The sequence below is a fragment of the Seriola dumerili genome, unplaced genomic scaffold (assembly GCF_002260705.1).
Source record: "Seriola dumerili isolate Sdu_G_001 unplaced genomic scaffold, Sdu_1.0 BDQW01000273.1, whole genome shotgun sequence".
Taxonomy (NCBI): Eukaryota; Metazoa; Chordata; class Actinopteri; order Carangiformes; family Carangidae; genus Seriola; species Seriola dumerili.
In genome coordinates, this window is record NW_019174528.1 from 454,701 (window position 1) to 520,376 (window position 65,676).

A 65,676-nucleotide genomic window follows, 5' to 3' on the forward strand; every position below is an offset into this window, starting at 1 on the left:
CCGAGAGAGATTGTCTCCTGCTCAGTCATGTGACCCAGTGACCTCCGTCAGCGTTGAACACAGTGAAGGACAAACGTGACAGAGTTGCATAACGAAACAGATGAAACTCACAACCTCTCGTTCTTCACACAAACACTGCCGCCATTTTTTTCCCTTCAGTGTCACATCCCGTCACTGAATCAGGAAATCTCATTAACAATACAGTAACAACCTGAAGGTCAAAGTTCATCCAGCTCAGAGCAGTAAACTCTACAACTGTCACAAACATAATAAACCATAAACCTTTAAGTGATTTTCACCTTGTTGTAAACAGCACGACGGCTTCATGTTATCAGTCACTTTGTCTCATTTTCTTCAAAAGGCTAAAAATCTCTTCGATCAGAAAATGATTTTGACAATGATTCAAAGTCTCAGTTAGAATATTAGATTTCTTTCTCAACCTTTTTGGTCAGAGGAGAATCCTGATGGATGTAAATCAGATCATCAGAGCGTCTGATGTCTTATCTAAAAGGTCACCTGACAAATCACGATCCACCGGATTATACACTCCGACGAGCTCAACACTGCTGAACATCCTCTCCTGCGATGTCTGATGTGTTACTCTTGGTGTACTCCATATTGGAGCACTGATACTGTAAAGTGGCGTGCGACCGTCAAAGCCTTCGTGTGACTGTAGCTGTTTGGAACGCGAATGGGAGAGGGAGGGATCGATGGGAGAATGATCAAGGAAACAAAATGTAAAGATATATATAGATTGTATTGCTGTGTTCTTCTGAACAAACATAATAAGCCGAAGTCACATCAGTTCGTATCATGAATCAGCAACTAAAACTAAAAAACAAATGGCACCAGACTCTCTCACTCCGTCATTAGTCTCATATTCAGTGAAGCAGCAGGGCGACCTTCCCACCCACAAACCAGGAGGTGATCAAACTGTCTTCAGTGTATTGATTGATTGATTGATTGATTGATTGACTTTATGTATGATTCAGAGTCTCGTTTCCAGTTTTCATGATGAATCCACAGATGTGAAAATGATCCAAGCGGTGCAGCGAGCCGTCCCTTCACTCAGGATCAATTAAACCAAACGAAATTCAATCAAGTGATTTTGCAGCACGTGTGATCTCTGAGTCTCTGGATCTGGACCGTCAGACAGATCCAGCTGGGACATCAGGGGCATCAGGGGCATCAGGGGCATCAGAGCATAGACCAGTAATGAAGAACTTGAACATAGAGCTCCAGGTCACATCTTTGTTTATCCAGAGTTGCAAAATATTAAACATCTGGGTGAAATTATGAGTAAAAAGTTTTTGGTGACATCACTGTGACCTTTGACCTTTGACCAACAAAATCTAATCAGCTCATCCTTGAGTCCAGGTGAATGTTTGTACCAAATTTGAATTTTTGGGTTTTTGGTTGTGTAACGGATGAGTGAGGTGAGTGAGGTGAGTGAGGTGTGTGAGGTGTGTGAGGTGTGTGAGGTGTGTGAGGTGTGTGAGGTGTGTGAGGTGTGTGAGGTGTATCTGTGACAGAGGCGTGACGATGTTCCCTCTTTCATAACTGTATGTTCTTAATCCTCCATCAGACTGAGCCCCCCCCCCCCCCCCCCCCCCCCGGATCTGGGTCTGACACTGCAGGATAAATGACTCTTGATTAGGTTCATGACTTCATCAGTGATGTGACACCAGGATTATGTGTTGAGCTCTCTGAACCTGTCACCTGACCCAAATCCTCGTTAATAATCAAACATATCAATAAGGAATATTCATTATCAGTGACAGACCAGTACCAGGACGTTAAACACAGAGGTCACATGCAACACGCCACTCACTTAGTGATTAAAACCTGAATAAAATTATATTATATTAAATCAAATAAATGATTTTAGCAGTTCATCTCCGTCCACTCAGGGAGCAGAAACTTATTTAAATAAGTCAATTAAACAAAAATACCCTAACGTGACCTGGTTCCAGCTCCTGAAATGTGAATATCTGTAGATTTTTTAAGTCTATAATAAATTAAATATCTTTGGGTTTTGGACTCTTTTATGGACAAAACAAGAAATTTAAAGACATCAATGGGTTCTGTGAATTAATCAAAATATATTTATTCATAAACTGAATCAGTGGTCTCAGACTCTTGGATAATTGAAAGTTAAATTGTCCTTTGGACTGAAACTGGCCATGTTCACTATTTTCTGATATGATTAATTATAGTCCAAATTCAAATCATTCAGTTGCATAAATTTACAAATTATCAGAATGAAACTTCTTTTAATCTCAGTTTTTCATCTGTTTCATAAGAGATAAAAATGAGTTCAGAAAAAGAAAAAGCTTCATGGTGCAGCAGAGAGTCTGAGTCTGTAATCTGCTGTTAAACCACATTAAAAGACTCCCTGTGGGATTAAGAGCAGGACACTGATGCATGAAGAGGCCTGAGAGCAGATTTAGTTCAGAGCCAATCACAGTTTAACATTTCACTTTAACAACATGTCAAACACAGAATCAGTTTCTTCTTCTGATGCTTGTTTTTCTTTTGTTTTTCTGCCTGAGCAAGAAACAAACCCACACCTCCTCCTCCTCAATAATGGACCAGTTATATGCTGTCAACATGTGGACCGGCCCACACCGCTGCTCTGAGCTGACGTTTAATTAGAGGCAGGCGCTCAGATCCACTGACCTTCATGAGAACCAAGAGCTTTATCCAATCATCAGGTAGCATGATGAACTTTAACCTCGGAGCTCTTCAGGATGTTTCTATCAATATCTTTGTGATAATACAAAACTGAAATGTGGTTTCAATGTTGTCTGAATCTGTAAATTCTCCATCTCCGGTTTATATTCTTGTGAGATCATGTGACTCACAGCCGGAGCTAAAAGGCCAATAAGGAGGCCTCTAACATCTGGTTTCATTTATTCTACATTAATCTACTATTTTACTCAGATGTTGTGATATTTTATGAACCTAAGACTCTGATGAAGCAAGTTCAACTCATCCACGTCAGTAAAGTTTGTTTTCACAAGAGATTTGGAGAATTTCAAAAACCGGTTTCAGTTTTTCAGTATTTGGGGCAAATGATGTGTTTACACATGATCTGAGACAATAATAATAAAAACAATACAAATAATAATACAAATATTACAAGAGAATGCATCTAAATAAATAACTCACTTCATTTTAGAGCTGCACTCACAGACAAGTTCAGTCTCATACAATGAACTTAACGATCATGTGAAGATCAATAGATATTTGATATTTGATTATTTCCATAAAACAGAGAAAAGAAGAAAATCCTCACGAGGAGCTGGAAACAGGATGTTTGTTTGTTTGTTTGTTAAATCAATAACTTCAATGATTAATTATCAGAGCTGATTGCTTGTTGTTAAACTGATGTATTGATGGGCTAGTCTCAGCCAATATGAAGGTCTAATGTTCAGTCACATTAATGTGTTGAGGTCTCGTCCAGCTGCAGCAGCATTAACCCAGATACAGAGTTTACAGAGAAAAGCTTTGCCTCTTATGCAACGCCATCATCAGAGCGGCGTGATGCCGCCGCTCTTTTCTTCCCGAGCAGAGTCAGGACAGAAAGAAAAGAGACGTAGAGAGAACGAGTCACTGCAGGACATGAAGTCGTCTCATTCAGTGACTCCAGCTCATCAGCTCACAGCAGCTTCACAGCTCTGATTTGTTTCTCTGACTTTATGTAAGAGACTCTGAATGACGTCAGAGTCTCTGACTTAAAGAGAAAACTGAGGAGAAATAATTAAAGGACAAAATGTAATCAGGAGACTCCGACAAAATCCAGATTAATAGGTTAAGACGACTGAGCTGCATCATCACGGATCATCACTCAACTGTTTATATTCTCTGTTTACATCTTGTACTGATGCATCAGTTCGTCTCCACATTAAAACATTATATCACCTCAGGTTAATATGTGTAGTTTGACTTTTAACCCTCTGGAGTCCACATGCGTGCATCGTCCTGTTGTGTAACGCTGGGAGGATATAAAACTTTACAAATCTGTAGTTATAATCTTCAGAATATGATCAGATCAGTTTAAGGCTGTAAAAAATAAAAACTATCAGCTCTGAAGTTACAGTGTGTTTCTGTAAAACTTGAACTTGAACTGATATTACATTAAATGTTATTTAATGTTGTAAACTACATGATGTGTAGTACATCCTGTTTGAAAGCATCGTCAGCTGGTTTTCTCAGCTTGTCTCTACATGACAGTATAAATAAAGTTTATGTTCATGGAAATAAAACATGGTCAGTGAATAGAGGGTTGATATCAGGGGAAAGTTAAATGATCATTCACTGACTCAAATCTCGTCCTGCTCCTGTTTCACAACAACCAGCTGCTCAAAGCTGCAGCACATTAAACAGCCTGATGATGATGATGATGATGATGATGAAGAAACGTTACTGAGCTCAGCAGCTGCAGCATTTCTTCCCATGAGACACTGATTCTCGTTTCCTTGTCCAATCAGAAGAGTCAATCTTAACTGATGAGTAAGAGGGTGGGAACTTTTTAACTAGTTTATTAAAATGTGACTCTGAGACATGAATCACTCTTCTACACAAAGAGAGAAAATAGTCCCTGCAGCAGATGAATTAAAGACGTAATCAGCCTCCTCTCTCCCACAGCTGGATCCTGCAGCTGCTCCACTTTATTAATCAGCTGTTTATATTCACCACAGCTGCTGATCAGCTGATCTGTGGACAGCTCAGTCACTAATTACTTCACAGATTAGGATTTTAAATAAAACAAGAAGACTTTATAAAACACACTGTTAAAGATGAACGCAGTGTTTGTGGTTTATGACCTCATTTAAAATCTCTTGGTTTGTTTCATTTAAAAACTGTTTGAGGTTCAACGAGGTAAAATTTCCAAAATGTTCCAGAAAAGTTAAATAAAATTTTTCTTCTTCCTTCAATCATCTGACGACCTCTCACATTTATCTGGTGACCCGGAGACACGACCCGCAGGTTGAGAACTAAGATACCAACTGTACTTAAAGTGGACAGGTGACAGGGAACAGGTGTGAACAGGTGTGAACAGGTACACGCGGGAACACACAGGTATTGATTAATTTTACGTTATATATTATTGTTATATTAGTTTCAGTATGTTGGTTTACACTCCAACATGTTGTTCTTTGAATTCAGTGCATTTTGTAAATAATCAAATTAAAAACCTACATTACAAAGAGAGAATGTTGATTTTTGGCACATTTTGTCTCTGTGTTTATAAGAGTTGTAAAGTTATGAGTTAAATAGTTTAATTATGCAGATAAGCAGCATTATATGAAGTCCTGACAAACTGCACCAGTGTCATGTGTCAGTGTTTAATGTGAACTTATGTTTCAGGGTTTAACAGACATTTATATTTTCATATCATGCGTTCGATTTATTTTATTAATATTTCATGTTCAAGTTTATGTGTTGTATGTTTTGCCTGAGACACAGATTCTCCCTCAGACATAATGAAGTTAAAGCTGAAAGTGTTTGAGACACAGACGGTCCCAGTCTGATCCTCGTCGGCTCCATTGAACCTCTTTAACTTTAACATGTATGTCAACTGTCATTGACAGGATCAACACTTTTTACACTTTAAAGTCAAATTGTTCTCAACTCTGTGTGTAAATACAAATGTGTGTGTGTGTATATATATATACACACACACACACACACGCACACTATATACACACACATATATGTATATATGTTTTCTGTTTTTAATGATATTTGTATATCTCTGTTACATGTGTTTTTATTCTGTTAGTCTCAGTGACACGTCAAAGCCTCGTGACTGACTGAAGTTCTTCTGATGACAGCTTCATATTTATCAGATTGGAGATTTGTATCTGTTTTCTAATCTCTCAGTGAGAAATCGTCTTTCTGTTTAACTCTTCCTTTAATGACAGCAGCAGGTTTAAAGAGTGAGTCTCATAAACTTGATGTCACTTTGGACAAAAGATGGTTTTAATTGGCTTCAGAGACGGACACAAATCTAAATCTTACTAATCTAAATAATTACTTGAAATTGAACAAATGAACCGGAGGAAATGATGAAGTTTTGTTGAGTTGGTTTGTTTTCTGTGTGAACCGGCTCCTCTGAAAACACTGACACAAACATCTTGTTTCAACTGTTTAAAGTAAAGAAGAAATATTCCAGCTGAGCAGCAGGAGCCTCGTCTGGCCTTGATGCTCAGTTCACAGGAATATGATGCTCTTCAAAAATGATCTATAATCAATTTATCATTTCATGGTAAATATGTAAACAAACTGATTGTTGGTCTCGTCACTGAACCCTGAAGCTCCCTGCCTGGTTCGGTTTTCTGAGGCGTCACAACATGAGTTACGAAAATAAAACTATTTCTGTTACACTCATTTCAAATATTATATATATTATATTATATATAGTATTAATTATTATCTTAATAATATGAAATACTGGATTCTTTCACCTCTTCAGGACAAAACTCCTTCACATTAAACAATCCAAGAAGGAAAGAAGCTCTCTGACCCGTCAGCGTACTGAAAAACACACTGTTGACAACAAACTTTTCTTTTCTCACAAATGAACCTGAAGTTTTCCAGCAATGAATTCCCTCAGACGTCCCTATAATAAAGTCTCAGTTAGAAGAAGTCCTCAGGATGGACACACCAGCTGTGTCTGAGGACTGGTCCCACTGAAACCTGCTCACACTGATCCAGATCCTGGTCCTGGTCTGGAGCCAGGTGGAGCTGCAGGTCTTGCTGTGTGTGTGTGTGTGTGTGTGTGTGTGTGTGTGTGTGTGTGAGAACTGTGTGGACTGTAACATGTGTTCAGTACCGTGCTAAACTCGTATCCAGGGTCGGGCGGCCAAAAACAGACACGACTCCCACGGCGGCAGCACCTGCAGGTCAGAGCCCGTCTCCCCCGCAGGGCGTCTTGCTTCAGAGCCTCTCATCCCTGATGTTACGTAACGACCTCCTCCACTGGACGAGAGAGAGAGAGAGAGAGAGAGAGAGAGAGAGAGAGAGAGCGCAGTCACAACACATGAGACTCAAACCTGTTTCCTTTAAGCAGCAGGGATGAGTCAGTGAAACAGGAGGAAACCTACACATCAACATTACAGTCACATTCACTTCAATGTTCCAACAGGGATTTGTTGAGAAATTAAAAACAGCTGTTTGGATTAATCAGAGTCTGTCACTGGTTCCAACAGAAAATCAGAAAATCAAAACTGTTCATCAGTTTCCCAGAGCCCAAACTAACGTCTGTAAATGTTTTATTATGAAGAACCAAGAGTCCAAAACCCTGAAGATTAGTTCATCATTCATTTCCTGTTGAATGACTAATCAATTAATTCAATTCAATTCAATTTATTAATCAAGAGAAACTGTTTGTTTGGTTAAATATACAAAAAATAAGTTTATATTTCTCCATGTGAGATGAAAAGTCTGGTGTTGGAATCAGGACTGAAACCTCCAGTTTTATTATAATAATTTGATCCAAACCAGTGACAGTGAAGCTCATATTGAACAGGCCTGGGTGTGACTGAGCTTCATCACTTCCTCTGTATCACTGGTCATCACACACACATCCTAGTTTTACCCCATTCGTGGGGACCATTCAACAGCCCCTCACTCTAACCTCAACCATCCCATGAACGTTGAACCCCGAACCTGATTCTGACCCGAACCTGAACCGAGTCCTTACCCTCAAACCGCCCTTCAGGGGTCCAGCATCATGGTCCCCACAAAGCTGTCAGACCCCACAAGTATAGTGGACTCCTGGTGTCCCTGACCCCATGAATGTAGTAAAACCAGCCACCCTCAAACCACACACACACACACACACACACACACACACACACACACGTTATGTAAATGTTCGTGTCCTGTTCTTTGGGAGATGTGCTGTGATTGGTCGTCACCACTTCCTGCTTCAGGCCTGCACCTGCTCCCTGTGTCTCTCCCCTCAGACTCCATCTCTGCAGACGAGCTCGTTAACATTAAACGGTCTGACGTAACCGTCCTCCTGTCTAATGCCCAGCGGCTGTGATGTCATCTAATCTCACGCTGCCAGTGAACATGAACTGTACATGAGATTAAAGTGCAGGGTGACGCAGCTCTTCACTTCAGGAGGTCATCACTGACTCTTGGCAGCGTCTCCACATCCTCTACTTCCTGTTGGCTGGAGTCTGAGGAGCCTCCCTCAATTTAAAGGATGAAGAACTCGTTCACTCTTTCAGCACTGTTACGTAAACACATGAACATGAACTGGGAAAATTAGAAAAGGAAAAAGTGCTGAGTAAAAGAAAGGATCCTCCTCTCTTCTCATTGATTACATTACAGTATATGTTGTATTTTATTATTTATTATCAGAGCTGCAACAAGTCGACAGTCGATCAACGTAAATTAGTTATTCTGATAAAGGCGTGCACAGGGGTAAAACAGGCGATAAATGATGTGACTTATATTCCAGTCATGTGTTTATCATGTAGACTCCAGCTCTTTACTGTTATTTCACTCTGTGTATGAACACATGAACATGGACTGTTCTAACTGTTCTCAGCTGAACATAATCCTCCACACAGAGGAAATGAAGTGATCCTGCACATTCTGTGAAAAGCCTTTATTTACTGACACACACGCGCACACACACACACACACACACACACACACACACTTCCCAGTATCCCAGCACGGCCCTGTAAACCTCCCAGTATAGGTTAGGTAAGACTGAGAGGAGTTGTGTAACTTTCCAGCACAAAGTCTTTATGATGGACATTTAAACTCATCCTGCAGGACGCACGCACGCACGCACGCACGCACGCACAGCGACGGTGTCATTAATGGTTTTTCTGACCCGTTAAAAAAAAAAAAAAAAAACACAGGCAGGGAACTTCTGAGAATTACATACAGTGAGTGGAGATGAGTGATCTATTTTTATACATTATATTTTCCATCCTGCTGGGGGGGGGGCTGGCCACATGTCCCACTACAGTCCGAGCTCAGTGTCCTCGTTACTGGCACAAATGAAGCCGTCACATTTTTAACAGAGCAGTGGAACAGTCTCTGTCCTTCAGGACTTCACTGTCGTTTCTTCAGAGGCTCAAACTGGGTCAGTTTATAAACTCCCCCTCACTCATCACACATTTATTTCTTTATACTTCCAACAAACACCGTTTTCTTACACACACAAAACACCTTGATTTTCCGTAAAATGTTCATTTAACTCACATACTGTTCATGTTTCTGCCTCCACAGTAAGAGCTCCCTCATGATAAGTGTCTGTAGTGAACCTTGAACTACAGATCTATGTAGAAAGTCTAAACAGCCTCTCTGACATTCACACATGGAGGATTAATCCTTCATTAATGTGTCGGAGCAGGGAGAGAGAATTCTTTAAGTTTTGGAAGCAAAAAGTAAAGTCTCTAAAAATCAGAAAGTCTTTCTGTAATAGAAAATGAGAAAGTGAAGTGCTGTTTACGCATCAGAGTTCCTCTCAGTAAGGCAAGAAAATAATTGTAAAATAATTTAAAATCCAGTTTTTTTCAAGCAGTGAAAACAGAGTCTGAGCTGTGGTGGTGATCTCTGTACTTGTGTGTGTGATGCATGTGCTGCTGATCTCACAGGGTGACCGGAGACGGTGTGTTTACCAGCAGACACGAGATGCTTCATGTTTTCTGGTCACGTCATTTTCAGTTATCAACACACGCACGCACACACACACACACACACACACACACACACACACACACACACACACACACACACACAGACAGACACACACACACACAACACACACACACAACCACACACAACAGACACACACACACCACAACACACACACCGACACAGAACACACACCACACACACACACACACACACACAACCACACCCACACACACACACACCACACACACACACCACACACACACAGACAGGCCTGATAAGAGCTGTGACTGATCCTCAGATCACTGAATAACTTCACATACAGATCTGGGGCCAACTGCACAAAACACCTTAGGTTTTCTACTTAAGTCTGACACTTGAGGTTTAATTTGTCCTTAGCTGAGGGAGTTACTTAAGGGTGCTGCACAGAATCTCAAGAGGTTTCCTTAGGTAAGGAAAATGGTTAAGGCGTTTTCAGCAGTGGAAGAGTTTTTACAGCGGTAAAATTCTACAGTTTCCATGGAGACCGCTTGCTGGCATTAGCTCTTGTGATACCTGTGAACATCTCACCTGTGTCGTCTCACAAAGTTACCAGAAGTAAAAAATATCTTAAAAATGACATTGACATGACAAGTTTGGCGCTCTCTCTCCTGTTCTGAGGAAACTTCAGCAACGGTCAGAGTGTCTCTCACTCACACAGCTGATTGATTCACATCAAATACTTCAGCAATAATTGATTGGAAAGTCCTCGTCGTCGAGGGTCCATCAGGTTCTTCTGATCACAGAAAATTCTTCATTGATCTCCATGAACTTGACATGTTGAGGTTCAGATACAATTAGAGGAACCTGAAGTTTTTTTCCTTAGTTTTGGTCTCTAAGGTCTGAACTGACTTTAAGTGATTCCTCATATAAGACTAAGATCAGGAGAAAACCTTAAATACTTAACCCTTACAAACTGTTCTGGCCAACTTTGACCTGTTCTGACATTTGACAGCAGGAAAAATACCATAAATGTCTTTTATGATTTTCCTAACAGTGACCGCAAAATACACCAAATGAAAATATCTGATAATATGTTTAATACTTTTGTTCCAATGGTGCTGTGAAGAGGTCAAGGGGAACCTCGACACTGTCAGCAGAACTGTCTGTGTTCCCGCGCCACATTCTGCCCGGTTCCCCAGAGCAGAACAGAGTTCAGGGTGGGTGGGGGGGGGGTGGGGGTGTCAGGAGATTATAAAGGTACGAGCTGCCACTTCACTGACTGAGGTTATGGCAGCAGACAGACTGTGCAGTAGATGTTTTGTGTGCACATATCTTAACTAAGACTTTAAGGAAATCTTAACTTAAGGAGTTTTGTGCAGCCGGCCCCAGGACTCTAACACTGAAGCAGCTAAATGGAATTCAGCCGTCAATGACGTCATTATTAACACCTGAGCTTTTCTAATGTCAAACTGTCTGTATTTGTATTTGTTGCCACCGGAGACAAACCTGGAGAGATTAACGAAGAACATTCAGACCGTTTGTATCTCAGTCCAACTGTGACTCAACACTTCACATTTAGGATCACACGGTTCTTAAGTCGACTAAAGTAGCCCGGCCTGTTTCTATTTATGTCAGCCAGTGATAAGCTCTTCCATGTCTAGAGAGCATCCCGTTAAATCCACCCTCACCTGGGTGACCCTCACACAGACTGACCTCAGGTTTCTGTCCGACGTCCCTCAAATGTTTCTACAGCTCCTCACATGAAACACAGACATACAGGTCTCACATTAGATCTGCCATTACCTTGACTTTTACAGTGAAAGAGCTGAGACCACACACACACACACACACACACACACACACACACACACACACACACACACACACACACTGCTGACCTGCTGCTAATCAGGTTAAAGATAGCAACAGGTGAGATGGTGCTGCTCAGAGTGACCCACTGTACAGACAGACTGATCTCAATCCCTCACCTCCTGCTCATAGGTTCTCTGTCCTTCACACCCTGAAGTGACTGAGTCGACATGAACTGCTGAACGATGCTTTTAGAGACGAGTTTTACTGAAACACAACGTGGGATTAGATTCAGGTTTTAACCCATCACTCCCTCCTCTGACTGGAAACTTCTGTGTTAGAAATTAGAGCTGCACAATTAATCGAAATATAATCTAAATCTCAATGTGGCCAAGTGTATTATCCAAATCACAGGAGCTGCAGTTTTTTGATGAAGGTAAATGCATGGTTAGCATTAGCATTGTTAGCACAATCAGTGTTGTGGTGCTACAGAAACGCCCCGACCTACAAATCAAGGAACATGTTTGGTATCCATCCATCAATAACGATCAGCTGTGGTTAATACTCTGAGGGAAGCACTGTGTAGTGAAGCGTAGCCCTGCCTCCCACCGTCATGTATGTTAAAGAAAATCTGCTCAGGAGCAACTCATGCTGTATGTTGTGGATTTAAACCATAGTAAAAAAAACATTCCCTTAAAAGGAGCTGTGGTTTTCTGTTGGATGGAAAACTCACAGTGAAGAAGAGACGGTGGGTCACAGCACCTCGACAGAAATAGTCCAACACTTAATAACTGTAAAACCACTGGTTTACCTTTTTACACTTGTAGTGTGTCACTGATCTTCTGACTCTCAAACTATTCTTTTAATCATCTCACCATGATGAAGTTTCATTTGTTCTGTCCTGTTTCCACAGTGTCTCATGCAGCTTCCACTCACAGCTCCCCTCAGTGAACTGGGATGAACTTAACGTGAGTCCAACAAGAACAATGGGACTTTACTGTTTGTGTCTGAGGGAAAACTCCATCGAACAAACAACAACTGAAGAAAGATGCCAACAACCGTCAGAGACAAACAGTCACAGTCTGATTCAACATGAGTCTGCGTCACTGTCGTACACTTCCTCTGCTCTAATTTAAATTACATGCAAATCTGTCCCGTCACAGGTGTCACGGACGGTTGCTGAGCTTCATCATGAAACACTCTGGATTTGAGAAACCTCCCCTGCAGCTCTCTCTCAAGTTACATGATATCAGTGTGTATTTATTTTCTCTTTCCATGTGAACTGAGTCGTGCAGTGATGAAGGTGATGAGCAGGCTGAGAAAATATGTTTGTTGGCGACGCGGCTTCGTTTCAACACATAGCTGCAGATATAAGATGACTCAGAGTTTTCAGGAGGAAGCCCATCCCTCTCTCTTCAGGTTCATTTGAATGAGAACAAACTCTCTGTGAACTCTGGTGGTTTGGAAATTTAAATAAAGCTTGTTAACTGGTGGTGGGAGCAGTTTCTGTTTGAGTTCAGCAGCAGGGCAGGAGGCTGTCTGAGGCTTTGAATGAAGGCAGAAAGAACGAGATGTTAAATGTCTCATATCGTACATGTACAGAATCTCTTCTTTTTATCATCAATGCAGATCTGTTTCCACCCCCCCCACCCCCACCCCGACTGTGACAGTCACAAAGACTTTACAGAGGCTGAAAATGGAAAAGTAAAATCTGATATGCACGAGGATTTCATGTCAGCTTCAGAAAAAAAAGGCAAAAAAGGTTTCGAAATGGAAGATTTTCCCGCTTTACCAAACTTAGTTTAACTTCTCAGTCGAATCTGTTCAGGTGTTTTCGAGTTGGGGATTTTAGGGAAACATACACCACTAATTTTGTACTGACAAGTTCCTCCATGTTTTAAAGCTGCAGCAGAGCCACATCAGAGACCTGTGAGACCAGAGGGACAATAACTCTGTGATTCAGAAGATCTGATTACACTGGGAGCAGGAAGTGGGAAAGACCATGTGAGCTAAACTGGACTGGTACAAATTCACTCTGACGTTGCCGTCAACATTTCCCCACGTGTTCTGACACAGTGGACTGGTCCTACACCTGCAGGAGTCTGGGAGTCAGTCTGAGGTGTTAAACAGAAACATTATCCAGTCACCTGAGAACAGCAGAGCAGCGTCTGAGTAGAGATTTCTGATTAAAACATTCGTCTGTAACAACAGCAGAGAGAAGTAAACGTTCAATCTCGTTCAATCTCATTCACTCGATCTGGAAACATCCAGAGAAAGTCCGTCACATTCAGGCAGAGAGATGCACACATTTCAACCACCTAGCTCGTAGCTCATCTGCGGTTGTGCCAGGTGTGTGTTGTATGCTCGCCTCACCTCCTGAAAGGTAGTCACACCGTGGAGCCCAGAGATAAGCTAACTGCAGCAACTAGCATGGTTAGCTTTTAGCTGGTTAGCTAAAGTGTGATTATAGTTGACTATTGTCCACTTCACAGAGCAAAATCATAATTCACTGCAGGATTACTCATCAATGATGCTACCCCCCCCAAAAGCTATGAGGACTGTCATAGTGACTAACCCCCAGAACTCCTGAGAGACTTCACACGAAGAGGAAGAGCACGTCACTGATGCAGTTGTGGCCAATTAAAATCAGATTTAAACCGTCTGTGTGTGTTTGTTCCTCAGGTGGTTCCTGTGTCATGGAGACACTTTCCCTCCAGCGGGACTCCCACGCTCACGGGAGCTGTAACCAGACACCTGCTTTTGCTTTGTTCATGGCTCTCCAGGTAGATAAAAGAACAGATGAGGGTGGAGGAGGTGGTGGAGGAGGGGGGGGGTGGGGGTGGGGGTGGGGTGTATAGAGCAGGAGAAGCAGGTGCGTCACAGATCTTTGGTCTCGGTGCAGTAAGGACGAAAAGAGGAAGAGAGGACGGAGGAGGGGAAACTTATTTTCCTGAGAATCAAGAGTTTTGTGAGCAGAGCTGCAGCGAGGACGACGGCAGAGGAAGAGGGAGGAATATTTTACAGGAGCTCCGTCTGTCTCATGCACTCAGTCACCTGGACGCTCTGCAGCAGACAGCCGTTCATTCAGCGGAGACTCAGAGCCCGACAGCAAATATAATCAAACACTCAGGAGGATGAAGACCGGCAAGAAATCCTTCATAGGTAGGAGCTGCTTTAATTCACTGTTAGAGATGAGAGGGGAGTATTGTGCAACAGAGGAGGAGGTCGTCTGAACACTGTCCTTTTGTGTCGATTCACTCGTGACTCTTGAATGTTTATGTTTATTAACTCTTCAGTCCCTCCTCCTCTTTGCTTCGATGTCACTGTCTTTACTTCAACTGCTTTCAGCAACGCAAACATCGACATGATGGCGTCATACAGACATCCAGTCTGTTCTCACACTGTCTGCTCGATGTTGTAACGTCCAGCCCCGAGCTGCTCACCTCCTCCTGCAGCTCCCCTGATCCTCATCTCGTTTGTCAGCACAGAGGATAACAGATACTCCCAGGTCATTGTAACCAGGACTGAGAGAATCACATGAATCTGGTTCACTGCTTCAAAAACTGGTTTGGTCTCAAGGATACAGACGCAGAGGCCGAGATGAGAACGACACATTTGAAAAGCTAATTTGCCCTTTTCTAATCAACCCTAAACCTTAAAGGAATAGTTCTACATTTTGGAAAATACATTTGTTTTCTTTCTTGCCATATATGAAGCTTTATCCAGCAGCTGTTGAGGGGCTGGTAGTCAGATAATTGCCTTTGCACAGAGCCAGGTTTTATCCTGTCTCCAGTCTTTATGCTGGTCTAAGCTAACCACCTGCTTCATATTTACTCTACAGACATGAGAGAGGTGTCAATCGACTCATCAAACTCTCAGAAAGAAAGGAAATAAGAAAGTATTCCTTAAAGACGGCCTCCAAACCTGGATAAGTTTGGATCGTTGTTTGTGTATCAGGGTGTAACTGTGGACAGATGTACGTCCACCTCCTTGTGGTCGTATCCCTCCTCCACACAGACTAGTTCCAGGTCACATTCATGTTTATCCAGAGTCATAAAATATAAAATATGAACCATTTGTGTGAAATTTTGTCATAATTGCTGTGAAGTCTCAAGTAATGGCTAAAAAGGGTTTTATGAGGTCACGCTGACCTTGACCTTTGACCTTTGACTACTACAATCTAATCAGTTCATCCTTGAGTGCAAGTGAACATTTGTGCCAAATTTGGGTTCAGTCAAGTTCTTCAAGGCGTTACTGAGACATCGTGTCAACGAGACACACAACCCAAAAACAATATGGCTGCCGCTCTGACTGTCGCTGGTGTGGAGGAATAAAAACACTTTGGCTGTTTGAGAAATTCCTTGTAAACTATCTGCAGAGAAATCCCTTCCTGGATAAATAAACAAGAAGTGACAGTTTGTCATGCCTCACATGAGACCATCTTGTTTGTAGTAGTTGTAGTTGTTGACGAGGTTCTGGTGATGTGAGGCCACACGCTGACACACGGGTCAAATTCATCAGACAATGCTGCTCGTTGTCATCGTCTAAATCACTTCCCACACTTCATTAAATGGTTTGACTTCCAGCTGCCACACTCGATTGATTCTCAGTGGATGTTTGTGAGATGATAACTGACCTCATGAGGTTCACACCGGACATCAACGCTCAGCAGACACAGACTGGATCAAAGGAAGGACTTGGTGGAGGCTTTGCTACTGAGTTAGCTTCATTTAGGCTAACCTGTGTGCTTCCAGGCTAACAATTCACTGACTCAGTTCATGTGGTTTTAGATGTTCAGTAGCTTGTTGCTTCATGGACACAACGTTGGCCATGAACAGATTCATAATGATGGCTGCAGTCAGTGAGTGAGAGTCTGTTTTCTACTTAAGTCTGACACTTAAGGTTTAATTTCTCCTTAGCTGACGGAGTTATTTAAGGGTGTTGCACAGAATCTCTTTAAAAAGGTTTGTTTAAGGAAAAAAGCAAAAAGAAATTTGCAGCGGTAAAATTCTACTGTTTCCATGGAGACTGATGATTTGATGCCATTAACACTTGTGATACCTGTGATCTCATCCTCCAGATGTTTTGACAGAAACCTTGCCACGGTGACCTTTAGTTGCTTTAGTTTAAGACTAAGATAAGGAGAAACCTTAAATACTTGAGTGAACATTTCAGGGAGCAACTGTTTTTATTTTAAGGAAACCCAGACTCAGACATTAAGGAAAACCTTAACTCAAGGTGTTTAGTGAACCGGCCCCTGGAGCTCTGAATGATGTAAATGTTTGTTTTCTTATCTGCTTCCTTTTCACTAAACTCAAGTTTCAGTAAAACACAGAAAGCTGCTGAGTCACATACAGCACTGAAACAACCACTAACTGTTCGACTGGCACTAACACCAGGCTACGTAATGAGAACAACATGAATATCATCATGTAATAACAGTCACATTAATATAATTGCAGTTGTAAACAGGCAGGCTCTTCACCACCGACTTGGCAGCAAATCAAAGTCAAATATTCTGCAGTAATCTGTGAGTCTGAGTCGTCACATGAGAGAAAGCATTTCCAGCCTCTTTTATCTGATGCAGCAGCACATGAGCAGCCATCTAATCCCCGTGGAGGGCAGAAAAAATAAAAACATCTCATCTCCTGCCTGAGAATTCAGGAGGGAAACAAAGACGCTGTAACTCAAGCTCTGCTTTCATGAGCCAAAACCTGCTCCCACTCACGGAGGCCCGAGGCTGCAATGTGACGCTGTCGGACCAGACCGACACCTCCGGTCTGCCTCTCTGCGGCTCTCTGTGGTTCTCTGTATGAGCAACGCTCAGTGCCAGCAGAGTGTGAGAGGGCGATGCAGGCGGCAGCTCCAATGGAAAAGAGGAACTGCAGGGAGACGAGATGTGAGAGAGCAGAGGCAGAGGACTCTGGCTCTGACTGTGTGGGTGTGAAACACAGGGCCGTGATCACTCCTTAGAGTCCACAGTGTAATTAGAGATGCTCCATCCTCATCAGCCGGCAGACTTAGTTTGTCACCGAGGACCTGTTTGTCACTGTGACTCATTCATCCTCCTTCTGCTGCCTCCTACCCACTGCACTGGAGTAGAGTGGAGCGAGCAGCAGTTTGATTAGCCCCATCACATCTACCATCACATCTGAGTCACAGGGTTTAACATCTAATTCTCTGACAAATAAAAAACAGGTGGTCTTTAAAAGGTCATTTAACCACTGTACTGAAGCTGCTGCTAACAAACTATTTAGTGTTAATTAACACACACACATATATATATATATATATATATATATATATATGTATATGTTTATTAACACTATGTTTATTAACGCTATATATATATATATATGTTTATTAGATGATTTATAACACATTATAAAGTCATTGTTAGCAGATATAAGGCCATTTAGTGTTATAAACCATTCATTATTGTCCATACACTGCTTATAGATGCCAAATAAGGGGATTAAAATAAACTGGTTGTTCTTCCTCTTCTTAAAGATTCTGATGAAAACCAAGTGTTGTAAACATCCATATAATGTTTTTATATAATACAGATATATGATGATGAAATGATCATCAACACCATGACTGACTGTTTCCACCTTGAACTGCAGTGAACCAATCACAGTCTCATAAACACAGATTCAGACAGCCAGGGTTTCATACGTGACAGACCTCAGGAACCAATCCTGTTAACTTGTGGGGACAGGGGGCGGGGCTAAATACACCTGAAACCTTGTCAGTATAGAGATAGCGAGAGTTAGCATTAGCACAACCACTAACACTGTGTCAGCCACTGCCAGTTACAAGCTAACAAACAGCATAAACAAATAAAAGAGGCTAACTACACTAACCGTTCTGAGAAGATGCTAACTAAGCTAACCGTTCTGAGAAGATGCTAACTATTCTTATCGTTCTGAAAAGATGCTAACTACGCTAACTGCTCTGACCCGTCTGCTAGTCTCTGGTTCTGGTCTCAACAGACTCCTCCTCTGAGTCTCTCTGATGTTTCCTCCTCTCACCATCTTGATGCTCTCTGCTCTCTCACCTGTCCACCTGGAGCAACAGGTGGTGGGCGGGGCTCAAGGCCTGATCCAGAGCTCTCAATCAGGAAGTAAGAGGAGATGAAAACATGAAACTAAATGCGATTCACAGCAGAGGAATTTTACAGAGTTTAAAAAAACCCCAGAGGAACTTTAATCCAAACAATGAAGGTAGTCAGAGATAAAACATCTTACTCCAAAATCAGATATTGGTATATATTGATGGTATATATTGATATTTTATATTTTCATTAAACATCATATTTTGCTTGTCTTCAAACTGGATTAGGAAATAATCACAACCTGAGAAATTGTCTTTTTTCATCATGTATCAGACAGACAACCATAAATTTATCAGCATACAGAAACCTACAGCACAGACTCTTACATCATCATAACCTACTTTAATCCATATTCATCACATTTAACTCTCTCTTCTTCCTCTCATCTTGTGTCTAAAACATCTCTAGTCCTCTGTGTCCTGCTGTTATTACAGACATGTCTGAACTGACCGTGATCCCTCAACTCACCCTCTGACTCACCTCTTCTGTCGAGGTGTGACCTTTAACCTGTGAACTTCTAAACCTTATGGGAAACTGTGTCTGTCAAAGGCCACAACACATAAACAACATAATGATGAAAATAACTACATTAAATTATTTCAAACAAATGAACCTCCTCATCCCAACACTTGTTGTGAACCACACAACATCTTGTTCCACGAGGATCTAGTTTCTGTTCATCTGAGTTATTTCAAACGTGATTTTGAATCAGAACACTTAGGTTCCGGTTTCGTTTCAGCTCTTTGCACGTGAGCGATACAAACTGGGGCAAAGAGCAGGACTGTAGTCATGTAGGCGGGTGGGTTTGGTGGTGGTGGGGTGTTTAATCGATGGCACCCCATGAGTATTGGAGAGGCTTTTACTGGATCTGCTGGCAAGTGATTCACACGACTACTCGTCAGCGAGCGGAAGTGCTGCTCAGCGTCACACAATTGGACGGAGCAGTGGAACGCAGGCTAGATAAAACTGAGCAAGCCGTCATGTGACACATGGCAGTGAGAGACGTTTATAAAGAGACAGAAACTGAGAGATGGCGTCTGTAATACATGCTCACTTCATCTGTAGTGATCCATCTAAAACTTTCTTCAGGACAGAAAATCATTAATCTGTCTCCACGACATCTGAAATTATCTGTCACTAATCATTTTATCAAGCAAACCGTTAATAGGGAAAATAATCTGCAGATTAAAAGATAATTATAATCAAATCTTTATTTGTAGATCTGGGCTGTTTCTACAGAGATCTGTCAGACTGGTTCACAGATCAGTCTGATGTCAGTCAGACTGTTTCTCTAAAATAAAGACTGACTTTAAGACAAAAACATTAGACACCTTACCCCCAGACTAGCTGAGGTCTAAGACCAATGTTACCATGGTAACAACAAAACAGCAGGAAAACATGGCTCATAATTTGTGGTTTGCTCATGTTGTTATGGAGAGAGAAAGACAAAGGAAAGAGTTTTATATTTTTCATTTTTATTGTTTCACTCTTCACTGAGTTTCCAAAGTAAAACGTCTTTTAACTGCTGAAACATTTTCTGCTGAAGGTAAATGCAGCTGAGCGGTCGGATGTGGGTCCTCAGTCGGCCATTTAAAAAATTTTAAAAAGTCATAATTTACCCAGAATTCATTGTACCACAGATGAGTGAAGAACTGAACTGTTTGTGCAGATGAATTCAGACGCAGTCTCTGTGAAGTCTGACTGTTTGTTAGATCTGAGACACAGTCACAGTCTGTCTGTGTGAAACCAGCTCTTGATCATCACAGAATCAGATTCTGATCAGATGAAGTGAATGTGAGATTCCTCTCACACTTCATCATCTGTGCGTCACTTTTCTTATTCAGAGAAACATTTTTAAAAGAGGAAATACGACTTCACCCAGCTGTGGATCTGCAGCACCTGACTCTCTGTTCCATCACAACAGAAACAATGCAAATCAAAGAGTCAGAGGAAAAACACTGTTGAAGGGAATTGCCCCAGTCACGTTTGTCCCCGCACATGTTACCGGAGATGAAAACATGATACACCTGAATAATTCAGAGAAAGACGACATGAGGTGAGGAAGAAGCCTCACACGAAGCCTGAGAGGTGTCTGTGTCATGTTTCTGAAGCTGAGCTCTGGTGTTGGCTCAGGACATGATGCGCCACAGCTTGGCTCTGCACCACATACTTTCTGTTTGGGCACTTCACTTCCTCTTTCCCCAGTACAAGAAGTACCGGCCCTGCAGAGTCTCACTTCCTATAAATTATGAATGAATGTCACATGTCAAACAGGGACTGAACCCAGGAGTTCCCCACCGACATGTGAACCAGTCTCTAGAGATGTTTATGAGAACAGTGGTGGAAAAAGTTCTCAGGTCCTGTACGTAAGTAAAAGTAGCACAGCTGCAGCGATCAGTCGAGTCATTGATTAGCTGATCAACAGGAAATTAATCATCATTTTGATAAAGCAATCATCGTTTTAGTCATTCTTTTCAGCAAAGTGACAAATATCTCCTGGTTCCCGCTTATCAGATGGTTTTGTTTGTTATATACGAAAATTAACTGAACTAAATCTTCCACTGTTTTCTGACATTTTAGAGACCAAACCATCAAAAGGAGCCATTTTTGCTATTGCTACATAGCTAACGTTAGCATTAGCAGCTGTTTAATTAGTACTCTGGAAGAAACGTTGTGAGTTCAGCATCAAACTTCATTCCTTTACTCACCAACAGATGAATCCAGCACTGTGTTAACTCTGGTCTCTATCACATCTTTCTTCTACTGAAGTTAGCATGCTAACCAGCTAGCTCTGGCCCGTCTCCTCACTGTAGCCTCAGGTCCACCCTAAAGACGTATTATAACCTCTTGTCCTGTAAACACATCAATGGCCGAAGCTCTTGTCAGCACCACCTGCTCCCAGAACGAAACCACGTTCAGCAGCAGAGAAAACGTTAAACTTTAATTTAGAGGATAATTGGCAGATTAATCAGTAATGGAAATAATTGTTAGTTGCAGCTCTAAAAGCTGCCAGGCTAAAGTGTCAAATAACTTTGAAAATGTTACTTAGGCAAAAGTATTAAAAAAAAAAGTTAGAAATCATATTACACAAGTTAGTTTGACAAAGTAATCTGATTGGACGAGAGTCATTCCATGAGTGCTGATATAGAGAACAACAACACTGGGACCTTTAACTACACGTATCACTCGGCTATCGTGTCCACAAGAACGAGACAGACGGACAACCTGAAAACAAAATGGCTGCTGCTCCGACTGTCGCCGGCGTGGGGGAATAAAAAAGTTAGAAAGTGCAATACCCTCCTCTGATATACAGAGGAGTAGAAGTATAACGTAGCATGAGAAAAATACTCAAGTAAAGTACAAGATTAAGTACAACACTCGCATGAATGTGACTTTCCACCAAGTAGCAGTTACAAGAGGAATGTGTTTTCATTTTCCTTGTGGGAGGAAACACGATGTGAACACTCAGTGAGAAGCCATAAACGCTCTATGATCAAACACTTAATCCAACAGCAGCCAAATAACCACCACTGAATAAATCACCAACACTCTCTGATGTGCAGCTCGCTCCCCTCAGGCTGTATATCTGTCTGCATTATGGAGCAGTTATGTAACCTACAGGGTTAGTGGACCACATCTCTGACAGCTGGACTCATCACTCCCTCAGCTCAGATGAACATGATGTCATGTGTGATTTCTCTGAATTTATGTAATTCTGCTGCGTACAGTCACCTTCATGATTGTGACCTCATCAGCTGCAGAAGTCCGGTAATTATTCAGATCACAGAGCACATGGTGATTTCTGCAAATTACATGGATTTGTGTGTTTTCTGACCTCTCTGTGGATTACTGGGGTCAGAGTCAGAGGCTGCAGCTGTTGCAGGGGGAAGCTGAAATGTACCAGTCGTGACATACATTTCTCCACAACCTTTCAAAATAAAACGACTGCAGGAAAGACTGGGGTCGGCCCTTTCTTTGGTCTGCAGGCAGCCATGATGAAAACAGCATCAGCTCTACTCTGAGGCTCTTTGTACTCTTCCACTATAACTGACTTTAATCCCTTTGTATGAGCCGTGATCAGTCAGCCGGAGTTTTCCATTGACAGAAGATTGGGGGGGGGGGGGGTGGTGAAGAACCACCCCACCCCCCCCCCTCTTCTCGTCATCCCCGCCTCCTACAGACAGGAGTATATGGGCTGCAACGGAATCCCGTGACGTCACGCCTGCCAAGTGGTTGCCATAGTTACAGTGGGTGACGAGAAAAGGGGGTGCGGCCTCCCTCCCCTCCTCTCCCCTCCCTGTACCACGTGTTCCGTAATTATACACAGGCTGGCGCACTCGGTGCTCAGCGGCACTGCAGAGGAGCGGTGGCTGGACAACTACACGTTTACCGGGACACGACACGGTGAAGTCTGAGGGCACTGACTGTCAGAGGAGGACCGGAGCTATCACTGTGTTTCTAAACTTTGTGTTTCTATTGGATATTTATTTCCCGCTCATCATGGCTGTGACTGAAGCTGGATGTGACCTCACTTACTGCAAAATGAGGGGGATTGTCGCGCTTCTCGCCGGTGAGCGACAATAATTATTACAATAGACAGTCATCACTACAGCCGAGTATGTATGTCAACATGATTAGATCAGGCTGTTTCTGTTTATCCATATGCTCTGATTAGTAATTAATCCTAATTGTAAAGTGCTTTTTTTGTTCTACTTTTATTCAAATTTTTCTATAAAAAATAAAGAAAAATTGACATAAATCGGTTGGAAAAAAATAAAAAAAATAAAAAAAAAGAATAAATGAAAATAATGGTAATAATTTGTCACTGAGAAGAAATCTGCCTGAAATTCCCAGAAAGTGTCCGTTTGCAATAAGAGTGTAAAGGGAAACGCTTTATTGGCTGCTGGTATCTGAATCTGAATGAGTGACCCAAGTGGTTGCATAACCTGTAAGCCCGCAGCATTAGAGGTCTCTCTCTGCACAACACGCAAATCTGCCCTATAACAGGATATTTGGACCTCAAGCAGCGGATTACAGCTCCAACACACACATCTTTTCTTCTCTAATGGGAGACAAAAGTCTTTGCATCATGTGTGTTGAATGATGCTCAGACACTAATGCCCCCCACCCCCACCCCCACCCCCTCCTCTGTCTCTCTCCATTTGCAGCTTTCATCAAGGAGAGAAAAATGGGGCTGAATGACTTCATCCAGAAGCTGGTGTCGACTCCACATATCTGCCAACAGTGAGTATATATTAAAGAGGATGTTCTGTTACGTAAATGTTAGATTTGGATCTGGATGGAAAATTGGCCTCAAAATGAGGCACATGGAGCATCTCGGGGCATCAGGTACTTCCTGCCTCTCTGGGCTCTATGGAATTTATTTCTGATCACTGGCCCATTCATGGTCAGTGTGCATCGGGCCAATCCCATCAGCCACCTGAGTTTGGCAGGACATTCTGTGAAAACTATAATCTGGGTCCAAGAAGCCGGGGTAAGAATAGTCCTTTCATGACGAGCCCATTAAAGACCTCTCCACTGTGTAATCACCTTCCCAGCAAATCCCCTCTGTCCCCGAGACGAGGATAAACCAGTAATTGAATTATTACATGATACATGGCTTGGCCCCATCACACTGTCCTGAACTCCCAGGCCTGCGCTCCAGATCAGGGTCTGGTGCTGGACAAATACCCGAGCAGAACACATGTCCCCTCCAGCTGCTCCGGGGGGAACAGTCTGATCTGGACCCTGAGTCCTGCAGACCGTCTGAACCTTCTCCTTGTGGGTCAGCGGCTTAGGCTTTTCTCAGACAGGTGATGAGGCTCTACTCAGCTTGACCTGTCTGGAAGTTTCAGATGCTCATTCACAAACTAGTGACTGTTAATTATCAATTCTTCACTTTGTGAATATAATATCAGAATATAGTGAGAAATGCCAACACTTTCCCAGATATTCAACTTGTCAGTCCAAAACCCCAAAAACATTCAATTTACATTACAGCTAATACAACTACTGAAAAGTGGTTACAAGTTCCCAGAGCCCAAAGTGAAGTCTTAAATGATCTTGTTTCATCCTAACAACCGTCAGCAGAAAATCTTCACGTTTAATAAACTGGAACCAGATAATTTTGATGAATCAGTTACTAAACTACAGAAATATAATTAACAATAATAATAACGGTTTCACAAACACATTCAGCTTTTCAGTCTCACAAACTGCTTCAGATCCTGTTAATGAAACTCAGATGTATTAGTGTTAAAACAGTAACAAAGTTTAATAGCTGATATTAAATCCATCTTAAAACTCTGCTCTGTTTTTCTCTCAGTGTTGAAGTCAACACTCTCCTGAAGATTGACGAGAATCAAAATGAGGAGCTTGAAAATAATCAACTTCCTGAAAATCCGGTAAGCACAAACTGTCACTGACTCTGACTCATCTTTTCCTAAATATAGCAAAGTATAAATAATGATTTCCCCTATTTCATATATTTCAGATGTGCCTAAATTCACGAAGTTCACTGGCTGAGGACACTCAGTAAGTAGCCTCGTAAAACCTCCAAGTTTTAAATGTTGACAGTTACTTTGTGTTAAGAAATATACTGAATAAATCCTAATTGTCTGTCTGTTTGTCCACATCAGGATCAAACCCTGTGATTTTGACTACCTCAAAATCATCGGCAAAGGCAGCTTTGGAAAGGTTAGTCTGTCTCTCTGTCTATCTTTATTTACCTGCTCTTATCTTCTCACCTGTTCACACCATCACTGATGCAAATGTTTGTTCTGCTACAGGTTCTTCTGGCTCGACACAAAGAGTCGACCAAATACTACGCAGTCAAAGTGCTGCAGAAGAAAATCATCCTGAAGAAGAAAGAGGTGAGACCTCACTTATGTTTTCTAACCGATTTCTTTCTCTGGAGTCAAATGAATATATATGTATGCATATATGAATAGAGAGTATAATATATCTTCCACCCCCCCCACCCCACCCCTCCTCCCAGCAAAAGCATATCATGGCCGAGCGCAGTGTGCTGATGAAGAACATCAAGCACCCCTTCCTGGTGGGGCTGCACTACTCTTTCCAGACAACTGACAAACTTTACTTTGTGCTGGACTACGTTAACGGTGGAGAGGTGAGTCTCAGTCTCACGACACAATCACCTCCTTTAAAAATGGAACCAGGTCAGAATAAATTCTTCTAAATCTGTTTCTCATCAACGCTGACAGAAGTTGTCTGTGTGTGTTTCTCTCTCTCCAGCTGTTCTACCATCTCCAGAGGGAGAGGATCTTCCTGGAGCCCAGAGCCAGGTTTTACGCTGCTGAAATTGCAAGTGCACTTGGCTACCTCCACTCCCTGCACATTGTGTACAGGTAATGAACAGTCATACAGCGCCCCCCGGTGGACAGATGTGATAATACTCTGGAACAAGTGTGTCAGAATAACAGTCTTTCTTCTTTCCAGGGACCTGAAGCCTGAGAACATCCTGCTGGACTCTCAGGGCCACATCGTCCTCACAGACTTTGGTCTCTGCAAAGAAGGTGTGGAGGCCAATGGAACCACGACGACTTTCTGTGGGACGCCTGAGGTACAAAACAAACCTACAGACTCTTATATATTCTTATTAAAGACACATAAACACCAGAGGACAGATAATAAATACTAGACTTGTATTGACTTTTCCTTGTTGCTTTCTTACAGTATTTGGCCCCTGAGGTTCTGAAGAAGCAGGCATACGACCGCACTGTGGACTGGTGGTGTCTGGGATCTGTGCTCTATGAGATGCTCTATGGACTTGTGAGTAGAAATCTGTGACTTTCCGACTGTGAATTAAACCCCCGTTTGTTTATATTCTAAATTAATTTGCTGTCGTCACTTTTGCTTTGCAGCCTCCGTTCTACAGCCGCAACACAGCTGAGATGTACAACAACATCCTGCAGAAGGATCCGGTGCTCAAGCCCAACGTGTCCAACGCCGGCAGGGAACTACTGGAGGGGCTCCTGCAGAAGGACCGCACCAAGAGGCTGGGAGTGAAGGATGACTTTGTAAGTTTGCACAGCTGACTCTACCCTGACTAAAATGCAACATGAATAACTAAGAGATCCATGAAGCTTGTTTCCTATCAGTCCGCTCATCTTCAATTTCTCTTTCCCTCCAGCTTGAACTCAAGTACCATTCCTTCTTTTCTCCAATCAACTGGGATGATCTGATGGCCAAGAAGATCACACCCCCATTCGTCCCCTCAGTGGTACGTTACAACTACGATTCTAACCAATGATTATTCTCATTATCAATTCATCACCTTGTCTATATAAGATCAGAAAATAGTGAGAAATGCTAACACGTTCACAGAGGTGACATTTTCAACTCATCAGTTTGAACTAACAACACAAAAACATTCAATTTACATTACAGCTAATACAGCTACTGAAAAGTGTCTGTTACAAGTTCCCAGAGCCCAAAGTGACGTCTTAAATGATCTTGTTACATCCTAACAACAGTCAAAAGCCCAAAATATTCAGTTTACTATCATGGGAAAGTAAGAAAAGGAGAAAATCTAACTTTTAAGAGGATGGAGCCAGTGATTTATTGCTATTTATACTTAAAAATGTCTGCAAATGAGTTACTGAGAAAAACTCTGTTCATCGACTTATATAAATAGTATTTATGGTGAATAGTAAATAAGATGTCATTCAAATGTCTGGTTAATGTTCCCTGATGTGGAGTTTTATATGATGTCATGTGTGATCATGATCTACAGATAAATCCAACATGCCAAAAATAATACACCTATTATTTGGTTGGTGGACTGGCTGTTAATTTCTGATATCGACCGTCAGACTGGCTAAGGTAGCTAGGCTAACGAAGGCTATTTTAGCTCAGTTATAATCAGTAAAGCATCGCACGCATCCCAACAACAGAACAGACAAGACAAACTTATATATACATATTTAAAAGGGGGCGATGACAGTCTGACAGTGGCCTTAACAATAATCATCCATTAGTGTCTGGTCTAATCTTCCCTCCTCTTGGTTTCAGAGCGGCCCCACAGACCTGAGACACTTTGACCCAGAGTTCACCCACCTGCCTGTGTCGTCCTCCCTGTGCACCGACTCCCTGACTGTGACCAGCAGCGTGAAGGAAGCAGCTGGAGCCTTCCCGGGCTTCTCCTACGGGCCTCCAGCAGACCACTCCTTCATGTGAACACCAACATCTTTGCCCCGGGAACGAACAGGAAACAGGACACAAGCTCTGGATCTGGAGTCTTACTGTGGCAGAGGGACGACGCCGGAGCTGCCTGTGTGAGGAGACGTTACAACAAAAGGTCTGATGAGGGGATTTAAATGAACACGAGGAACGAGGGGCAGATCTCGAGGGATCTTGTGTATGACTAGTGTACAGATGAGGACTCTCATGTTACGACACCACCGGCCCGACTCTTCTGCCTCAACCATCCAAGACTAATACATGTGTGTGCCAAGTATGGATGCACTCTGGGGTCATAAAACATCGCTCACTGATGGCTCTGGACCTCACAGCCGCTGGTGAAGTGACATGAAGAGAAGTGCCTGAGGTTCGAAAGGCAGTTTTGACGGAGGAGAGCCAGCTTTATCAAAAACCACACCACCATTTCATTTGTTTGGACTTCTGACCAGGGCGACGTCTCCATGACACGTCTACATATGTTAAAGCTGTGTCTACGTTCACAATGCATTGTTTTTGTTTTCATGTGACTGCTCGATTGCACTTGAGGAAACAAGGGTCAAAGAAAAGTGAAACATTTTTGCTTTAAGCATCATCAACGTAGGATTAGACAGCTGCATATCTTTATTTCATATCTCCACTTTGGACAAAGAAAAAATAGGCATTTCAATATTGTACACTACTAGTGATACTTGGACCAAACAGTTAACTAGGGTATGCTTTAAGTACACTTTTTTCTTTTGACCGGTTTGTCCTCATAAACTGAAGATCAAAGTTTTATTGTACTGTGTAGAAAAAACTAAAGTTACATATATTTTATTGAAAAACCAAAAGGTTTTCCATGTTTTAATAACCACAAACATTAACTGTTTACTTTTAATACAGTTCTGCATATATTATAAATGTTTCCTAGTGTGTGTATATATATATATATATATATATATATATACATTAATAGATTAAATTAAAATTTCCTGTATGGCAATATATTTTATTTTGGGTTTTTCCATCTTCCTTTTCATCTACAGCTAGTGACTGTGTATATCTATGTCTGCTGTTTGCAAACTTTATGACAGACCTCTCATTGATCCAGAGAGTGATACAGAGTTCAACCAGCAATAACAGGCCCACATCAGTGATAGCACATTCTGTATATCAATATTATCTTAAGTTAAAGTGATTGCTGTTTTATTGCAAACACAAAAATATAGAATCTCTGATGACAAATGTTTTTGTATTTATGCATCATGTAGAGAAGAGCTGTGAATGTCTTGTGCCTGTCCAAGGCGGCCTGATCCATGTATACTGTATGTACATATCTCTTTTCCCTGAAACCTCCTGGTCCCTTTTCTAGAAAATAATCTGTCAAAAAAAAAAAAAGAAGAAGAAAAAAAAAAAAAGTGCTTCAATAACGTGATGAAGAGCCACTGGGTGGAGCAGGCGCTGGCTTTCCAGCAACAGTGTTTAGCCACTGACCTACTCCATAATATGGTTCTGAAAAGTGCAATAAAATCTTAATTAAAAAAGAATAATTATCATTTTATCTCTTTAAGCAGACGCGTAAATTTTGCTCCGATATTCATTAAATTATTGAGAGAATCTACATTCAAAACAGATTGTTCACTTTGTTTTGCCCCATTTGTCAAAACATTTTAGGCTTTTTCATACAGAAAATGCATTTTCAAGCCTGCTGAAGATAATAAAAAATAAATAAGGCAACACACAGTTCTAGATAATTTTCTTCCATATTTGGAAGCGTTACTTTTCTGTTTTGTATTTTTAATGTATATTTATTTTCATGTGACTGCTACTGTATAAAAGAGATTAATTTACATGATCAACCGAAATAATGAAATGTAATCTGTGTCAGAAATGGCAAATAAAGTCTCTAAATTCAAGACAAGTGTGCTGTTTGTGTTTACAATTCAGTGGATGATACATTTAAAGTTAGGCACAACTACTTTTTTTTTTTTTAATTATACTACAGTAGGGGTGCTGCTATGGATTATTTCATCATTAATTAATGTTCTGAATACATTGTCAATTAATTGTTTGGGCTATAAAATGTCAGAAAACAGTGAAAAAAACCAACTACTAAAACTGGTCCTGTTTTGCCAAACCCCAGTGTTGTTAGGTTTATCATCACATAAGGCAAAGAAAAGACACAATCCTCACAACTGTTTACAGGTGTAACAATTAACGGCACATTAATTGACAACTATTATGATAACTCATTCATCGATTTCATTTTTTACAATTAAAAATGCCAAGAATACACTCCAATTAATCAACTCAACATTGTGGCTCTAATTAGTTTTGTCAACTGAATTAGCATATGACAACGTCAACATTGAAATATCATCATTAACTTCTACAGTTAAAAGGAGAAGAATATTATTTTAAAAGTATCTTCTACAGTTAAAAAGCTAAGAAATTTTATTATTTTAACAGTGTTTTCTACAGTATCTTCTATTATCTTATGTTTTCTACAGTTAGAAATCACAAATGAGCTTAAACATAACCGTTAAATTCAAACTCAGCTAGCTTAAAATTAAAGCAGCCTACCAGAAGTAGCCGCAGTATTTTCTTATGTATTTTCTTCTGCATCTATTAGACGTAACAAACCGTGAGACAAAGCTGACATTTAACAAGAGGCCTCATCTGTACAAATAACAAACGTTTGCAATGTTTCTCTCACCTGTGCTGCCGCCACACCTGTCGCCTCCTGAAAAAAACAGGCCAATTTGAATCAACATGTTGCACATGCGCAGTAGACCCTGTAATGAAGCTTCCTGCCAAATAGTGCTCCCTAACAACAGACAAAGCTTGACAGTGTGGATTCACCTGAAGACGCTTAAATAAAAGCGTTTCTCATTCCTTCCTTCAATGGTAAGACTAATGATGATGATTTTTGTTTGGCGGGAGTGTTTGTTTAGCGGTTAGTTCTGTGGTTAGCTGCAGCGGGAGTAAGATGCTCTCACACGCTGCCATTTCTCTGCCCACTCCAGTAGCTGCGGGCTCCGACTAACCTCTGGAGCGGAAAACTTTCATGGCTGGGCCAAACTAACCACAGCTGGTTATGTAGTCACCAGTATGACCACACTAGTGAGCTAGCTCGTATGTTAAATAGATAACGGACGACTCACGCTTTGCTATGAGATCCATTCGTAAATCGTATCAAATCAGCCAACAGGGGAAAGCTAACGTTCCTTTGGAAAGCTTGCAGGGTGGCGTCTAAATGCTGGAGGGATACGCTTTAATTAGTGTTTGTTACAGTTATTTGTATTAGTCATGTCAGTTAATGTTATTTGCCCATATCTGACTTCATGGGTTGACATTACAAATTATGTTTCTGTGTTTAAATTCAGTAAATAGTCTGATGTCAGACTTCACCTTCACTGCAAACTGGCTTCGGCTTGGTTATTTACTGGAGGACAAACAACACTGAAGACATGAGTCACATCAATCACCGGCCAGGCTCAGTTCTATCAATTTACAACATAAAGTCAGTGATGCCATAACTAGAAAACAGGCTGGCAGCTTCATCTGTTTGCCTTAGGGTTGCAGAAATTAGTCGATTAATCTTTAGCTGATAGACAGGAAATTAGTTGAACTATTTTGATAATCGTTTTAGTCTTTTTTTTGGAGCAAATATGACGCATATTTGCAGTTGTTAGCTTCTGAAATACAAAGATTTGTTTTTTGTCACACATGATGGTAAAAGAAATAACTGAAAACCCATCGCCCTGTCCTTTGTGAAAGTGTGAGGGACATTTTTTATACTAAACTATAGATAAATAATGGTTATATTAGCGTTACAACAAAGAGATATTTTTATCATTACAATCATTCTTCATTTTGCCTATAAAATGAAAGTAAATTGTGATAATTGCTCATAATTTCTCATAACCTGGAGCAAATCTTTGCAACTCTAGAATATTTATCAATTAATATTTAGTTAGGTTGAAATGGATCTTTGTCAGTTTTTCTGGATCTGGACAGTCCTTGTTCTTGAAAATCAAGTTTCCTATAAACTCACACAAGTCTATAGGTTATAGTATAGGGCAATTTCAGGTAATTACACAACCTAGTAAAGTAAAACGAATTTACCTTTTTTTGTCAAATAAATGAGAATCTATTTTCAATCTAATAATCGTTAATTTGTTCCCTAATCTATAAATCTAATACAACATTAGCTGTTCAGTTTAGCAACACAGTTAAACTGATTTCCCTGTGGTGTCCTCTGTATTTGATACTCCACCCTTTTGTTAAAGACGGGAATCACGTGAAGCAGAAGGATCCTGAATCAGGGTAGGGGTGTTCCTCACGTGACGAGAGTCGACCCGAGTGGTGTTGTGATACCGGCAGAGGAGAAGTGACTGTCAGAGGCTTGGTTTCCAATGGCAACAGCAGGCAGGACCATGGCTTTGATTCAAGTCTTTCAAAATAGCCAGAAAAATGGCAGCAGCAGGGTTGCCAGATTGGACAGTTTTCCACCTTTTTGGGCGACTTTTTCTATAATTACGCAGGTAAACAGTGATTTTAATTTTTTTACCATCAGGGTACAGGTGCACACAGGTGTTCTAAAAACATCCGTTGTTCACAAATACCTGTACCAAGTACCTGCTTAGAAACCACAGAAGAAGATGCTCCTTGTAACTGCAGCACGTGCCGGAGAATCATCAGATTTTTGAGCTTTCTTTAGAATTAAAGTGTCATTACATCCAGTGATATGTAGCAAACTGCTAATGGCTAATTCAGCGACTTATTTTCCAAATATAGACAAATATAGGCTTAAAAAAACGGGGTTCATGTTGTGGCCTCCAGTGTAACTCCCTAAATTAACATTATGTTCTAAATTAAAATCTTCATATAAGTGAAGATGTTTTGGGGTCAGAGCAGCTGAAAAAGTAAAGAATGACCTTATTCTCCTTCAAATGTCATACTTTTTTTTTTTTTAGTTCACTTACATAAATCTTGCATGAAGTGACAAAAGCTGTGAAGGTCCAGTCCATTCAGGTGTCATGTGTTTGATTCAGAACGTACAGCGCTAACAACTGCCTGACACATCTGTAGGGATTTGAGTTTGCTCTCTGACCTATTTTCTCTCTGTGCGTCCACATTATGTCAGCTATATAAATGTTCCATCTCTGCAGCCGGGGGGAAAGGCCAGTTGAGCGGGCAGTGGACAAAACGAGGTTAGATCTTATCTGCCCGGGACTTCTATTGATATGACAGCTTGCACCTGAGCACTTAATGCTTCTGGAGAATATTTTTCATTGAACTTAAGTTGGGTCACATGTAAGGTGGCACGCTTCCTTAATCCCACAGTAAACACAAGCACGGTGGGGACATTAGGCAACGTCAGCGCCACACTTATCTCACCTGCAGGTCTCGTGCTGGAGCTAAGACCAGGGTGCCCCATTTCCTTCATCACCGCCACCTCCCTGCTGACCTGCTGATCACCCGTGCGATAGTGGGTGGGCGGTGGGGGCATTTGTGAGCATTAACGGGACAAGGGGAGGGGAGAGTCACGCATCGGAAAAACTACATAAGGCATAACCTGTGGTCATTTATTCTGCGCCTGTGTGTGTGTTTGCTCCTGTGGTTGTTGAAGCAGGGTCCGGACCGGCTCTCCAGGTGCAGAGAGTAGGCTGAGAGCGCAGACATGTCGGGTCGCTCTGCTGCAGAGATGGACGACTCGCAGGAGCTGCCGGTGAGTCCACACCAAGAATACCAACACAGAGCCGGGGGGGGGGGGGGGTGTTTGCATAGATTATTGTGCAACAAATTTATTTTCAGATGGAGCTTTTTACAGTTTTTGTCTAAGAGTTAAATATTCCTAAAATAAAGTTATGAATGTAAATGAAATGTTCACAGCCTGTTGCTAGCTACTCTCGTCACATTCAGCTTGTTGCTTCAGGTTTTGAACGTAAACTTTCATTCATTCATAAGTGTAGTGCATTTTCTTTTTGTGGCCACCCACAGTGTTTTAGTGTTTATCTGAGGTTCAACACAAAAGGTGACTGATGAATATAAAATAAATCAACGATTCTGACATTAAACAAATGAAAATGTAAAATATTTACCAGTTAGTGCTTCTCATTTTTCTCTTTTGCATATCATTATAGATTTATTCATTTATTGTGTGTTTTGACTGTTGTTCAGTTCTTATTTGTTTGTTCTTGTTATTTATGAAAGTCATTTGTCACATTTTCTAGACTAAAGAAGTTGTTAATTAATTATAAATATATTAGATATTTTAAAGTCCTTTCACAGCACACCGTGTCTGTTGTAGTGTTATGATACACATTATTTTGTTGATGTGCTGATGTTATTTCTTTTCAGTGCTGTAGAGCAAATAAACTCTGTGCTTCATCTCTAAAATACTTCATGACAGAGTGTGTGGAGCTCAGACAGACCTGTGTTAGAAGTTGTATTTAAATCACGTCTGTATTAATAGTTCTTTCTTTGTTTTTTGGACCAAAAGGTTCACTCTGAGCTTTTTGCTTCAGTTTTTACAGATGATGTTAAATGATGATTTTCTTTAAGCCAAACAAAAACACACATTCCTGCTGATACAGTGGCTGAAAGCAGAACTCCACATTTTATTTTCTTCTGACCGGACTGGTTACAACAGAGATACCACATCTCTGAAGCAGCAGAAACATTAGAATGAGGTTGAAAACCTTTTCTATAAACTTGTTTTTGTGTGTGTGCAGGCAAAGAAAGCCAAGCTGGAGATAGATGGAGGCCTGGAGAAAGAGCCGAGGTCGGTCTTTGACTTTCAGTCTATTTCTGATCCTTCTGAGATGCGACTCAGATTGTCTGACAGAAAACCACTGAGAGTTTTAAAGAAATTATTTTTCCACTGTGGTTTGTTTTTATGAAAGTGACTCTGCCTTTTTGCCGAATGTGACTTTCTCAGTTTTTAGATGCAGAAATTCTCTATAATTATAATTGACTCTGTGGTTTCAGTAATCTGGGGGAGGACGAGAGTCCAGCTGCTGTTTTAGGTCCATCAGAGCAGGGAAACTCTTACTCTGCTCTGTCCACTGCTCAGCTTGATCCAGGTCAGTATGAAATAAGAAAAAAGGCTGAAAAAGACTTAGAAACGTTCCTAAAAGATATTGACAGTTTCATTGATCGCAGGTGATCAGGAGCAGTCAGACATAGACAGAGGAGCAGCGCCTCAGGCCTGCGGCGACTCACTGAACTCGTATTCTGGTACGAACAGAGACACGGACTCAGTTCTGATCAACACACAGTAACAAACACGTTCGTCTGTCAAACTGAAGCTGAGTTTTATTTTCTTTAACAGACACAACAGTCACATCTGAATACACCCAACAGGTTTATCAAGGAAGCAAGTGAGTACACAGCACAGGGCTAATGTGAATGTTTTCATGTTATATGCATGTGTAAATGTGATGTTGTAATCCAGATTTCCTGCTGCACAGAAACAAAACTTTTCTCTTTGCAGTTTAGAAAAACTCAAACTCTCAGTGGGAATAAAAACACATCATCTACAGTGCAGCTTCATAACAAAGATCTGCTGCAGAATGACAGTAGCAGATGACTCCATGCAGAGACCAGTGTTTATGATTTTAAGTTGATTTGAGTGAAGCCGCTTCAGGAGGAGGTGAGCTACTGTCACCATGTAGCTTAGCTTGATTTAGGTTTTTTTATTTGGAGATTTGCTCCAATTTTTCACCGTCAGCAGATCAAATTAATCAGATAATTATCAGGTAAACCTCAAACTAAACAACTCCTGTACTTGTGCAACAGTCAGTGGTTCCATACAGTTTTCATTGACAGCTGCAGTCTGAGGTGTTTGGTGGGAGGGTTTCTCTGCAGACACGTTCATGTGATGGAGCTAGGCCTGAACGATATGAAAAATCATATCGTGATTATTCTGGCAGATTTTGAGATGAGCCACGATTCTAGTTGAATGATTGTTTTTTGTTTGATTTTCACTGAAAGAAACATAAAAATGATGATGATGTGATTCTTGTTGGTCTTGTTCCTTCACATCTGGAGAATATGGTTTATAGGCCGGGACGTTTCTGTAGCACCACAACGCTTCTTTTATAATGTTGTTACACATTTAACCTTTTGTCTAAAAAATGGCGGCTCCTGCGATTTGAATATTGCACTTGCTCATATTGAATTGTTCAGCTGCCAAAAGTCTTTAAGAAATATTCATCCTGTGCCAGACATTTATCTTTTCTGCGTTTTGTCCAATTATAATGGGAAAAAGAGCATCATCAACATCTTGTGAAAACAGATATTGAAGTGTTTGCACTCGCCCTGATTGATGTAAGTCCCATTCTCTTGCTCTCTCTTTCCTTTCAGCCCGGCTGTGACGTCGTACACCAGCCAGGTGGCCTTCCCTCCGCTGGCCCAGTCCACTGTGTACTCAGCCTTTCCTCAGACAGGCCAGACCTACGGCCTCCCGCCCTTCGGTTAGTCACCCCCCACCCCCCCCCCCCAACCCGTTCAAACAGCCTATTTAACACTGTCCGCTCACTAAAACCAGCATCACTCCTTTGTTCATTTGCTTCAGAGGCCTCACTGAGCTTTGGCGCTGTGGAACCAGTTTGCTCTCGATCTCTGCTTAAACACACAAAGCCACATCTGGACTGAAGGACCTGGTGTCTGAACTCTGCTCTGTCTTCACGCCTCTCGCTGCCTCTTTCATCCTCTGCTTCCGTTGCTCTCTTTTATCTTCAGGTGCTATGTGGCCAGGCATAAAAACAGAGACAGGGCTGCCTGAGGCGCCCTCTGGTGGCCAGCCTGGGTTTCTCAGCTTCAGCACCACATATACCTCAACCCCGCCAGGCCAGCTGCACTACTCATACCCCAGCCAAGGCAAGCTGCAACCTCACTCTGTCTGAAGATAACACTGTCACTCTCTGCAAACATGAGCAGCACTCAGACATGAACACAGTGGCTCAGCTTCATTTCCTCTCTGGTTGTTCATCACTTCAGTCTCTGTGAAGAGGTTCTGTTTTTTCATGAGTTGTTTCTGTCTCCAGGCTCGAGCTTCACAACATCTAGTGTGTACTCCAACATCCCCACAGCTACAGCCACGACCACAGCCTCCACCACTGTGACCCACCAGGTAACGAGTGCATTTGTTACTGCGATGAACAACAACAAAACTCTGACTCTTGAGAAAATGATTTATAGGTTGGAGCATCTCTGCAGCACAACGCTTCATTTCTAATGATCTGTTGTGACACGTTTTACCTTTATCAAATTGCATATTGCACTTTGCCTTATTGAGATTTTCATAATTTCTCCATTACTCGTTCAGCTCTACCGCAACGTGTACTGTATCTTTAAAATGATGAAAATACCTAAAGAAAATCAGCACTTAAAAGCTGCAGACAAACAGTTTGAATATGTTGGTAAATCCTGGTAAAGTACACAACTATACATAAAGATCTATTTCATTTGTTTCATGTGTTTTTTATTAAATAATAAAACGTCAGAATGTAGAAAGTCTTTAAGGAACAGAACGAGCCTGGTTCCATATTCAAGTCTTTCATTAGATAAATAAACATCCACAGGAAGTGAAGCCGATCCTCCTCGTGAAGAGCTGGGCAGACATCATCACACGCCACATCTTTATTTTTCTTTTCTCCATTCCTCCAGGAGTTCAGTAGCTACAACTCTCTGGGCCAGAGTCAGTTCTCCCAGTACTACGCTCTGCCCCCCAGCTACGTTCCTGCTGGTCTCCCCAGCAGTGACGAACAGGGAGCTGGTGTGGGCGTGGCCGGATACTCAGCTGTGAAGTCGGAGGAGGCGGCTTCAGCCGGACTTCCTCCCAGAGGTGAGTTCACTGTTCGGATTCAGAGTTAGATTATTGGCAGTACATTATGATGTCATGGTATGAAAATATAATATTATGTAATTTAATAATTAATTAATTAACAATATAATGAGATTCTTTTTTGAATGACATGATAATAAGGTCTAACCTGAGACGTGTGTCCTCTGTCTTGTACGAAGATGCGTCCCCACCTGAGAACCTCCCAGCAGGTGCAGCTCTTCCCTCCAGTGTGGCGCTCCCTGCTGGAGCCAGAGAGCAGGATGAGGTGGGACGCAGGAACTCTGTTGGTAAAGCCAAAGGGAAGGCCAAGAAGTCTGACAACTCCCCCCCTGCTGACACAGACCTGGAGGTAAACATGATGTTGTCTCGTAGGATGTTAAAGGTGCCATATGTGAGTTTTTGCTATCACTACATAGCTAACGTTAGCATTAGCAGCTGTTTACTGGCCAGTCTAGTAAAATTCTCTTCATTTGTTCACTCACCAACAGCTGTCTCCAGAGGTCAGTGTTAACTTTCTGTCACTGAAGTTAGCGTGCTAACCAGCTAGCCCCCTCCCGTCCTGTCTTGTAATGTTACCTGTGATACTGAGTCACTGCAGCGTCCAGTCTGCTCTCAGTTCATCATGAGAGGATGAGGGCGATGAAGAACTGGTCACAGCGTGTTTCCTAACCTCTTGTCTTGTAAATATAATGATGAGTGAAGCTTTTCACAAACCACAACCATCATCACCACCATCACCAACATCACCTCCATCACCACCATCACCACCCGTCCCAGCAGGAAACCACATTCAGCGGCAGACAAACTTAAATAGCACCCTTTAATTTCACTGTAGGTGTAAACCTTATTAACAGCTGTCTGAGCAGATTTCATCTGATGGTTCATCTGATGTTTGTGTCAGAGAAGCTCAAAGTCTGTATTGTAACTGGCTTTAATGTAGTTTAGAGTTAGTCCTCACTTCATTTTCAAATGTTAATGTTATGACCCAGTTTAATGTTGTGACCTGGCTCAAGACCAACACAGTTTAGATTAATTAAGCAGTATCAAATTTGAGGTTGTGATGTTGTTCTGAATATCAGCACGGCTGTGATTAGGTCAAAGGTATGAGGCCCAATCACAGCTGATGTTCAGAACAACATCACAACCTCCGTGTGATCTTCTTTTATATTATATTTTTATAATACACACTTCTACGAGCGTCATATTAGTTAAATAAACAACAACAGATTATGATTTGTTTGTTTATTTCATCATTTATTTATCAACGGCAACACAACTGGACTGGTACTGGACTGTTGCTAAGCAACACGTAAACATGTTCCTGACCTGCACAGTGACACCAGCTGCTGCCTCGTCTCCTCGTTCCCTCAGGTGTTCCTGAAGGATCCACCTTCTTCCTTCATCCTCTCCTGACGACATCGTTTCATTCAAATGTTATTTCTGAAATATTTTCATCTTTGTTTGTTACAGTCTGAGATCGATAATGATGTTAATGTGACGCTGATCAACGGTTAATAGAACAGCTGTGAAGAGGAGTGACAGTGCTGTTATTCTCTATATCAGCCTTGTGTAATGACTCTCATCCAATCAGATTACTTGGTTGGAACTAACTGTTTATAATAATAATAATAATATATAATACATTTTTATTAAACCAAATGAAATGATCTGAGTATGAGGTGTCAGTGAGATCAGTAATATGTGTGCATGAGTGAGTGCAGAACTAAACATAAGGATGAGTAAGCAGCCAGGACTTATATATATTATCAGCTGCAGACAAAGAGAGGCGGGTTAGAGGACCAGAACAAATGACACATTGTTTCCAGTCATTTGGAAAATAAAAGAGAAATGGAGAAAATTTTTATTTTTATTTTTTTAATACAACAAATAAAATATTTTTTTCTTTTTTAGCGTATTTTCCTGTGGGATCTGGACGAGACCATCATCATATTCCACTCTCTTCTCACCGGCTCCTATGCTCAGAAGTTTGGGAAGGTTTGTTTCTGTAGATGAACAGAACAGGAAATGACAAGTGATCAGTTTACGGTCTGAACTCCTCGTTGTGTTTGAGCAGGACCCGGCGACGGTGCTGAACCTGGGCTTACAGATGGAGGAGCTGATCTTTGAGCTGGCAGACAATCACCTCTTCTTCAATGACCTGGAGGTGAGAGCTGAGGCGGGAAATGACCTTTCACTTCTGTTTATGATGATGATGCTGCAGGAACGTTTTCCCTCCTCAGTCCTGCTTTATTAACATTCCTGTTCTACATACAGACACATACATAACCCTGACCCTGTACATACATGTGACATACATGTGACATACATGTGACATACATGTGACATACATGTTATATTTGAACCTTTAAATGAAATGATGATAAAACCTGTTTTGTTTTCTTTAAGGAATGTGATCAGGTCCATGTTGAGGACGTGGCCTCTGATGATAATGGACAGGACCTTAGGTCTGTCTCTCTCATCTCACACACACACACACACACACACACACACAGTGATTCATTCAAACTAACCACACATGTTTTTCCCTCCTCTTCAGTAACTACAACTTCCTGGCCGATGGCTTTAATGGCCCCAGTGGTGGGGGAGGGGCGTCAGGAGCCACAACAGGGGTCCAGGGGGGGGTCGAGTGGATGCGCAAACTGGCGTTCCGCTACCGTCGACTAAAAGTGATCTACAACAACTACAAAGGAAACGTCGGAAGTGAGTTTGTAAACGTTGTGACACCTGGAGTCTGAGTCAGAAACCAGGTGCAGTGAAAACACTGCAGGTTCAGACGCCTCCGCTCTGTATCAGCTGTGTGAGGCCTTTGGACCTCTCACAGGGACGTGAACAACAACAGGTCGACCATAGTCACAGGTCGACGTCCAATCACGTCTCACAGCAGGGAGAGGCGTGCGTGTTGCTCTGTCTGATCCCTGTATCTGGAGGACGAGTCCTCGCTGCGAATGACGTTAAAGCCTCTGTATAAATATGATATAAAATATAAATCCTCGCTGTTTGTTCAGGCCTGTTGAATCCTATGAAGAGGGAGCTGCTCGTTCGGCTTCAGTCTGAGATCGAGAACGTCACAGACGCCTGGCTCAGCACCGCGCTCAAGTCTCTGCTGCTCATCCAGTCCAGGTCAGACCACAGCTTCAGTATCTTTAAAAACTACACCAAAGATCGACTTGTCTTTAAACGTGTGTGTGTGTGTCTGTCTGTCTGTCTGTCTGTCTGTCTGGGTCTGTCTGTGTCTGTCTGTGTGTGTGTGTGTGTGTGTGTGTGTCTGTCTGTCTGTCTGTCTGTCTGTCTGGGTCTGTCTGTGTCTGTCTGTGTGTGTGTGTGTGTGTGTGTGTGTCTCTCACAGAGGGAAGTGTATGAACATCCTGGTCACCACCACTCAGCTGGTTCCGGCTCTGGCCAAAGTTCTGCTGTACGGTCTGGGAGACGTCTTCCCCATCGAGAACATCTACAGCGCCACCAAAATAGGTGCAGACAAGAACCTGTTGATCTTCTTCTGTTGTGATGAAATATTTAGTTAAAATGACACTTTAATGATGAATCTAAAGTTGGACTGTGACTTGAATTTAAACGTCTTGTTTCCTCTGCAGGTAAAGAGAGCTGCTTTGAGAGGATCATCTCTCGCTTTGGGAAGAAAGTCACGTACGTGGTGATCGGTGACGGTCGAGACGAGGAGTTTGCAGCTAAACAGGTAAGTTTCAGTTTGTCGAGGTCTTGTTCTTCACTTTGTAGCTGGTTCTTAAAGTTTTGGATTTTTCTACCTGTAACAGGAAGAACAGACTTTATTTGTCCAGAGTTTAAATCTTCTCTGATCTATTGAGAATAAAGTCACAATCATATTAATGTCGCTCGTCTGAATCTCGTCGTTTCCTTATTTCGGTTTTTTTTTTTACCTACTTCCTGCTAAGCCTTAAAAGATAAATGTATGCAAGGATTGTTGCATCATTTTCATTTTCATATCATTTTCACATTTGATATCTTTCTGTGTCTCTGTAGCACAACATGCCTTTCTGGCGGATCTCCACTCACGGCGACCTCGTGTCGCTGCATCAGGCGCTGGAGCTGGACTTCTTGTAAAGGAGCGGCGGCGCTGACTGTCGCACACTAAAGGGAAGACGTGGTGGTCGTGGTCGTGGTCGTGGTCGTGGTGCTGTTGGCTGGTGGAGAGACACTGTGAGAAAATCCTCCACAATCCAACAACAACACTCGCATATTAGAAAGATGATGTTCCTCCAGACGACTGAAGACTGTGACGTGTGGAGGGAAAGACGAGAGGAGACTTTGGGTCGGAGCTGACTGTGAGGAACAGACTGGACGCACAGCGCTCCCCCCTCTACGGCAGCTAACCCCCCACGGCTCAAACTGGCACTGATGGACACAGAAGGGAAGACATACTTTTTTTTTGGTCTTTATCTCATTTTCTTCTAATTATCAAAATCTCCTGCAGTGAAAACTCAGCTTCTATTTTTCTATTTGTTTGTGGAAGTAAAAACCAAAGGGCCGCTGTTGTTTCTCTTTTCTCTTTTAATTGGTCTCTGTAGTAGAAGTGACAGATTAATATCACAGCTGATTTGTTTAAAACTCACTCATTCAAAGACTAAAAATCATCGTCAGATAATCCTGATTGAACTTTAGTTTAACGTCCTGTAACGTTCACTGTTCAACACCACCTGCTACATGGGATTTAAAAGAAAGAAAAAGGGGGAACTTGATCATGAAAGTTTAGAGATCAAGAGGCTCGGCGTGTTTCTGATCCACGTCTGAAGCTTCAGTGTTTAAGTCGACAACATCAGTGTTTTTTATCATAGAGCTAAAAATATGATTCAGCTCGTTTAGAACAACATTTCATCCATTTCTCTTCACGTGGCAGCGACGTGACAAATGTCTGTTGATACAGTCCAGAGTCAAAATGGTTGTTTAACCAAAAAGGAAGTTGCAGACGTTTGTTTCCAAAGACGTTTTCTCGACATGTTCTCTGTTGTTTTTGAGTTCAGTTTTACTTCACGTCATTGGTTTTATTAGTTCATGAAAACTGTGGCTGCAACTAACAATTCTCTTCATTATCAATTAATCTGCTAATTATTTTCTCATCAGTTCGATAAATCATTCAGGCATCATCAGAGCTGCAACAAAAAATCAGCAACTACTTTGATCAGTTTTTCAAGCAAAAATAATTTTCTTTTAATTACTTGATCTAGAAAACAATCAGCAGATATGATAAGTAGTTGCAGACAATTTTCTGTCAGAGGACGAAGAAAAACAGCAAATATTCATGTTTAAAATGTCAGAACAAATACATTATTATTTTAAAATGATTAGTCGATTATCAGAATATTTGCCATTTAATTAATTCATAATCACTTTGTCTTTTTGTCACACGACGACCCTCGACCTCGTTGAGTCGTGTCAGAGAAATAAAACAGGATGTTGATGACTGTGCAATACATTTACATTTCTACTTTGCTCATTAACTGTATTTCAAAGGGGATTTTTTAAAATTAGCTTGTTGTCGACAGTGAGGGGGGGGGTCGACTGTCCCGGGTCTGTATGAGATTACGACTGAACAACACTGAGCCTGAAGATTTATTTCCACTCATGCAGCTCGACCGTTACGAATGTGTATTTGTGTGTTTGTGTCTCTGTATATTTATATTGTGCCTTTAACCATCAGCTGTTTGCATCATAATCTCAAAGGGAAACATGTAAAAGTTTGTGTTTGATTCATTTATTTCTCCTTTTGTTTTATTATCCAAAGTGTTATCTTACTTTTTTAACCCTTTGTGTTTTTTTAAAGAGACTTTCTGATGTGACTGTCTGTCTGCACTGTGTTTAAAGGTCTCAGAAAAAATACATACTGTCTTTTTCTTTTGGGGGGGGGGGGGGGGTATTGATGTTGATTTCTGAGTGTTTATCAAAAACAGTTTTAGTGAAGGGTTCCAGATAATTAAGTTCTTGATATCTCAATTTGCAGTGACAATACATTGTTTTTCTTAATTTTAAATTTGACTTTCTCTTGAATCACGTCTGTTTTACATCAGACGTTTGTCTCCTTTTGAAAAGGACTTTGCTTTTATTGTTGCTGTGAAACGCTGCGTCGCTTCAAGACAATCACAGGCTGTAAAACATGCGTTTTTTTTTGTTTTTTTTTGATGCAGATCAGATTACGAGGGTGAAAGGCTCGTTTAAAAAGCTGCGAGACTTTGATCGCTGAGTGTTCAAGGGAAATGAGAAAACCGAGAGACCATATGCAGTCTTTGCATTTCCGTTTCTTGTCTTTGTCTGCATGTCATGTCTGTTTTTGGCCTTTAAAAAAACAACCGTGGAATATTCTTGGACCTCTGCGTCTCTTTTTCTTTGCGATGCCAAAAACTGTTGTTGCTGTTGTTAAAAGCTGTCTCTGGTTTTGTTTTTCTATTATTTTTTAAAAGTATTTCATCTCATTTTCACGGACCTGTGAGGCTGCATGGGGTCATGTCGAGAGCCTGAATGTGATCCTGTAGACTGAACAATATCATCATAATCAATCAATGATAATTTAATTACAATAATCACTATTTCCCCTCGGTGGCTGTGCGGGAGGTTTGCCTGTATAACCTGAGACACTCAATACAATGTAAATAAATTTTAAAAAGTTTCAGACTCGAGTTTGTTTTTATTATTTATCAATTACAAAAACCTTTTAAAAACATAATTAGACAAAATTGACAAACGTATCTGGAATAAATATAAAAATAAAGTCAGGAATGTTTGTGCACCATGAGATCAGCTGTTAAAGGACAGGTTCACCTGATAGAACACCGGTTCATATCAACATTCACAACATATTACAAATTGATTGGCAGCTTCATTTGCTTTGGTAGCACCAGATGAATACGCAGCAGATATGGATGAAAAGTAATAAAGCATTTCTGTAATTTCATCTTTTAATAGACATTAAAAATAGGAATTGTAAATGATTGATTAATCCATCAATAAATACTAAAGATTTTAAAATGGATGGACAAAAACATAAAACTCTTATTAAATAAACCATTTATCAATACATTTAATAATTCATGAATAAATAGTAGAACTTGAAAAGACATTTTAAAAATGGGAACACGTTCCCAGATTCCAGCTTCAATTTCCATTTCCTTTAAGCTAATCGATTAGCTTAGTCATTTAGCATCTCCTGTTAGCCTCTCTGTGACACTCTGGTCTTCAGTGATGTAAAACCAGGATAAACAATCCTGATTGGCCATGGGATGTTACAAGCTCTCTGATTGGTTGGAGAGCTAACCAGTCATATCTGTAGACTTCACCTATATAAAAAAGGGTTTTACCAGCACTGAAGGCTAACCGGAGAAGCTAAATGACTCGGCTAATCAATTAGCTAAGGAAGAGGAAATGGAAATTGAAGAGTGAATCCAGGAACGTATTCCCATTTTAAAATGTCTTTTCAAATTCTATCATTCATTCATTAATTAATAAATGTTTTTATAAATGGCTTATTTTGTTTTTATGCTGTTTTTGTGACATATTTATTGATGGTTAATCGATCCTTTATTAATAATTCCTTTTTTTAATGTCTGTTAAAATATGAAATTATTACTGTTGCTGTGACGTCACTGCTCCTCCATTTTCAGAAAGTGCCTATGAGAATAAAGAGATCTCAGTAGTGTGTGGTAAGACTGTATCAATGAGCAGGTCACATGATCATGATGATGGACGTCTGTCTGACCTCCATGTCCTGTGGAGGTCAGGTGATGGATGTCAGGTGACGAAGGTCGGGTGACGGAGGTCAGGAGTAGAAGTTCTTGGCCAGCTTCCTCATCCTCTTGTTGTGTTTGAGGTCGGGGGCCGGTGGACTGGGAAAGCTGCGCCCCGACACCAAACTAGAGTCTACCTCGTCTCCAGAGAGCGGCGAACTCCTCGCCAGCTCCTCCTCAGGCGTGACTCCTTTCAGCTGCTCTTTGCTCAGGTTCGGGTGGTAACATTTATAATATATGATTTTTAGTAAGAGGCCGAAGAGGTAGGTGGAAACTACACTGACCGCAGTGATTACAGTGTACAGGAGTGGGATTTCAAAATAAAGCTCCTCTGTGTTCATCCTCCAGCACCACAGGCCGCAGAGGAGGGAAACATCAGCCACGATGAAGCCGTGGTAGAGCAGAGTCCTGAACCTGGTCTTCCCCTCCACCACGTTAAACCAGTTGAAATACCAGATCAGACCCACGGTGGCTCGGTACAGCCACTCCCCCACAGGACTGTCCATAAAGTCCGTTTCACAGTGCCACACGAAGAACAACAAGAGCAGCCACGAGCAGAAGAAGTGGGCGAACATGAAGCAGGGCAGCACGGAGGCGAAGAGGGCGAGGGAGGTGAGGCGGGAGGAGATGAGCAACAGGTTCCACAGGAAGTAGATCACAGAGGAGACGATCTGCTGCTTCTCCTTCTCAGGCAGGAAGGAGCGCAGGGAGCGGTGGTACGTGGTCACACTGAAGGCGATGGCCGAGGCCGAACCGAAGGCCTTCAACACTGAGGAGGGGAGGAGAGGAGAGGAGGAGAGGTCAACATCTAATTCAAAATAATACCTGGTCAGTTGTTTTGCCGCACTACTAGTGTGTGACTCATGTTGGTTTGTTACCCATCTTGTCTTCAGTTGTGTAGTTTAATCTATAACAATGTGACATATCTTCTGAGCAGATCATATGTTGTTATGTTTTGCATGTAAAATATGAGTCTGTATAATCACTAGTGATCACAGCTGTGTGATAAATGCAGTAAAAAGTAAATATTTTCCTCTGTAATGTAGCAGAAGTAGAACTTTGCATAAAATTAATGTAAAAGTAAAATACCACACATGTCCATGGTAGTTAAAGTGCAGTAATAAATACTTATTGCACCACTGGATTTGGGTGAAGTGACCCTTTAAAGACACAGTAGAGCCACATCTGGATTTTGACTTATTTCTAATGTAATAACTCTCGAGTCTTTCTCAGTGTTTCATTCATTCTTCAGCTCTGTCATCATTCATGACTTCAGCTGTTGTACATGATGATTCACAGCTCCTCTCCTCATTAACACACTGACACTCTGGCACATTGGATCATATACGGCACCTGTGACAGGGTCGAGCTCTCCTCGCTGCAGGATGATGGTGAGCATGAGGACAAGCTGAGGGGAGCTCTCTGAAAACGTCTCGATGAGCCGCAGCATGCTGAGGTCGTGACTCAGGTACACGGCGCAGCCCTCAGTCATCTTAGTGCAGAAGCTGCGAATGGAAACCTCCACAACACCTGCATGTCTGAGAGGAAATGTAACAACAATTAATCCCATTGGAATGATATTGAATTAATCATTTTAATTGTGTTGGTTTAAATCTCTGGTCAAAAGACCCAGGTTTACTCATCTGGGTCTATATCATTTCATTAATCACATTCTTTAATTTATTTTGTTCCTTGGTCTTGTAGAAGGACTGTGTCAAAATCTACTTCAAAGACATTTCACTGTTACTGTGGTTGTTTGTTGTGAAGTGTCGGGTCATTATTCCATCACAGAAATACAGTAACTCAGCAACCAACAATTGCTTTTATTATCAATACATCTGATAATTATGTTCTTTAGTAACTGTTTGACTGTTGGTCTATAAGATGTCAGTAAACAAGTTAACAAATAAAAATAGATTTTTTTTTCTGTTTATTATCATAAAAAAACTGGGAAATTAGTAAGTATTAGTACGATGGTTTTATCTTTGGAGCTTTGGTATTTTTGCTTAAAAAATACTTAAAAGATTAATTATCAAAATTAATCAAAAATGTTCAGCTAATCATTGCAGCTCTACAGTTCTGGTTGGTTTCTGTGGAAAGTTAAAATATAGTGTTGAGTGGGAGTCAATAGAACGATAAAAGCTTCATGTACATAAAACAATTGTCACACAGATAATAAAAAATCAAAACATGGAAAGGTTTCAACACACACTAGTTTTACCTTCATAATATAAAGATTTAGGAAACAAATGGCTCCAAGCTCTAATAAGATCTAACGAGATTGTCTCCAGTCTAAATGAAACTTGAGTTCAGGAAGCTGGTTACAAGAAAAGATCCTGTGTGATGTTTATACGTTTGAGGAAACGAAACAGATGATGAACTTCATTCACATTGTTACACTTTCCTCAATGACCTAACACTGAGTTCTCCCAAGATTTCCCAGACACGAGTTCAGTGTGTAACGCTGATAAAATTAGATGACACACCCACATTCCTGATGAACAGCAGCAACACAGAGCCGCTCAGCCGTGACCAGATCAACAGCTGATTTACATGTTTCCTGTAAATGGAAATAATGTCCTGAACCTCATTTTAAACAGCTTCTCTCTGAGCATTCACTCCAGCTCTGCATGTCCCACAGTAACAACAGCCTGAGGCAACACCTGAACTAACTTTATTCTAAACTACAACCTGAAGTAGATTCCCAGCTGGAGCCAGTGCAGCAGCCGGAGCTGACTCAGGGTCAGGCATCTCTCCACCTTTGTCTGCCTCTCAAAGTCCTCGTAGCTGTACCAGAGCCAGCTGTAGGCCTGGACCAGGACCGACGAGCCCACCAGGAACAGCAGCAGTATGCTGAGGCTCACGTACGCCTTTTCCTGGTAGAAAGAAACAGCCGCAACAATGTCCAGCCCGATGTCAAGCAGCAGGAACACCAGGCCAAGACAAGTGAAGAAGAAGTCCACACGATTATACTGAAACACAGACATGGTGTCAAACTACAGCTTCACATTCTCTCTCCCCACTACATGCTGCAGCTATTTACTCAGAGAAAGACAAACTGAAAGTGGGCAAAGAGGCAAAGTTCGGTTTTGAAACGGTAACCCCTCCCACAGACAGACAGGAAAACTTAAAGGTACAGTCAGATTTCACAGGCTGCTCCCTGAAGCAACAGAAACACACATTCAAACAGTCAGAACAAGAACTTCATGTTGTCACCACTTTAATAATAATTACTCATTACAACCAGCAGTGAGTTTAATTTTCGTTTCAGAACAGTCTCAAGCAAAAATGTGGATTTTCAACACTTTGTGTGAACATCACTGAAGTGAATGAATGAGGTTTTAAATGTGACAATAAAACATAAAACAACAACAACGTCAACTTGAATAAACCTCTGGGACGTCTAAAGAGATTTAAAGTGACAGCTGAAGGTAACTGACGTGGGGTTGTGTGAAGTGGTCAGTGTTACCTGCAGTAGATTCAGTTTAGAGGAGCAGCAGGAGCACAGGTACACTAGCAGCTGCTGTGGGCGGGGCCTAAAAGACGCCCACTGAAACAATCCAACATCTGTTTAAATGAAGCTTCATGTAGAATATTTTCATCTTTATCTTCCCGTCAGAACAAAGTGAAGTTCAGCCCCTTCTCATTCACTCAGCTGACCTGCGGCAGCGGCGTGATACCGTGCTTAGTGCGTAGGAATACGGTAGTTCAGTGGCTGAGAAAATGTAGTCCCAAAGGAAAGAGCTGTTTTGACAGGAAGATAAGAGCTGAAAACATTCTACATGAAGCTTCATTTAAACAGATATTGGATTGTTTTATATTTATTTATGTATATAAATATAAATATTATATATTAAATACATAATATATATATATATATTTGATGTATATTGCTAGTGTACCGTGTTCCCTGCTGCCTCTCCTAACTGGCCGCACTGATCTCAATCTACAACACCACAGATAGGTAACACGGTGTTACCTAGTCCTCACTGTACATGACCACCTCACACCCCCATGTCTAATAACCACAACCATCACTTTAACTCAAGCATGCTCCATGTAGAATAAAGTGTAGCACAGTGTCACTCACCACACTGAGAGGCGCTTGAACAAAAAGACTTGAGCCACATGTGACATGTAAACAAACAGTGGATGAGTGAGCGACAGTAGCACCAGGTTTACTAGAGTGATGTCATCACTGGTTAAATATGTACCGACCTGTTGTTAGTCAACATGTAAATCATCAGCATCTGACCTGAACTTGTTTTACACAGTAAATATCGTCACGGTAACAACTAGTGCCCTTTCACATGGTGTAAAACAGCTGTTAAGAAAATAAAATAACAGAAAACAGAAAATTATAAAAGTGAAGCTTATGGTCAAATCTACATTCAAAGGTTCAGTAGCAGCTGTAACACAACACACACATTTAAATAGCACTTGTTGTCATGGGAACCCCTCACTCATCTAAGCGTGATCAACTCTGTGACTTCATTCTAAATGTATTATTATTAATATTTAATTACTGATCAAATATCTGTTTATTTTATTTACTCATTTTTATTTATTTATTGTTGATCAAAAATGTTTGGTTATTTTCTTGGATTCTGTGAAACAAGGTGTTCACACAACAACAACAAACCTTTGGCAATAAGGTAAGTGTGAAAAAAAGGTTTTTTTACTCCCATGTTTGAACATGTAAAAACTGACTCCAGGAGTAAAGACAGTAAAATACATTTACTTTAGAAAATCTATTAAATTAAACATTTCAGTAGAAAATTAGCTTATCAGATTCCCCCAGTTTACAACAGAATAGAGAAATATTACAGTGTGTACAGTGTCATGTTGATTTGTAAACAGAGATTTTTTGGAAACTGTCCCTTTAATATTTCTGTGTATTTAGGTCAAGTCTGTGCAGAACTGCTTTATGGCAATATTTATTTTATAGTGTTTGCATCAATGTGATGAAACACCTGGATTTGTCAGGTAAAAACAAAAACTCCTGTCTGGTTATTTCAACAGGTTTTAACTGATTGTCCAGGAGTTTACTTGATTGTAATATATGTATATTATTTATATATGTAACGTTACATACACTGTGAAAAGGATTTCGTCCATATCACCCGCTCCTTGTTTCCAGTGGTTTGGAGCCTGTATGTTGGTTCACAGTACACTGAGCATCTGATGAAACAGTACGGTGGCTGACGAGGCTCAAAACTCTTCCATGAGAAACGCGCTGCAAATTCAGAAACGCAGATATGCAGATTAAAAAACAAAACTAGAAGAGGTCACCGTGACCTTGACCTTTGACCACCAAAGTCTAATCAGTTCCTCATTGAGTCCACGAATGTTTGTGGCAAATTTGACGAAGTTCCGTCAAGATGTTACTGACATATCGTGTCCATCAGAGCGAGCTGCTCTGACTGTCGGAGGAATTAAAACACTGCATATCCAGACAACATGACAGGTGCTCCGGGCCTCTAGGGGGAGCTCTAAGTGGAACACTTTGAGCTTCGACCAGAGAGGCCAGACCTTTGACCTTTGACCTTAGACCAAACAAGAGAGGATGATGGGAGAAAAGAAGAGGCGACATAAAAAGGTTTGTGTTCTTTTTTATATCATAGAAGAGCAACAGAAAACGTAGCAAGTGTTAGCGTTAGCATTAGCTTACATCCAGCCTATGTGTGTTTCACTGAGAGCTCCCTCTGGAGGCCTGGAGGTCTGACGTAGTGTTGTCTGGATATTCAGCGTCTTTTCTGTTGCATTAGTTTTGGAGGTTCATGTTTTCTTGTTGCTGCATGGTTTCTGTTTTTGCAGCGTGTTTGTTTTGTTTTGTTTTAACTTCCTGTAGCTTGTTTCTGTTCTTGAGTTTCATGTGTTTTTGAATCTGCAGCATTTCTGAATTTGCAGCTCGTGTTTCAGGCCGCTGCGGCGCGTTTGACCTCTTGGGCCACCGTAGAACAGGCTATAGAGTTGGACTGATGGAGACGGACAGAACTCCATCACCACCACACACTAACATGTATCAGCAGAACACAGCTGGCTGTGTGACACAGACGTCACAGTCTAGTGTTGTCAGTCTGTGTGATGACGCTCTGCTCTGAGTAAAAGTGAGTAGCGTGGCGGGCCATGCGTTTGTTGAGGAGCTGGGAGGACAGGGCGCGCTCTGGAAGGGAAAGGTCTCTGATGGACACTTCTGCGTCGGGCAGATCGTCGGGCAGTCCTGGGTCCCTCGCCAGGGGCCTCCACAGTTTGGGGTGAAAGCAGCAGTAGTAGAGGGCTTTGAAAAGCAGGCCCACGAGGTAGGAGAGAGGTAGAGTGATGATGAGAGCGATGGCGTAGGACTCAGTCTGGACCGGGTCTCTGTAGAACCACCAGGTCACCAGCAGGATCAGTCCATCAGTGGCGATGAAGGAATGGTAGATCAGGCTCCTCCCCCTGGTCCGACCCTCCGCCACATTAAACCAGCTGAAGTACCAGATGAGCCCCACCGTGGCCCGGTAGAGCCACTCCCCCCCCATGCTGTCCATGAAGCAAGTCCTCTGTCGCCACGCCCATAACACAAAGACAAACCACAGCAGCAGGAAGTGGGCGGCGACGTACCCGCGCAGGACAGAGGCGAACAGGGCGACGGCCGCCACACGTGGAGAGATTAGCAGCAGGTTCCACAGGAAGTAGATCAGAGAGGAACACCAGCCCTGCTTGGCTTTGTCCGGGAGGAAGGAGCGCAGGGAGCGGTGGTAGTCCACCACCATCCAGGCGATGGAGGTGGTCGACGCAACGACGCTCACAACTGTAAAAACAGAAGTTAACATCAGTGAAGCAACAAGAAGAAGTGAACACACCACACAACTGTGGTGGGCTGTCACCACTTCCAGTCACCCTGATAGCGTGACTTCAACCTGTAGCTACCTGTGAGTCACACAGACAACACTCTTTGGTTTTTGTGGTGTGGAGGAAGTAACTGAAGAGAGGAGGAACTCACACTGAACAGTCTGGGCCTTGTTGGTGCGCAGCATGACATAGATCATGAGAGTGAGCTGAGGGGCGCTCTCGCAGAACGTCTCGATGAGTCTGAGCATGCTCAGGTCATGTGTCAAGTACACGGCGTACTCAGAGCCTTTCTCTTTACGCCACCACACCCTGAAGCCTTGACGAATGGCAGAGATGTGCCTGAGTGGATAAATGTCAGAGAACAGCTGTTACATGACACACACACACACACACACACACACCAGATCCAAGCAGCTAAACATCTTTTACAAAGAAAAGAAGCAACTGGCATGAAGTATTAAGTGACTGACTCATGCCTCTCATATTTTCACACCTCAATAACTCATTATTTGTGCATTTTAAACTTTCAGTTCTCTTCTGAGAAACTGGATTTACTCGTTCTTACACCACAGCTTTATTTATGATCACAGCACCTGTCAAATGTTATTATTTGCTTGTTTGCATGAGATAATGTTCAAATATTCAGTTTTTAATCAGTAAGTAGAGAGAGAAAAATTCCCCTGCAGTGAAGCTGTAATAAAACTTATGCCTGGACTTTAGAGCTGCAACTATGGAATGCCTTTTTAATCAATATTAAATAAATAAATACAGCTATAAAATAAATCCTGAAAAAAAAATTAGGTAATAAATGTAGAAATGTAGAAATAAATGTGAATAAAATATATAAGTAGGTCAATAAATAAGTACATAGCTTTATGAATGAATAGATAATTCTATTTCACGATATATTACATAGCTGTATTTACTCATTTATTTATATATTTCATATTGTTTTAAAATGGTATTCCATGTACAACATCTAGAGAAAAATAATCACTAATAATAATAATCATTATAGGACTTTTTTAAAGAATAAATGCCAAAAAGAAAAATCACAGTTTAAGCTTCATAACTGTTCTCTTTGTGTCATGTGATAAGAAACTGAAAATCTCTGAGTTCTGGACTCTGTCAAACAAAACAAGACATTTGATGACATCAGAAATCACATTATCATGAGTCTTTTTCACTCTTTACTAACATTTTATGAACTTGGTGATTCATAGAGAACATAATCAGCTGATTATTGGTAATAAGAAATAATGATTATTTGCAACCCTGGAGATGTGTTTAGAAAACATGATCTCGGTCGAGGTTAAACTGGGTCATCAGTTGTTTTCATGCAACTTGGTGGTGAAACACTTTCCACATATTGAGAAACCACTGTAGAATCAAAGCGTAAGAGTTTAAACTACAATACAAGTTAATAGTCAACAAATCGACTGATTATCTGTTTTAAATCTGGATTTATTTTTGGCTGATATCAGAGGTTCATCAGTGGCCGGGCTACCTGCAGAGGAAGCCCAGCTGCAGCACATGTAACAGGCAGGAGAGCTTCATTTGGTCCCCGAACAGCACGGTCCCTGATCCGGTCTGAGCTCTGAAGCCCGGCAGCTCTCGGTCGTACTTGAACCAGAACCAGCTGAACATCTGGACCACGACCGAGGACAGGACCATGAGGCCAACCAGCACCCCGAACCAGAAGAAGTCCCCGCGGCTGTAAAACTCGGTGGCCACCCAAATGTCCGAGCCCCAGTCTACGAGGAAGGTACAGACTCCGATCACAGAGAAGATGAAGTCGATCCAGGAATATTCAGAGAAAGAAGCGCGCTCCATGACCGAGCCCATTAACTAGCTGGTCAACCGGTAAACCTGTTGCTGAGAAGCTAACAGTCAGCTAACGACGTGCACCGTTATTTCCCTCCCAAAGCGACTCCACATACTTCAACCCATTGAAGGAAAAAGTTATTTAAACTTTCACATTTCCAAAACAGCGTCATCTCACTCCATCAAACCACCATCAAACCGCGGCAGACATTGTTTGTGGGGAAAGCGTTCGCCTGAAAAGTTAATAGTAACTGCCATAGGAGCGAGCAGATGGTGTGTTTGTAATGATCCGTACTGAGCAGTTGTTAACCCCGCCCACCGCGGTTTATACGTATACGGACGCGTCGCAAAGTGCGGGATGGGAAGGTTTTAATATTTAAAGATCTCCACATATTGAAAACTTAAACGGTTAGTCGATTAATCAACTATTCAGAAAATATATGATAATTCCAGCTTCTCGATTGTCAATATTTGCTATTTTTGGTTCCACAGCACAGTAAACTGAACATATGTGGGTTTTAGAGCTGAAAACAGAAGCAAAGTTTGATCATCAACTGATCGTTTAAGAGTTTTTTCAAGAAAAAAAATGCCAAAAATGAAAAAGTTTTAGCTTCATATGTGAATATTTAATGTTCCTTAATTAAAACAATCAAAATCATTTTTAAAGATCATTATAAAAGAAATTTTAACATAATTTTTAAAATAATCTCAGCACTGACTGGTGGACAGATACAGACAATGGGAGCTGCTGCCTGAGAGACTAAACTCAGGCCACAGAATCGTAGTGTACAGAAGCCACGCCCCCTGCGGTCGCGGCCTATTGTATCACAGGAGCGCGTGTATGTGCCTCCGAAGCCTCGCGCCTCCCCTGTGTGCTCGCTTGGTTTTGGTCGGAGTCCACACTTCGGTAGCACACAAGCTAACACGATGTCGCGGGTGTATATCGGAAGGCTGAGCTACAGAGCCAGAGAAAAGGACGTGGAGAGGTTCTTTAAAGGCTACGGGAAGATTCTGGAAGTCGACCTGAAGAACGGGTAAGGTCGAAGCCCTTTATCCGTGTCTTGTTGAAGCTAACGTCCGCATGGGCCGCGCCGTGAACACAACATGCAGCCCGGGCCTTGTTGACTGCAGCGGGCCTAGCATGCTACTGCAACATTAACCAACCAGAGCCTTCGAAAATGTGGTTTAATGTGCGGCGAGGTATCAGTTTTACATACGTGATCGTTAACTCTACATTATTCGAAATTATAAATCGGTGTTGGCGGGCTTTTAGTATGATTCTTGCCCTGTCTCGACCACGGTTAGCAATGGTTGGCTAATGTTAGACGTGGCAATGTCACAGGCGGTTGTGTGTACTACAAGCCAACCGTTATCTAAATAAATGTAAGCTTACCCACACCCATGTGTAAAGACTGGATTGCTGGTACTTTTTACTGTTACCGTGCGTCTGTTGTTGTAGTTAAACAGTTAGCTACGTGCACAGCCTTCCTGTTACACCTGTTTGTCGGTTAGCTTCTGCATTTATTTAGAGGCCTGCAGTTAGAAGTCGATAATAAAATGAATTTGGTCTATGCTTATTACATCGAGTGGTCTGATTACTTCCTCGATGAATTGTTTGGTCTGTGAAATATCAGAAATCTGTGAAAGACTTCTTAAAGCCTGAGCTGGACATGTTCGGTTAGTGATCTCTGCATTACCACCAGGCCAAAACCAAAGAGTTTCAGTTGAAATGATGGAAGACAAAGAAGAACTGCATTTACTCAAGGGAGAGAAACTGGAACTTTTTGTTTGGCTTGAATATAACTCAAATTATTCAATTTCTGATGACCTCCAAATTAATTATTCAATTAATCCTCTTGTTTTTAGTACTATCATCAAACTAGCTTTTTACATGTGTCTGTTTGTACAAGCCACTTGAGCTTTACAACAGCTTTCTAACATTTATTTTTTTCTCACAAAATCAATGTGATTATAAGATGTAATGTTCCAGCTTCCAAACAAAGTCACATGTGTAAAAACTGAAGATTGTAGGTACTTTCTACTGTTAATGTTTGTGTTGTTGTAAAGGAGAGTTATGGCTACATGCAAAGCCTTCCTGTTATAATGGTCTGATGTTAACTTCTGCATTTATTTGAAGGGGCCTGAAATGAGAAGTTGGTAATCATCTTCAGTTGCAGGTCTAGTCAAAATTTAGTTAATGCTCTATTACTTTCGCAATAAGTCATTTGGCCTCTTAAATATCAGAAATCTGTTAGACCCATTGAAGCCCAAATTGAACATATTCAGTTAGCTTGCTTTGAATTACTAGCAGACCAAAACCAAAGAGTTTCAGTTTAAATGATGGAAGACAAAGAAGGTTTTTGGTTGTAAGTAACTCAAATTATTTGATTTTTGATGACTTCCAAATTAATTGTTCATCGGATCATCGAACTAACAATATTCTCACACCACACAAAATCAGTCTGAATAGGCGTAATGTTCCATCTTCCAAACAAAGTCACGTGTATATAAGACCTATATAGTTGTCACCGTATCAGTCGCCAATGCATCAACATTTTTATGACTATTGGCTATTGTTGTAGACAACATGAGTGCGTGTGTGTAAGGTTTATAAACCTCTGATCGGCACTATGTGTTTGATTATGAACATCATCACAATCTTTTGTTGTACCAGGTGAAAAAAAACACGTCCTCCTCCCCTCTGCAGGTATGGGTTTGTTGAGTTTGATGACCCCCGTGACGCAGACGACGCTGTGTATGACCTGAACGGCAAAGAGTTGTGTGGAGAACGGGTCATTGTGGAACACACCAAGGGACCTCGTCGTGATGGAGGCTATGGTGGACGGAGTAAGTGTCCAGAAGAGTGTTTGTTTTTATTTCACTTGAATTAATGTCATTGAGGAATTTCATTCATTACAGGGAATCATTGATCTAAATTTCAAAGGGGCAAAATTTTAAAGCTTGTCCTTGGTGGCTGATGTGCATTCAATTTATATCCTGGTGTTTGTGGTGAATCGTCCGGAAGAAACATTTGATGCTGTAGACGGTTCCTAGAGCTGAAGGATGTTTTGATACAGGACAAGATTAACCAAAAAAATAATATAAGATGTACCTTGATGATGATGATCCCCTGCAGAGAAATTCAAAGTGACCCAGCAGCACAAGTGGACAAACGTAACAAAGAAATAAAATAAGAATAGAACTTGAATCTAGAATAAATAAGATAAATTAGAAATACTATATACAATAACATACAAATGGAAGAGGCACTTCTGTACACATTCAAATATAAGAAAAGATTTAAGGATTTAGTAGTTGTTGCAGTTTGTCCTGGTTCTATTGTTATATATAGGTGTATAATATAGACACGTGATATTTGGATTAAAGACAGTCTTGTATATCGAGTAATGCCTTTTTGATCAACATTAAATTATCATAGAAATATCAACACCTGTGTCCATGTCAGCCAATGTTTAAATGCTGATATAGGTAACAGCCGATTTGATGAAAAAAATATGTGGTCAGTAACTGAAAGGCCTGGATCCAGGCTACAGCTAGGGCATAAAATTAGTCATGTTATTATATAACTATACAGTGTGCCATGAAGTAGAAAATAAGTATCAAGTAACATTTAATGTCTGTCTTGTCCAGCTGTACTAGTATCTCTAACTGCATCCCTGATGACTCAAGTCAATCATCCAGGTTAATTTGCACATCTTTCAATGACACATGGTTGTTTTCATTTCAGTTTTCCATTGTCTCTGAGCTGCACACACCCATCCACATCCCCAGTCTTAATCTCATTAGTATTTGCTGTTATTCTTCTGGTCTCAACACAGCTTCAGGTTTTTTTTGACGGCCTGTTTAACATATAGGCGTGTCTCAGTTTCCTGATAGGTCACTCCAGAGCAGCACTCTGTTTCATATTGTTTTGTTAATAGCGGAGCCAACAGAGTACGAGCAGCACTCACTGAGCAGTTCTCTCTCCAGGTGAGGGAGGAGGTTTCCCTATCAGTACTAATGATTAAACTTGTGTGCACCAGAGCCACCAATGACTTGACAAATCTTGGGTTTCCTTATGATGGATTGACAAACTTATAATGCAGCTACATGTGAATATGTGATGGGGAAATGGCTTAGTGATGGAAAGGAATATAACTGTCTTAATTTGAATATTGTAAAAATAACTCTGATTGTCAAATATCTTGTAATCTATTGATGTCTTATTCCGTTTTTTATTTTATTTAAAATGACTGTCAATTTAAAGGTAAAGATTTAACAAAGAACCTCAATGTTTTAATTGAAAGAGTCCTTTGCTGACTGCCTGCCCCTATTGCTGGCCATGGTGTCCCCCCTTTCCAAGAGTGTGGTTTGACCATTCTGGGCCCCTGGGCAGACCAAAAAAGGGAGCCATTGTGAATGAAGACCGCTTTTCCCATTAGGCCCAGGCCGGGTGGTGAGGATGCCATGGGGTTAGGAACAGATGTGGGTTCAGCTCTTATAGGTGCCTGAAAACAGAACATGTTTTGTAACAGTGAAATGTTTTTAGATAGGATAGCTTAGAAACTTGATTTAGTTCACCGTAAGTACTTCCTCCATCAGTTATGTTTTTGAATTTGAGTTGTTTTTTTCTTATTTAGAAAATAGGCCTATTGAACTTTTACCAAAATTTTAATAAGCTAAAATTGTGTTGTTTAGGTCTAGGCTTTTAAATAAAGCTTGTCAGCTTGTAGGAATAAATAAATAATTAGGTTTTTTTGTTTTTTTGTTTTTTTTTTAAAGAGGTTTTAATGAATTTTGTTTTTTCTTTTTGTAAGTTTTTTTCACCTTTTTCTTTCCCCTTTTTTGTTTCCTTTTCCCAAAGAGAATATTGAGATATTTCGTAGCGTGTAGCTTGGAGTTTAGTTGAACTGCATCAGCTCAGTTTCTCTCTGGTCCTCATTTCTCCTGTTCTTTCCTTGTTACCTTGAAAGGTGGATATGGGCGCTGGGGAAGAGACAGATATGGTCCACCTATAAGGACAGATTATCGGCTCATTGTTGAGAATCTTTCCAGCCGCTGCAGCTGGCAGGACTTGAAGGTAAGAAGCTTTTTCTTATGTAACTGCTATAAGTTTTTTTTGTTTGACATAAATAATGTTTAGCTGGTAACTCAAGTTTAGTCTCGTGTCTGCTGTGTAGTTCTGAAGAAATGAAAAATGTAGTCAGACCAGTTTCACTAGATTAATGGTGTCAGACACAATTATTCAGAGCTGTTTTTAATTGATGTTGAATTCCCAAAACAAGAAATATTGAAATAGATAAACTGAATGCTGACAAATATTCACAATTTAAAAAATAAAAACACAGAATTTACACAAAGACAAAATAACAAGTTAATGTGTAAAAATCAAGCACAGAGCTCTGATGACAAGGGCTACAACTCTCCATGTTCGACATTATTTTGGTTAATTTCTTTTTTCCTAGCTTAACATGACAATTGGTGTCATCATTTACTACTAATAATACCACTTATTTATCTTTTTAAGTATGATATTGTAATTTTGCAGTATGTGACTAAGTGTAGGACCAATAAAGAAATATCTTATCTCTTGTCTTATGTTTCCATGTCTGTGCAGGACTACATGAGACAGGCAGGGGAGGTGACTTATGCTGACACCCACAAAGGCCGGAGGAACGAGGGGGTGATTGAGTTCAGGCTCTACTCTGACATGAAGAGAGCTCTGGAGAAGCTGGACGGCACAGAGGTGAACGGCAGAAAGATCCGGCTCATCGAGGATCGACCTGGAGCCAGACGCAGCCGCCGCTCTTATTCTCGCAGTCGCAGCCGCTCCAGGTGAGAGACTTACTGCAGTCACACCTGGTTTCCTTTTTTGGGGGGGGGGGCTTTTTGTGCCTTTATTGATAGTACAGTAGGGAGACAGGAAACGGGGAGGCAGAGAGGGGGAATGACATGCAGCTAAGGGCTGTCCGATGCGGGACTCGAACCGGGGCCGACTGCAGCGAGGACTGTAGCCTCTACACATGGGGCGGATGCTCATCCAACTGGTGTATAGTGTTCACCTTTGCAGTTGGATGCTGAGCCATCTGACTGGTTGTTGCTGTAAATACTAAACTTTCTGTTTTTCTCAGGTCTCGCTCCAGGAGCCGCAGGTCTCGCAAGAGCCGCAGCCGCAGTGAGAGCAGCAGCCGCAGCCGCTCCCACTCCAGGTGAGAAACCAACCTCCACCGGGAGAATATGATCAGGGGTCTGTTGTATTACTGGACACGCACCAGTCTCTTTCTGCCCTGGTAACAGTTCTAACATTTCAACTCAGGATTTCTGCCAACAGTGATCTTCAATCTGACACCACTGCTCTTTTCCCAAGATATAAAACCTGCATGTCTCGCTGTGAGGAACTGTTTATATAATGTAACATGAGGTCTGGGATTGAACCTGAGTCACCTTCCTGTTGTGACTGAGTGAATGTAACTGAACTTTATAGTGACACTGATAAAGAAGCTGCATTTACAGAGTTCCTGCAGCATTGAGTGAAATTTAAGACTTTTTAACATAATTTTAAAACAACTTGGAGTGTAATTCAACACCTGTTTTTTTACAGTCATACCAACCAAAGAATGATGGGAAACCAGCAGGAACAATAAATTATTTATTATATCACATTTTCTTCAGTCTTCCACAGCAGAAATAACAGTTCCTGATGATATTATTAAGTTAACGTCACCTGGAAATGGATAAGTAGCAGAAAATGGATGGATGGATTAACCAATTAAAAACAACTGATTCATCTAAGTTTTTGTTAAAATAACCTCCATTATGAGATGAGGCTCCTAGCTACTGAAGCTAACAGTGTGCTACGTGTGCAACTTCAGTCTGCTGCAGCTAAACCCACTGACACAACAACCTGGTATTTTTAAGTAATATTGCTGGGCACAGAAAGTGACAAGAATTCAGATTTTTGTTGATTGAAGTGAAGAGTTTTTAATTAAACAGTTATTAAGTTCAGAAATATCTATTGTTATTGATTTAACTTGGATTGGTCACATCTGGCCAATACCAGATGTTTAACCTTCTCTTTTAATTAAATTTGTCAGGCAGTCCCAGCACTCTGTGAAAACACACGTTGTCCAGGTGCTCATCTGATCCTTGATCAATTCTGACATTGTCCTTTTCTCTCATCAACAACAGTTGTAATTTCTTTAGGTGATAAAATTGGATTTATAGTTGCACCCATGGTAGTAGTGGAAATGATTTCAAAGTTTTCTGAAGTGGTTGTTTCTTCGTTATAATGTAGTTGATCAAAAAAGGAATGAAACTAACACGTGGTTCTGTTTTTTTCCCGCAGGGCGGCGTCTCGCTCCCGCAGCCGATCTCGTAGCAAGAAGAACAAGGGCAAGAGCAAGAAGGAGGAGGAGGAGCGCAGCAACGGCGCCCAGAAGAGCAAAGACCGCAGCAGGAGCCGCAGCCCCAAGAGCAAAAAGATCAAGAAAGAAGGGAAGAAGGGCAAGAAGGACGACTCCAGGTCCAGGTCTCGCTCTCGCTCCAGGTCTCGTTCTAGATCAGGGATTAAGGATCGCTCCAGGAAGTCTGGCTCAAAGGGCCGCGAGCAGCCAAAGAGTGACGACGAGGGAGGCGAGCCAGAGAGGGGCTCTCGCTCTCGCTCCCGCAGCCCCGCTGAGTCCAAATCCAGAGCCAGGTCTAAATCCAAGTCCAAATCCAAATCCCGTTCCCCTTCACCTGCCAAAGCCCGCTCCCACTCCAGGTCTGCCTCACGGTCAGAGTCCCGTTCCAAATCCCGCTCCCAGTCTCGTTCTCGCTCTCGTTCCCGCTCCTAGTTCACATTTTGGACTGTTTGTCATGAGCCCTTATCCCAATTGCCCCCCCTCCCCACGTCCTTGACTTACATTCCCCAGACCCCACAACACTGCCCCCCCCCCCCCCCCCCTGTTTTTGATAACTAGCTGTAGAAAACCAGGCACTCGAGCTCGATGTCTTTTATGCACATGCTTCTCCATTTCATTTGACTTTTGACGAGCAGGTTTTTTCATTAGCGCTGTGTCGTATGGAGGTGCTTGTAAAATAACAGGGTGCAATCTCAGTTTTATAAGTTGAAATGATGGTATGGTCTGTGTCTTAGACTTTTTTTAATCAAATGTAGACGCACACTGTTTGTCAGTGTGCTGGTGGGAACATGTTCAAACATCTCCTCACCTCTGTGAAATCCTTGTATCATTTTATTTCTGATTAAAAATGCCTGTTCTGGATTTGTCTTGGGATGTCTGTGTGTGTTTGTTCTGGGATCAGATTCAATGTCGGGGAGGGAGACATGTTGACTTAACTTAGACAAGCTGTGACCATGGCAACAACTTTGAGACAGGCTAACAAACTTTTTTTTGCATATTGATAAGAAATGAAATGCAATATTTTGGGAGGACAGAATTCTTCCTAGGAATATTTTAGTGAACGTTCGCACTGTGTTTGGAGTGAAGTCATATAAGATCATTCCCATGTCCCCCAGGAGGCTATGTCTCCGATTTTGTAGTAAGTGGAGCCGCTAAAGAGGAAATGGGTTTATCTTCAGGGTAGTAGTACTTTACTATGACTTATGACTTAGTATGAGTTTTTATGACCTACTGTACTAAGTATTTTTATGACATGCTGACTTTTTAATGACTTATACTGTGACTGTTTAGACAATACTACAACTTTTATAACTTACTATACTATAACATTACCATACTATACTATGACTTATTATGCCTTAATATATTATTACTTTTCATGACTTTTAATACCTCAATATGCTATGAATTTTTGTACTATACTATACGACAACTTTTCATGCCATACTATACTATGAGTTTTTATAATTTTAAATGCCTATGACTTTTCATGCCTAACTATACTATGACATTTTATCCTGCACTATACTATGACCTTTCATGCCTTATTATACTATAACTTTTTATGAATTTTTATGCCTTACTATACTATGACCTTTTTATGACTTTTCATGCCTTACTATATTATAACTTTTTATGAATTTTTCTGCCTTACTATGATATGACTTTTTATGCCTTACTATACTATGACTTTTTATGCCTTACTATACTATGACTTTTGAGCACTTTCTTTAGTATGACTTTTTATCCTTACTATATTATGACTTTTTGCCTTACCATTCTATGACTTTTTATGCCTTACTATACTATGACTTTTTTTGAGTTTTTATGCCTTACTATACTATGACTTTTTATGACTTTTTATGCCTTATTATACTATGACGTTTTTATGACTTCTTATGCCTTACTATACTATGACCTTTTTATGACTTTTCATGCCTTACTATATTATAACTTTTTATGAATTTTTCTGCCTTACTATGATATGACTTTTTATGCCTTACTATACTATGACTTTTTATGCCTTACTATACTATGACTTTTGAGCACTTTCTTTAGTATGACTTTTTATCCTTACTATATTATGACTTTTTGCCTTACCATTCTATGACTTTTTATGCCTTACTATACTATGACTTTTTTTGAGTTTTTATGCCTTACTATACTATGACTTTTTATACCTTATTATACTATGACTTTTAAGGACTTACCTTATTATGACTTTTTATGCTCACTATAGTATGACTTTTTATGACTTCTTATGCCTTACTGTAATATGACTTGTATAACTTTGTATGCCTTACTGTATTATGACTTTTCATGTCTTTTATGCTTATACTATGACTTTTAAGGACTTACTGTTTTGTGACTTTTTATGCCATACTATACTATGACTTTTAAGTACTTACTTTATTATGACTTTATGACTTTTTATGCCTTACTATAATATGACGTTTTTATGACTTTTTATGCCTTACTATACTATGACGTTTTTATTACTTTTTATTCCTTACTATACAATGACTTTTTATGAATTTATATGCCTTACTATACTATGACTTTTTATGCCTTACTATACTATGACTTTTTATGCCTTACTATACTATGACTTTTTTTTATAAATTTTCATGCCTTACTATACTATGAATTTTTATGAATTTTTATGCCTTACTATACTATGACTTTTTATGACTTTTTATGCCTTACTATACTATGACTTTTTATGCCTTACTATACAATGACTTTTTATGACTTTTTATGCCTTACTATACTATGACTTTTTTTAATAAATTTTCACGCCTTACTATACTATGACTTTTTATGAATTTTTATGCCTTACTATACTATGACTTTTTATGCCTTACTATATTATGAAGTTTTTATGACTTTTTATGCCTTACTATACTATGATGTTTTTATTACTTCTTATGCCTTACTATACTATGACTTCATGGCTTTTATGCCTTACTATACTATGACTTTTTATACCTTATTATACTATGACTTTTAAGGACTTACTTTATTATGACTTTTTATGCTCACTATAGTATGACTTTTTATGACTTCTTATGCCTTACTGTAATATGACTTGTATAACTTTGTATGCCTTACTGTATTATGACTTTTCATGTCTTTTATGCTTATACTATGACTTTTAAGGACTTACTGTTTTGTGACTTTTTATGCCATACTATACTATGACTTTTAAGTACTTACTTTATTATGACTTTATGACTTTTTATGCCTTACTATAATATGACGTTTTTATGACTTTTTATGCCTTACTATACTATGACGTTTTTATTACTTTTTATTCCTTACTATACAATGACTTTTTATGAATTTATATGCCTTACTATACTATGACTTTTTATGCCTTACTATACTATGACTTTTTATGCCTTACTATACTATGACTTTTTTTTATAAATTTTCACGCCTTACTATACTATGACTTTTTATGAATTTTTATACCTTACTATACTATGACTTTTTATGACTTTTTATGCCTTACTATACTATGACTTTTTTTTTTATAAATTTTCATGCCTTACTATACTATGACTTTTTATGAATTTTTATGCCTTACTATACTGTGACCTTTTCTGAATTTTTATACCTTACTATACTATGACTTTTTATGCCTTACTATACTATGACTTTTTATGACTTTTTATGCCTTACTATACTATGACTTTTTATGCCTTACTATACTATGACTTTTTTTCATAAATTTTCATGCCTTACTATACTATGACTTTTTATGAATTTTTATGCCTTACTATACTATGACTTTTTTTTAATAAATTTTCATGCCTTACTATACAATGACGTTTTTATTACTTTTTATTCCTTACTATACTATGACTTTTTTTATACATTTTCATGCCTTACTATACTATGACTTTTTATGACTTTTTATGCCTTACTATACTATGACTTTTTTTTAATAAATTTTCATGCCTTACTATACAATGACGTTTTTATTACTTTTTATTCCTTACTATACTATGACTTTTTTTATACATTTTCATGCCTTACTATACTATGACTTTTTATGACTTGTTATGCCTTACTATACTATGACTTTTTTTTAATAAATTTTCATGCCTTACTATACTATGACTTTTTTCAATAAATTTTCATGCCTTACTATACTATGACTTTTTATGAATTTTTATACCTTACTATACTATGACTTTTTATGCCTTACTATACTATGACGTTTTT

General features: G+C 40.7%; 5 protein-coding genes across 7 annotated transcripts; 3 read left to right on the forward strand and 2 right to left on the reverse strand.

Annotated features, from left to right (window-relative positions):
- Window positions 1–22,939: 22,939 nt before the first annotated feature.
- Window positions 22,940–29,184, forward strand: LOC111230498 (serine/threonine-protein kinase Sgk1-like). The gene is made up of 13 exons (XM_022757251.1): window positions 22,940–23,150; window positions 23,749–23,824; window positions 24,906–24,984; window positions 25,074–25,114; window positions 25,219–25,276; window positions 25,369–25,452; window positions 25,578–25,709; window positions 25,835–25,947; window positions 26,039–26,162; window positions 26,276–26,371; window positions 26,464–26,619; window positions 26,733–26,822; window positions 27,614–29,184. The coding sequence occupies exons 1-13, from the start codon at window positions 23,081–23,083 to the stop codon at window positions 27,776–27,778; spliced, it is 1,284 nt and encodes a 427-aa protein (XP_022612972.1). The 5' UTR covers window positions 22,940–23,080; the 3' UTR covers window positions 27,779–29,184.
- Window positions 29,185–30,569: 1,385 nt separating this feature from the next.
- On the forward strand, window positions 30,570–43,485 carry eya3 (EYA transcriptional coactivator and phosphatase 3). Of its 3 annotated transcripts, none has more exons than XM_022757249.1 (19): window positions 30,570–30,667; window positions 33,396–33,494; window positions 34,501–34,550; window positions 34,757–34,851; window positions 34,931–35,005; window positions 35,100–35,148; window positions 36,134–36,243; window positions 36,512–36,649; window positions 36,817–36,902; window positions 37,439–37,616; window positions 37,796–37,965; window positions 39,528–39,611; window positions 39,691–39,780; window positions 40,023–40,081; window positions 40,174–40,337; window positions 40,643–40,757; window positions 40,984–41,105; window positions 41,228–41,328; window positions 41,634–43,485. In XM_022757249.1, exons 2-19 carry the CDS (start codon window positions 33,447–33,449, stop codon window positions 41,712–41,714), a joined length of 1,815 nt encoding a protein of 604 aa, XP_022612970.1. In that variant the 5' UTR covers window positions 30,570–30,667; window positions 33,396–33,446; the 3' UTR covers window positions 41,715–43,485. The 3 variants fall into 3 exon arrangements, with proteins under 3 accessions (XP_022612970.1, XP_022612969.1, XP_022612971.1); XM_022757248.1 differs by having other exon boundaries at window positions 33,399–33,494; XM_022757250.1 differs by lacking the exon at window positions 36,512–36,649 and having other exon boundaries at window positions 33,399–33,494.
- Window positions 43,486–44,661: 1,176 nt separating this feature from the next.
- LOC111230500 (XK-related protein 8-like) lies at window positions 44,662–48,419 on the reverse strand. The gene is made up of 3 exons (XM_022757253.1): window positions 48,077–48,419; window positions 46,739–46,923; window positions 44,662–46,154 (listed from the first exon to the last, which is right to left on the reverse strand). Exons 1-3 carry the CDS (start codon window positions 48,370–48,372, stop codon window positions 45,418–45,420), a joined length of 1,218 nt encoding a protein of 405 aa, XP_022612974.1. The 5' UTR covers window positions 48,373–48,419; the 3' UTR covers window positions 44,662–45,417.
- Window positions 48,420–50,924: 2,505 nt separating this feature from the next.
- LOC111230499 (XK-related protein 8-like) lies at window positions 50,925–54,315 on the reverse strand. Its single transcript, XM_022757252.1, has 3 exons — window positions 53,727–54,315; window positions 52,371–52,558; window positions 50,925–52,178 (listed from the first exon to the last, which is right to left on the reverse strand). Exons 1-3 carry the CDS (start codon window positions 54,062–54,064, stop codon window positions 51,445–51,447), a joined length of 1,260 nt encoding a protein of 419 aa, XP_022612973.1. The 5' UTR covers window positions 54,065–54,315; the 3' UTR covers window positions 50,925–51,444.
- Window positions 54,316–54,885: 570 nt separating this feature from the next.
- Window positions 54,886–61,975, forward strand: LOC111230501 (serine/arginine-rich splicing factor 4-like). The gene is made up of 6 exons (XM_022757254.1): window positions 54,886–55,077; window positions 56,751–56,890; window positions 59,017–59,123; window positions 59,661–59,878; window positions 60,175–60,252; window positions 61,389–61,975. The coding sequence occupies exons 1-6, from the start codon at window positions 54,971–54,973 to the stop codon at window positions 61,876–61,878; spliced, it is 1,140 nt and encodes a 379-aa protein (XP_022612975.1). The 5' UTR covers window positions 54,886–54,970; the 3' UTR covers window positions 61,879–61,975.
- The last annotated feature ends 3,701 nt before the right edge of the window (window positions 61,976–65,676 follow it).

What these genes read in the sequence shown, in the direction of transcription:
- LOC111230499 (XM_022757252.1), bottom strand. Translation starts at nt 54,064, where the DNA reads ATGGGCTCGGTCATGGAGCGCGCTTCTTTCTCTGAATATTCCTGGATC. An exon ending in CAGCTGGGCTTCCTCTGCAG is followed by an intron (nt 52,559 to 53,726) that starts GTAGCCCGGCCA and finishes TTATCCACTCAG; the next exon opens with GCACATCTCTGCCATTCGTC. An exon ending in CAAGGCCCAGACTGTTCAGT is followed by an intron (nt 52,179 to 52,370) that starts GTGAGTTCCTCC and finishes CTGTTTTTACAG; the next exon opens with TTGTGAGCGTCGTTGCGTCG.
- eya3 (XM_022757249.1), top strand. Translation starts at nt 33,447, where the DNA reads ATGTCGGGTCGCTCTGCTGCAGAGATGGACGACTCGCAGGAGCTGCCG. An exon ending in ACGACTCGCAGGAGCTGCCG is followed by an intron (nt 33,495 to 34,500) that starts GTGAGTCCACAC and finishes GTGTGTGTGCAG; the next exon opens with GCAAAGAAAGCCAAGCTGGA. An exon ending in CTACGGCCTCCCGCCCTTCG is followed by an intron (nt 36,244 to 36,511) that starts GTTAGTCACCCC and finishes TTTTATCTTCAG; the next exon opens with GTGCTATGTGGCCAGGCATA.
- LOC111230500 (XM_022757253.1), bottom strand. Translation starts at nt 48,372, where the DNA reads ATGTCTGTGTTTCAGTATAATCGTGTGGACTTCTTCTTCACTTGTCTT. An exon ending in CAGCTGGGAATCTACTTCAG is followed by an intron (nt 46,924 to 48,076) that starts GTTGTAGTTTAG and finishes ATTTCCTCTCAG; the next exon opens with ACATGCAGGTGTTGTGGAGG. An exon ending in AGAGCTCGACCCTGTCACAG is followed by an intron (nt 46,155 to 46,738) that starts GTGCCGTATATG and finishes TCCCCTCCTCAG; the next exon opens with TGTTGAAGGCCTTCGGTTCG.
- LOC111230501 (XM_022757254.1), top strand. Translation starts at nt 54,971, where the DNA reads ATGTCGCGGGTGTATATCGGAAGGCTGAGCTACAGAGCCAGAGAAAAG. An exon ending in GCAGCTGGCAGGACTTGAAG is followed by an intron (nt 59,124 to 59,660) that starts GTAAGAAGCTTT and finishes ATGTCTGTGCAG; the next exon opens with GACTACATGAGACAGGCAGG. An exon ending in CGCAGTCGCAGCCGCTCCAG is followed by an intron (nt 59,879 to 60,174) that starts GTGAGAGACTTA and finishes TGTTTTTCTCAG; the next exon opens with GTCTCGCTCCAGGAGCCGCA.
- LOC111230498 (XM_022757251.1), top strand. Translation starts at nt 23,081, where the DNA reads ATGGCTGTGACTGAAGCTGGATGTGACCTCACTTACTGCAAAATGAGG. An exon ending in TCCCTGCACATTGTGTACAG is followed by an intron (nt 25,948 to 26,038) that starts GTAATGAACAGT and finishes TCTTCTTTCCAG; the next exon opens with GGACCTGAAGCCTGAGAACA. An exon ending in TGGGAGTGAAGGATGACTTT is followed by an intron (nt 26,620 to 26,732) that starts GTAAGTTTGCAC and finishes CTTTCCCTCCAG; the next exon opens with CTTGAACTCAAGTACCATTC.